The sequence below is a fragment of the Sesamum indicum genome, linkage group LG6, assembly GCF_026168435.1.
Source record: "Sesamum indicum cultivar Baizhima isolate 11 linkage group LG6, ASM2616843v1, whole genome shotgun sequence".
Lineage (NCBI taxonomy): Eukaryota > Viridiplantae > Streptophyta > Magnoliopsida > Lamiales > Pedaliaceae > Sesamum > Sesamum indicum.
Window position 1 is genome coordinate 17,471,403 of NC_142662.1, and position 72,089 is coordinate 17,543,491.

The 72,089-nt window shown below is 32.6% G+C and overlaps 4 protein-coding genes, 1 long non-coding RNA gene and 1 pseudogene across 13 annotated transcripts in view; 4 read left to right on the forward strand and 2 right to left on the reverse strand.

The window, feature by feature from the left end:
• Window positions 1–6,898: 6,898 nt before the first annotated feature.
• Window positions 6,899–7,914, reverse strand: LOC105164302 (uncharacterized). The gene has a single exon (XM_011082924.3). The coding sequence runs from the start codon at window positions 7,847–7,849 to the stop codon at window positions 7,037–7,039; it is 813 nt and encodes a 270-aa protein (XP_011081226.3). The 5' UTR covers window positions 7,850–7,914; the 3' UTR covers window positions 6,899–7,036.
• Window positions 7,915–15,546: 7,632 nt separating this feature from the next.
• Window positions 15,547–20,693, forward strand: LOC105164301 (cation/H(+) antiporter 15). The gene is made up of 3 exons (XM_011082923.3): window positions 15,547–16,215; window positions 16,450–17,445; window positions 19,188–20,693. Exons 1-3 carry the CDS (start codon window positions 15,994–15,996, stop codon window positions 20,487–20,489), a joined length of 2,520 nt encoding a protein of 839 aa, XP_011081225.1. The 5' UTR covers window positions 15,547–15,993; the 3' UTR covers window positions 20,490–20,693.
• Window positions 20,694–24,188: 3,495 nt separating this feature from the next.
• Window positions 24,189–24,831, forward strand: LOC105164300 (14 kDa proline-rich protein DC2.15 pseudogene; annotated as a pseudogene).
• A 6,645-nt stretch (window positions 24,832–31,476) lies between these two features.
• On the reverse strand, window positions 31,477–32,710 carry LOC105164430 (uncharacterized). Its single transcript, XM_011083083.1, has 2 exons — window positions 32,381–32,710; window positions 31,477–32,184 (listed from the first exon to the last, which is right to left on the reverse strand). The coding sequence occupies exons 1-2, from the start codon at window positions 32,708–32,710 to the stop codon at window positions 31,477–31,479; spliced, it is 1,038 nt and encodes a 345-aa protein (XP_011081385.1).
• A 9,601-nt stretch (window positions 32,711–42,311) lies between these two features.
• On the forward strand, window positions 42,312–43,021 carry LOC105164299 (14 kDa proline-rich protein DC2.15). Its single transcript, XM_011082921.3, has one exon. It carries the CDS (start codon window positions 42,377–42,379, stop codon window positions 42,788–42,790), a length of 414 nt encoding a protein of 137 aa, XP_011081223.1. The 5' UTR covers window positions 42,312–42,376; the 3' UTR covers window positions 42,791–43,021.
• Window positions 43,022–66,989: 23,968 nt separating this feature from the next.
• Window positions 66,990–72,089, forward strand: part of LOC105164298 (uncharacterized) — a 7,450-nt gene continuing 2,350 nt past the window's right edge. The window contains exons 1-10 of one of the 9 annotated variants that reach the window (XR_016065733.1): window positions 66,996–67,668; window positions 68,390–68,465; window positions 68,537–68,701; window positions 68,800–68,943; window positions 69,026–69,099; window positions 69,425–69,822; window positions 70,731–70,811; window positions 70,897–71,001; window positions 71,604–71,746; window positions 71,914–72,057. This is a non-coding gene — a long non-coding RNA (uncharacterized LOC105164298). Of the gene's footprint in view, window positions 68,702–68,799; window positions 68,944–69,025; window positions 69,100–69,424; window positions 69,823–70,730; window positions 70,812–70,896; window positions 71,002–71,320; window positions 71,477–71,603; window positions 71,747–71,913; window positions 72,058–72,089 lie in introns of all 9 variants that reach the window. The other 8 variants (XR_016065734.1, XR_016065730.1, XR_016065735.1 and 5 more) reach the window with 8 other exon arrangements.

Consider the following 72,089-nt stretch of genomic DNA (forward strand, 5'->3'; position numbering starts at 1 on the left):
ACCTATTTGGGACGATGTCATACGGCTGCCATATGAACTGTAATAAATACAAAGATGTAAATTAATATGAATTTAATTCACGGTATAAATATATGAATAATATGAAAAATAAGATATCTGATCCGCCTGCATCTCATCCAATATTTCTCGTGTGACTCGGACATTTCTCCGTACTATAGTGGTGAAAGTGTGCTGACAATTCCAAACTGCTGGGAGCCAGTGATTGTTGTCTATTTGGACTTGGCACATAAATAGCCGTTGGGCACCAAGTTCATGACAAAGTGGCGTAATCCGTGACCATGCCCAAATCTGCACGAACAATACAAATATGTGTTATTAATGAATATAATAGCAAAAAAACTGTGTAAGAGTTTTTAAGTCAATTTTACCTGTAGCAATTGCAGCGCCCCACCAATTGCCGCTTTGCCTTTCATGCTGGCATTGCATAATTCGCGATATAAAAATGCTAGCACAGCACTCCCCCAACTATAGTTTCTCGCGGTTTCTATATCTTCTAATTTTGAGAGATATAGTAATGAGACATTTATCTGAGAAATCTGGGTACATCAATCTCCTAAATAAAAGTAATGCAACGGTACGTGCGTACTGGATGACGACAGCCTGGGGAGTTTTATAAGTGATTTCGACCGCCGCCAAATGAGATGTAATTGCGGATGTCTATAGTCTCGAGCCCTTCAACACATTTGCATCCAAGCGAAAACCTATGTAAGTAAGACAATATTCTTGCCATTGTTGTGTTGTGCGGTCGAGATCAATTCCAGTCATCGGCTCGCCGTCTATTGGGAGTGCTCATATTATTTGAATATCTTGTAGGGTAATTGTTGCTTCCCCTACACGAAAATGAAAAGTGTGCATCTCCGATCGCCACCTCTCCACTAATGCAGTGATGAGGTGTTGATTTAATTGAAGGCGTCCGCACCTGTAAATTCCATAAAATTCTATTTGGTGTAGGATTTCTTGTACACGTTCGGACATATTATTTTGGTGAAAATGACTCCAAAAGCTACCATCTACACGCCGTGGAATTAGTACGGCATCTAGGTCACCTTCCGGAATATCGTCGGACCTATGTTGGACTTGTTGAGATAACACAGTCCCATCACGTGGTCCATACACAGAACGTCTATCCATTTGTACGAAAAATAAATTGAAAATAACATCACAGAAATGATTTTGAATGTAGTGAAAAATTGAAAGTCGAGAGTTTTGAATGAATTGAATGTTCACCACCCCTCCTCCGTCAAATTTATAATGGTTGACGGGCGTGGGTGATTTTTTTTTTAAATTTAAAAAAAATTAGATTTTGGCCGCGGCCAGCCTTAAAACTAAGGCTGGCAGCGCCAACCGTGGTCAAGGGCTGGCACGCTGCCAGCCCTTTGTGTATATATATATACATATATTATATATATGTATATGTATATATATATTATACATATGTATACATTTAATATATATATTAATTGAGACGGCTGGCACGTACCAGCCTTTAATAAAGGCTGGTAGGCGACCTACCTTATTAAATACATTTCGACATGTATAAATATGAGTAAAAGCTTGTTTCAATCGACGTGTTTCAAGTAGCAGAATCCCTTGTTCTTCCCATATCAAATACATTCCTCATTTTTACGTACAAATTTGCACAAAAATGTCTACTTCATCTTCTCGCATTGAGATTTTTTTGTATTTTGGTAGTGAATTATCGAGCGATGGATGGTCTGTTACATATGATCAGACGCCCATTGCAGCGATGAGGATCTCTCGTTCATTCACTTACGATCAATTTCTATCAAAAATCTACAAAAAAATTGGTGTTAATAGCTCCCAATTTTCGTTAAACGTATCTGCAAAACATTTATGCCAATACCTCGGGCGAATTAAGAAAACACTCATACCAATAAAGGATGACAGTACGTTGTCATTTTTCACTGATTCTACAGCTGGATTTCCATTCATGGAAATTTTCGTCGAAACTGTGCAAATCCACCACGGCGATGCTCCACAAATTGGCCAAGGTTGGGGAGCTTTCAATTCCCAAAATATGACTCAAGAGTGGGTGGATGACAACTCACAGATGAGTCAATAGTGGGGGGAATACATGGCGATGTTATCGAGCCAAGGATTTTCGTCATCTTCCAACTACGAAAATTTCACAGGTACGTATAACACTAATTTCGATGCAGGTGCTTCTAACCCCGATTTTGGTGCAGGCAGATCGAATTATGATACAGAGTGTTATACTCCCAACGTGGTGTCTGTTACGCAAGGGCTCGATAATATTAAACTCAATTACACAGAGCCCACCCACTCACATACTCCATCCACCTCCTATTTTATACCAAGTTCTGCACAAGACACTGCCGAGCCAGAAGACCCTATTGCAGACAGTTTGGCTAATGAATCAGATGCAGCTTCAAACCGGATGAAGTGGATTATCCAATTCCACCGAAGGATGGAATACAAGATGTTGACATAAATGTTGTGGCCGAAAATTTTGCACAAGGTACGTCAACATCCTCTCAACCGGTTACGCCACTCGAACTACTCAGCAAACATTTTACCGCTCTATACCATTTTTCGAGTAAACATTCCTGGAGGTACCAGTGGATTCCATTGATATACCGAACTTAAGATATGCAAAATTTTATGACAAAAACGAAGGCAGACTTGATGTGGGAATGCTTTTCAAAAATAAAGAAGCTTTAATCGAGGCGGTGAAAGATCACTCAATACGATATGCCCGACACGAGTATTGGGTAGCTGAGAGTTCAAAGGTCAAGTGGAAAGTATTGTGTAAGCATAGCACCAAAGGTATATATATATATTTATCGTATATGTATAAGCATACAAAATTATTTGACTGATTCGTATTTATTTTTTTCAGCTATGTGGTGTAGATGGGAGCTGCGAGGCATTTTCAAACAAAAAATGGGAAGGTGGACAATAACAAAATACGGAGGGGACCATACATGTATATTGAATCAAATGTCCCTCGAACATGGTAATTTAGATAGAGTATATGTTGCTTCTTTATTGTTAGGACATGTAAAATGCAACCCGTCGTACGGAATAAAGCATGTCATCCAGACTGTGAAAGACCATATCGGATACGATATACCATATCAAAAGGCATGGTACAGTTTGAAGATGGCACGTGAGATGGTTTATGGCACATGGGAGAGCTCCGTTCAAAAGCTACCCAAATACTTGGGAGCTCTCCAAAAAATATAATCCAAGAACGTTTGTTGAATGGCAACACAAAGCCCGCGACACATCAACCAGTGCATATGTGATATGGTACATATTCTGGGCGTTCAAGCCGTGTATTGAAGGGTTCCAACACTATCGCAACCTTATCAGTGTAGATGGGACCCATCTATATACAAAGTACAAGCACAAGATGTTGATTGCTGCTGCCATGGATGGAAATCAACAGGTATTCCCTCTTGCTTTTGCAACTGTCGATGAATAATCACATTTATCTTGAAAGTGGTTTCTTAGACAATTGAGCAGACACATTATACGGGGGCGGCAGGGTATCTGCCTTATTTCTGACCGCCATGCTGGTATCACAAGAGTTGTACGTGAATGTCCGGATTTCGTGCCACCTAACGGCGTGCACCGATATTGCTTGCGGCATGTATGTTCCAATTTCAACAGTAAACAAAAAAATGTTGTATTGAAGGATCTTCGTTGGAGAGCTGGCTCTGAATATCAGATCAGAAAATTCAATCACATTATGGAGGAGATAAAGAGCCAGTCACTAGAGGCGTTTCAGTGGTTAGATAGGATCGACAAGGAAAAATGGACAGCATCACATGACGGTGGATGGCGATGCGAAATTCTGACGACAAATATGTCGGAATGCATAAATGGAGTATTGAAAAGGGCTCGTCGCCTACCGTTGACAGCAATTGCTGAGATAACGTTTCAGCGAAGTGTCCATTATTTCCGTGAGAGGTTAGCAAGAAGTACTGTAATATTGGCCAACAACCAATTGTGGACGGATTTTGCACATAAGATGTTCACACGTTGGCATCAAAATTCTATTGAACATACCGTCACCAAATACCATCAGTTCCAACAGTCCGCCTCGGTTGTTACAAGACGTCACAGTGGACATGGAGTCAACACCCATGTTGTCAAAATTGCGAACCGAGAATGTTCTTGCGGCAAATGGACTCAATTTGGTGTTCCTTGCAGTCACACTGAAAAGATATGCGCTGCATACATGATTAATGCTGCATCAATGGTGAAGGATTATTACGATATAATGGCTTATAAGAATACATATTCTAAGTCATTTGAACCTGTGCATTCTGAAGATTATTGGGATGTACCGGAATTTGAGTTGGTCCACCATCCTACTATTCGCATCTCTTCGCGCCCTGGTCGAAATCAAACAACACGTATTCACAACGAGATGGATTGGGCGCAAACGCGTGCACGACAACAAGCACAACAAAGAAATTTTTCAACACAATCAGATGTGTCAGTACCGGGTAGCCAGGATTAAATGTATACTTTTTGTATTTTTTACAATTGTACAAAACTATACACTTTTACATTTATATATTTAATGTAATTTTTTATAATTGTACAAAAGAAATAACTATTACATTTGTACCCTTAATTGTAATTTTTTAAGTTAATGCAATATTAATTTTATTATTTTTTGGATTTTAGTATGTTGTTAAAATTAATTATATATAAATTAAATTATATAAATTTATTTAAACGAAAAAAAAAAACCAAAAATACCCAAGTCGGGATTTAAAATCCCGACTTCATCAGTTTTGCATTTTTCCCCTATATTTTATTGACAAATCGCGACTCGTCATACTTTTATTATATATTTTAAAAAAAATATAATAATATAATTTTTTTTAATAATAAAAAATTAATTAACTCAGCTTCCTCAAGGAATGTCTCCAATATTTAAATTAGGGGTCCTAGAGGTCTCTTTGCTACCTTTAATGTGCTAATATATGCCTTTTTTTATGAAGATGGGAACTTTTCTAAGCCTCTTGCCAAAAGCCATCCTCTGTCCAGGCACATAAGCTCTACTTCATGCACCCATAATAAGCCCTCATATGCAGAAGCAAATATTCCCTACCTCTGAGTAGGAACCTAAGCCCTCTTTTGTAGAGGCACATAAGCTCTGCTCCGAGCAGGCACCCTCTAGAAAAATAATTTATATAAGACAAAAATGGTCACACTCACTAAGTTACAGGACTAAAAATTATAATATTTTTAAAATGCAAGCAACTTGTCTGTAATATTGTAATTGATCAAGTTATCCAAATAGTAATTTATCTTCTCATATTTTTTTTAAAATAAAACGATTTACCTCTTTAGAGAGGAAGATTAATAGCTTCATTTTAAAAAATATTGGGAGTTGAATTACTATATTTTTTTATGGGAAGTAATTTGCTAATTTATAATATCAAAAAGGGTAAATTACATTAAACCCCATATTTGATGTGTTGAAGTATTTTGATGATTTATATTTTTTTGTTTGTTTGTTGTGTATACATATTTTTGTTATTGATACAGCTTATTCGTCTTTGATATTTAATATATTGAAAAATATAATTAATTGGGTCTAGATCTACAAGAAAATAAAAGCATGTGATAATTTAATGTAGTAAGAAAAATGAGAAATAATACTAAGACAAAAATTATGAGACGAATATACATCCAGCGTTGTAGAGATATGCAGTTTGTTTACTTAATCATATATTTCCATTTATGTTTACTTGCACAAATTTAAGAAAAAATCCAGCTTTTTCATTCAATCCATTAACCTTTAGGAAACAAATATGAATAACTCTTACAGTAGTCAAAGATGGGATTGATTATGACAATTCACAAGAGGGATGACAAAAGAGAACGGACAACATAATATGGAACAGGTAAAGGTTAAATGTATTTTTGATATGGTAATTTAGGTTTTTTAGCATTTTTATTTTTAAAATTTTTAAAACAGTATTTTGATTTTATATCTTTTTAATTTTTATATTTTCAAATTTCTTTTTCGCTGGAGTTTAACCTTTTCTCCAGAAAGATACATGTGCATTTCATGTGATCTTTCAAAATTTGGACTGTTATTTCTATTGACTCATTTTTTGCCAGTATTTTTCTCGAAGTTCACCTTGTTGGTGAAGGTTACCTTCGAATTTGTTATAATTTTGTCATTACTAACATGTTATAAGTTCCATAATTTTATTTTATCTGACCACTTAATAAACTTATTTTTAAAATAAGATCTAACATCTTATAAGCTCTAAAAAAAATTTATAAGATCGATATATGAGCTTATAACATCTTCTAGATAAGCTTAGCCAAACACCCTAAAAAATGTTTTAAAAGCTTATATAATATTAGATATCTTAATTTAAAAATAAGTTAATAAAGTGTTTGAATAAAATAAAATATAAGCTTATAAGATGTTGGTAATGATAAATTTTTAATTAATTTCAAGAAATTTATTGAGATCTTCATTTGATTAATTTTAATTTAAATCTATTCAACTACCACAATTATAATAATGATAAATAATAATAATAATATATTTAAAAAACATCAAATTACTAGAGCTCAACTCGAGTCCGTTTAACTAACGCTGGTTTGAGTTTGCTTTGAGTATTAATAAAACCGAGAAATTACATTTTACATTCTATAAATTAAATTTTTTGCGATTATGATACTATTATTTTTTTAATTCACAATATTACATCCCATACTTCCAACAAATTCGCCACTTTTGTTTTAAATCTTAATTCCATCAAATTTCTTATGAGAATAGTAGAAGTTGCACACAAAATGCACAATTCATATTCATTTTCACATTAATTATTGAAGTCGCGACAGCCATGCATGCACGAACCTGAATCTGTACTAAGACAAAGCAAAATTACAGGGACGATCGGAAAACAACAAGAACTCTACCTTAAAAAACGAAGAAATAGAATTTACTGCGCTGCTGTTTCGTCTTCGTCAAGCAAAGTAAGTAGATTTAAAGAGGCGGGCAGACGAAACCAGGTGGAGGTGTTAACCCACAGGTCGCCAGTACCTGAAGGGCCAGAGGAAGAAATACATTGAGATTAAGAAGTTTCAGCCTTATTGTTGTGCACAAGCAAATGGCTGCTTCCAGCTCCAGCAGCCCTTGAATCACCGGGCAGCATATATTTTCAATCGGGTTTCCTATCCCAACATGAACTAATCCTCCCAGCACGTCCAGGCAAAGCCCCAGTTTCAGCGCATCTATCGGGCAGGTCACTCTCGGAGGCGGGCTGATGATGCCCGGTCCGCCACCGCCGCCCCCTGGAGGGGTGTAAGGTGGGTACGAAGAAGACGGCGGTGGTCTTGTCACCGGAGGGTTGATAATTGGGGGGACTATCCCTGGCGGGTTGATTATAGGTGGGATGATGCCCGGAGGATTTGTAATCGGCGGTGTGATAATTACTGGCGGTGGCATTATTATTGGTGGCACGATCACTGGTGGATTGTTTATAGGTGGCAACACCTTGGGTGGCGGTCCGCCGCCATGGTGTGGTGGCCTACCTCCGTGATGTGGTGGCCTACCGCCGTGGTGTGGTGGAGAAGGTGGATAAGGTCGGGGGGTTCGGGGAGGCAGCGGTCTAGGGTAGGAAGGCGGGCGGTGCTTGGGAGGCGAGGGGGGGTGGGGACGGGGAGTCGAGGGCGGGGAGGGGCGTCGGTAGGGTGGATAAGGTGGTGGGCAGTTCCGTTGCCAAGCGTAAGCTGGTGGCAATGTTATTAACATCCAGAACATGCACACAAAGAACATTGCTATTGTCTTTGAACCCATGGCTTAGGGTTCAGAAAAGAAGGCGTATTTTTCCTACTATTTCTTGAGTTTGGTGACAAGGGTTCTATGTACAAGTTTTTATAGCAGAATTCTACGGATGGCCCGTGAATGATGTGCTTCAAATTAATGGAAAAAATTCTTCTTTTTAGAATATGATGATAAAAATGAATCAAGTACAAGTAATTATAATTGTTTTTTTAGTAAATCGATTATCAACTATATAATGAAATTCAATAATTAATATATATACATCAATTACCAATATAAAATATGCATAACTATTCAATAATAATAGACTAATAACTGCTAGGCCGGATTTTGGTTAGAAGATCTATACATAAATTTTAGAAATAATTACACTGACATTTCTTAAAATACGGTAAAATTATGCGTACCATTTTTTAATTCTACATAATTATATATAGACCCATTAAAATTATCACAAATCTTAATTACAATTAATTTTAACCCTATGATCAGGATTTTCCAGGCCAGAAATTATTATAATTATTATTAAAAACAGAGAACAGAAATAATTTCACTATGATCAGTAGGACTAGAAAATATCAATTAAATTTCATTTCTCATACTGATTAAATTATCAAAGAAATTATTATTATTATTAAAAAAATTAAAGGAATACTTGAATATATAAATTCCAAATTCAGGACTTTTGATAGCTAGATTCTTTTTCATAAAAATAATTTCACATCATCATCAATATATAGATGACTCATATATTAAAAACTATAACGAACTTACATAAAATAATACAAAACGTCCAAATATTTAACCGGATTTGAAACTATAGTCTTATATTAATTTGTCTCGTTACGAAAAATAACGTTGAAGCAATTGTATATATTCCTTACAAAATAATAAAATTCTTTGCTTAAATAAATTAGCAACTAATTCAATAAAAATTAATTTGTGAATTAATACGATTATAATTTTTATTATCAATTCTTTTTTGTAATTATTAAATCATTTTCTTGTGGTGTATAATCATATAACCTAAAACCTAGTCACTCAGTGAAGGCAATGAAACTCTGATAATCGAGAAAAGGACAGAACGTGAATTTGTGAAGAGACCAAAGGCAGTGAACTGGGAAATTGAACTGGGAATTTTGTAAGGATGTTGGGCCTTTGCAAACTTCAATATGACTCCGTGACTGCCAATTCTCAATCCGTGATGACTCTCTCTCTCTCTGTGTCTTCGATTCCCAGAACAATTTCAGCTTGCACGGATTTTCATGCTTTCTTTCTTTTTTTTGGGTGAAAATTTTCATGCTTTCTTTCAACATTATATATGTTTGTTTTTCATTATCTGTCCATCACTTATAATTATACTTTTCTTCCTCAAATTTAGTATAATTATATGTAAATTTTTGGTGATTTAGAAAATTACATCTATCACTTTTGAGATTCACTTTCGTTTAACAAATAAGTCCCATCGTTGATCAAAATTCATTAAATTTACTGATATTAATAAAAAGATTGAATGAAAATTTTTATTTATCAATTGACTTATTACTGACTTATTGCATGTTAAATAATTTTTTTTGAATTAAACTATCATTATAACAGTGAAGATATACCTTCTCATATGCATTAACGCATGAAAACCTATGGGAGTATTGATCATAAAAATTTTTATTTAACCTACAATAAATTAGTAGTAAATCAATCAAGGGTAAACATAATTTTATTTTTCGATTTTTTTTGTCAGTATCAATAAATTTTGTGAATTTTAACTAATGGAGGATCTTGTTTGTTAGACGGAAGTAAATTTTAGATATGATAGTTGAAATTTTCCAAACTACAAAGAATCTACATATAATTATATTAAACCTCAATAGAGGGGAGCGCAATTATTCCTTTTTCTATTTTTTCTAAACCTTTTCATCCATTATTCGAGAGGTGTATATTAAGTAAGAGAGAGAGAGAGAGAGAGAGTAGAAAGTAGAAATTAGAGATGAGAAAAAATTCAAGTGGGAATTTTTATGTTGTTATTATTTATCTACATGAATAAAAAACTGTTTTGTGATACCTAACAAATATAATTGTAATAATCATAGCTGATTAATAATATTATATAAATAAATTTGATATATAAATAACACCTATTATACAGTAGAATAACATCTTACGTATATAGCAGGGGTTTAAATTCATGACTTTTAATATTATGGGGCCTCAATTCGCCAATTTGTTAGACCTTATTAACTTATCATCAGTAAAACTTAATGATATAAGTTATGCATAAAGTGATCAATTAAAGTAATTAGCAATATATATATATATATAATATTTATAGTGACAATTACTATATTCATTATCCCTAATTGACAAATTTATGTAAAAATTTTGTTACCGATAATTATATTGTGACAAAAAGAAATATATATTGTCATATATTTACTAATATGCTTTAAAGTTTTTTTATTTAATATTCAGTCATTAATATTATAATATTTTCTTATAATTTGCACCCAGCAATTGAGATGTTGATTTCTTAAAGTTCCAACGTTATCCACGTTCATAAGATTTCCTAAAATTTTACGTGCTTTTGCGCGTCCTTATTATGCAATGAAGTTGATATATATATATATATATATATATATATATATATATATATTGATCCGACCACAACATAAAATTTCTATATTTGACATGGTTGACTTTTCATGAATAAATTTAAATAATGAATTCGAATTATTAGATGTACGAATATTTGTTTTATTTTATATTATTTATTGTAATTTATTTTATTTTTTTAAATTATAAAATTTATTGATCAAATTATTATTCAATTTATGAAGATATTAAAATAGTTATGTATATAAGATCCTTAAAAGAAAGAGAAAAAATAGTAGCATAAAGAAACAAAAGACTTGCACTTTTTTTTTCTTTCTTTTTGGGAGGAGAGGAGGTGGTGGATATAGAAGTCTCTTTTACAGAAAGGGTTGGTTAAAATTGTAATAAAATGTATTTATAAGTTAAAAAGGTAAATTATAACTATCTTTGCTGAGATTTAGTATAATTATGAATACCCTTCATTGTTTGAAAATTATAAATACCTTTTAATATTAGATGAAATTATGTAATTTTTGGGTGAAGGTATGTTATTGTCAACTACGTTCTTATTATTTTTTGTCCTTTAACTTTTTAAGATAGTAGTTTTGGTCCTGTCTTTTTAATTCTTGCGATTTCGGTCATTTTTTTGTGGAATTCTCTCTTCTCACCGAAAAAATACATATGAATTTCACGTGATGTTTTAAAATTGAGACTACTATCCCTATTAGCAGATTTTGCCTAGTTTTTGTCCTTTAACATTATAGGATAGCATTCTGGTCATTTATATTTTTAATTTTTATAATTTTAATCTTTTTCTTTCTAGACCTTCACGAAAATTTAAAAGATATAGAATAAAGTATTAATTTAAAAAGTTAAAAAGAACAAAAACATCAAAAGAACTAAATAATCACAGACCAAGAATGAACTTAAGCCTTAGAATCTCAAGTAAACTTTCTTTGTCTTCTTCTAACATAATGAGGTAAAGAGATAACATAGGGGGGGAAACATAACCACTTAGGATAGACCATGCTAGAACTCATACATATTTTTTCTTTCATTTTATTAATGTAATGTATTGATTATATTTTTTACTCTTATTTATAATATTTTAAAGTATGAAAAATTATTTTTTATATACATGCAGAAATTACGTAGCACAATAATTAGCATTTAAAAATAAAAAAACAACCTCTCTAATTAGAATCTCTCTCTCCACTTCATCTTGTACGTGGCTAATTTTGCAGGTGCTTCCAAATTCATGCAAAAGTCAGTGGAATCAGTGAACTGAAATGGAAAAATCTTATTTTGTAAGTTTTGAGAAAATATACTGAAATTACAGCGAATTATGAGTACTCGTTTGTCCTGTTGCAGTACTGTTCTGGAGCGGAGAGAGAACACCACATCTGCTTCTTCTTTGTCTGCTTTCTTGCAGAAGTTCAATCCCTTCGTTTCACGAAGTCATCACGTGAACTTATTGCTCTGATTTGGAAGATAACTTCTTCTGATCATAAAGGAAATTGGAAACACAAAAACGTGGAAGCGGTGAGCGTCCGAATATGAGAAATAGGACAAAAATACAATTTATTCACGTAATAGGATAAATCAACAAAAAATTCTTATAAACAATAAAATCGTAAATCATTCTCAGTCTTTTGAAAAATGAAGCAAATTTTGACTCTTAGATGGTAGTTTGCTAATTTATTATTATTTTTTAACAGAGGGATATTTGCTCATTTCACATATTACATGGATAAATTGTATTTAATCTCAAAAAAATAATTCAATAATTACGAAAATATTTAATGTTAAAATTAGTGTCGAACTAATTAGCAACTAAAATATTTATTGCTAATCGAATACTATTTTAATATATATTTTAAATGATTTGTTGCTAAATTTTATAGCAAATTAATTTTCATTGCTAATGTATTAACAAATCATATATTAAAATTTTACTTGTTAATTAACTCGATGGTAATTTTTTTCATTATTATTTAACCATTTTTTTTTATAGTGATGGTAAAAAGTGTCACCTGGTTCTTAACAGTAGGTTTGAAAAATTAATCAGAACAATTCCGTTCCAACATTTATAATCTAAAATATTATATTTAAAGGGGATTTTTTTTATTCCAATTCTTTAATAATTGTTGCTTTAGAGAAAACTTTAAAAAATGGATGTCTACTACTTGCTTGCTAATATAAGTTATACCATCATCATATATCTCATGTCGAAATTAAGCCTCTGAATAACTAAGTTGGAATAGTTACTGTCTAATCATTCTAAATGAATAGGAACACCATCTATTAGGATGAAACGTCTCTCGTTTCATGGCGTTCCAAAACCCGATCCAACTGCCCGATTAAAATTCTGCATTTATTTTGTAGTAATTGATAATGTATGCATATATACTCAGAGAATAATTTGTATTATTATGAAATCAACAAGAACCCATCTAAATATGTATACACTGACATAGGATGCTGAAGAGCTCTAAACATTTTATAAAATTACAAAATCAAGTGCACTTAAAACCAAAATAGTACTCATTCGTGGAAAAAATATAATTTTAGTCTTGTAATTTAGGAAGTAGCATTTTTCATTCTATACGAATGATTTTCGTAACTTAATCTTGTAATTTTATAATTTTGACAATTTTAGGCGTTTTTCAGCTATTTTGACTAAAAAATTGCAGGTGACTTTATACATAGCTCAATAAAATTGAAATTTTGGAAAGGAAAAAAAAAACTAAAATTTTAAAATTACAAGACTATATTGTGAAATCAATTAATGCAGAACTAATTAGAAATGCCCCAAAAATTAAAAGACTAAAATTGTATTTTTCTAAAAAAAAAACATTTGACATCAAACACTTAAGTACAATTAAAAGCATCAAATTTGTCTTGAAAATAATATTTTTATTCTAGTTTTTAATTTGTATTGTATTTTGTACCTACACAACACGTGCTTTTTATTAGCATATATAAATTTATAGGTAAAATTGCAAAATTTGTCCTGCATCTATAGTGGATTGGCAAAATTAGTCCTCTAAGTATTGGACTGATAATTTTGGTCGTGTAAGTTTTAATTTGTGACAATTTTAGTCCCTCTGACCAAAAATTGTCAAATTTTAGCCGAATAAATTAGGATTTAGGATCGACTGCCAACTAGACTCAATTTACATACGTGGCATCCTACTTGGATGCTAAATCGGCCTAGGAGGAGGAAAAACAGCCACATGTAGATCACATGTAAAGAAAAAATAGGGAAAGTAATCGAAAATGTGGTCTTGAATGATTGGATATGAAAACGGAGAGAACTGACTAGATAGTGAACGAAAATAGATGAATTTGGGTAGAATCGACTCGTCAGAGGATGAGGAGTCGATTTATGATGGTCTCAAATGATGGATAGGTCGGACAGTGGCGAATCGAGAAGAGAAATAAACAATTTTAGGTTGGGGGTTGGCCGCGGTGGGAGGCGAACACGGAGGGGGTTCGTCGTGGGCAAGGGAGGGGGTTGTGCTGGTGGAGGCAAGGGTGAGGTTGAGGGCTAGCCGCAACAGGAGGCGGAAGAGAGAGGGAACTAGGCGGTGGCGAGGGTGGGGCGGCGAGGGAGGGAATTAGCCCTACGGGGTTTACTTTTTTATGTTTTTTCCTTTTTGTTAAGGTTTTATGATTTTTTTATTATTAATTAATAATAAAAATTTAGAATAATTAAAATAATAAATTCAAATTTATTACTAAATTATAATTTCTTAAGTACATTAAATAAAAATTATTTTAATTTGACTTGGCCACATCAGCATTCGCATAGGATGCTGAAATGTAAGTGACATCCATTTGGACGTCGAAACTCTAAACCCTAATTTGATTTTTTATTTTTTGGCCATTTTTGACCGGGAAGACCAAAATAGCTATAAATTAAACATAAAGGACTAAAATAATTATAAGATTAATTATGACACCCCCAATATATATATAGGACTAATTTTGCAATTTTGCCTAAAAATATATATGCATGCATGACTAGATATCTATTTAAATAATGCATATAGACATAGACACTATCGAAAATATAATATTTAATCATGCTAATTACCATGGTTAATGATAAATAGCCATAGCAAATAGTTATTAACTACGATCAAACAACAGTTGTTGGTCGTGGTTTTTGCGAGAATGACTAAAATATTTTTTATGGTTAAAAGACATGGCAATTATTTTTACCATGGCTTTGGCCCCTACCACCTATAGGCAGTTTTAAACAAGTTTCTTTTGAAATAGATACCTTAACGCCAAGTATGGCTCGTAACAATCTATCTTCGGGGGCATATGATGATTCTTTCACCATCTTGAGCGTTAATTTACCTACTAAAATATCACTCCTCTCTACCCAAGATCCCACAATTCCATTTTTGTCTAAATTGCAAACTAAATGGGCTTCCTGTGGCAAATAATTTTTTTACGATAGAAAATCTAAATTTTTGTATTGATTTTATTTAATCTTAATTAATAATAGTTATTGGCCTTAATTTTTAATATATATTAATATTATGGCCAATAACTTTTTTTCTAGTGAGAGAAACATTTCACTGTAGGCCTTCTCTGTATTTATAAATAAGTATCTTAGTTTAGTTTAATCTCAAAATCACTTTTGTCTTAGTTATCTAATTAGGAAAAAATGCAAGCAACCCCCTTGTAATATCGCAAATGAGCAAATTACCCCCTTGTAAAAAATAAATAGCGATTTACCTCTCTATATCTTTTAAAATACAATAATTTACCCCCCTATGATTTTTATAATGAAGCAATCTACCTCCCTATATAAGGAGGTTAATTGCTTCATTTTAAAAAATATAAGGAAGTAAATTGTTATATTTTTTCATAGGGGGGTAATGTGCTCATTTTTTAGTATCACAGGGGGATAAATTGCTATTCACCCTATCTAATTATGTCCAAAGCTGATATAAAATTTAATCCAATTATATATTCATTAATTTGGGATGAATTGCTCAAAATCCAATAGATAACTAATCATCACTAATTTAGTTTAGTTACTGTCTGTGCTATTATATATCCAACATCATAAGTTCTTCATATCATTTTATTTCTATCATAAAGTTTGCATGATTCATCGGTAAAGCAATAGAGGAATTCCTTCCAAATATAGACAATCCCCGGAGAAGTAATGGCCATATGAAGACATGATGGCACCCTCTTGGAACGGTCCACCGCTCAAAACAATCGAAAATTTTCCAAGCAACAACCTCACCAAAAAAAAAATTACAGATTTTGCTCATTTTCTTTGTTCAATTTTTTTTTTCTCTCCTCTAATCCTTTTTTTGCTGCAATTCAAAGTCTTCCATTTCCAATTTGGATCTTCAAAGGATGGTGATAATAGAATAGTAGTGACATGCAACGACAATGACAGACGTTGTCGATGATTTGCGGGAAACGTGAAATTATTAGCAATCGGCAATCTTGGAAAATCTGCATTGGCGAAAAAAGGAAGAAGAAGAAGAAGAAGAAGAAGAAAAGGTAGGTGAATACTGCATAAACAAAGGAAGATGTCTCAGCAGGTGGTGCCAACGACCAACAAATCGGAGCAGACGATAGTATGTTATGCTCCGACGATGATCACGACGAATGGCATTTGGCAGGGAGATAACCCTCTGGACTATTCGTTGCCACTCTTCATTTTGCAATTAACTCTCGTCGTTGTTACCACTCGTATTCTTGTTTTCGCCCTCAAACCCCTTCGACAGCCTCGTGTCATTTCTGAGATCCTTGTAAGCCTGTTGTTAATCATCTCCATTTGTGTTGGTAAATTTTCTGTCATCTGCCTGTTTAGGTATAGTAATTCTGTAAAATTGGAGAAGTTGTCATTAGGGTACTTTGGACGTAGCCAAATTTAATCGAGGTGGTACAAAACTTTGTAATACAAATTTAATCAAGACCCTTTTTAATTGAGCTCTTCAACTTTCTAATGAAAAATTAACTCTTGGTCTAATACATGGTCACAGGGTGGTATAATCTTGGGTCCATCAGTACTAGGAAGAAGCAGCAAATTTGCAGAAACAGTTTTTCCTCTTAGGAGTGTGATGGTTCTTGAGACAATGGCAAATGTAGGTCTTCTTTACTTCCTATTTCTAGTTGGAGTAGAAATGGACATCGGCGTGATCAAACGCACAGGAAAGCAGGCGTTAGCCATTGCAATTTCAGGCATGATTTTGCCATTCGTTATAGGCGTTGGGTTCGCCTTCCTGCTGCATCAGAGCACCGAGTTCGTTAAGCTAAGCACTTTCATACTCTTCCTTGGAGTCGCCCTTTCCGTCACTGCATTTCCAGTGCTAGCTCGTATCCTGGCGGAGCTAAAACTTCTCAACACGGAGATAGGCAAAATCGCTATGTCATCAGCTCTCATAAACGACATGTGTGCTTGGGTTCTATTAGCCTTTGCCATTGCCTTGGCTGAGAATGAGGCCATGTCCTTGGCTTCAGTCTGGGTGATACTCTCAAGTGGCGCGTTCGTCGTTTTCTGCGTGTATGTAGTAAGACCTCTCATTTCCTGGATAATACGGCGAACTCCAGAAGGCGAATCCATTAGTGAATTCTCCATATGCCTCATACTCACTGGGGTTATGATCTCCGGGTTTATAACAGATGCAATTGGCACACACTCAGTTTTCGGGGCTTTCGTTTTCGGCCTAGTTATTCCTAATGGTCCTCTTGGCGTGACACTTATTGAAAGGCTTGAAGACTTTGTTTCGGGGCTTCTGTTGCCCCTCTTCTTTGCCATCAGTGGGCTGAAGACAGACATTGGTGCCATAGACGGAGCTACTACTTGGGTTCTCTTATTCGTAGTGATTATTCTTGCTTGTGCTGGTAAAATTGCAGGGACGCTCCTTGTTACTGTCTACTACAAAATGCCATTCTATGAAGGCCTTACTCTTGGTTTGCTCATGAACACCAAAGGCCTTGTTGAGATGATTGTCCTCAATGTTGGCAAAGACCAAAAGGTACATTTCTTTCCTCTATGGCTCACCCATTCCAATATTACTATTTTATATTATATATATAAATGGCTTAAATGCATTTTATATTTCAAATTTAATTCATTTGGCTTTTTCATCCTTTGATTTTATAGGATAGTGAACTGATCCTTCATTTTTTAAATTTTATGATTTCAATCACTTTTTTTTATTGGAGTTCAACTTTTTTGCTCGAAAAATACATGTACATTGAATTTGTATGACTAGAAATGACACGATGACCTCTTAATTTATATGAATAAGAATTGAAGTTTACCAACTATATAAATTTGGACGGAAAATTGAGAATTAGTTGGATGAGGCTTACCTGATTACTAATTGAGAATTTTGTTATTTTCGACGGGAAATTCATATGTTTTTTTTTTCATGTAAAGACTGGAATATTGAATTAATAGTATCATTATACCTCTTAATTTATAGGATTAAAATTTATAGGAAAATAATATTTTTAGTCCCATAAAATAGACCCATTTTACTTATAGTACTATTGGTTACGGGATTAGCACTATTAGTCCTGTAGCTTAAAAAATTAACACTTATAATCCTAATCCGTTTTTTCGTTTATAATTTAACGATGTGGGTCATGTGTCTTATACGTGATCATTAAGTATTTTTAATTGGAGAAAAAATTGATCTTTTTTTTGTTAAACCATGCACGCACCCGTTCGCGCACACTGCCAATTGGCCATTCTTCCAACAATAGAATATGAATGCGCTATTTGACCTACTTGATTCATTTGTGAAAACATGATTATTTGTACCGCTTATACTTGCTTCTAATTTGCATAATATGAGAAGAATGAGATTTAATTTTTGTGGGAGGAGAGAGAAAATCTCCCCTCTTTGCCCTAATTTTCTTTAAAACTTAATTTTTTTTTCCTTCGAATATAGTTGTATTTCCTCTCAAAAGTGATCTTAAGTTGGAAAATATGTCAATATTTCCTCCAGCCAATAATACTTAAAAAGCCATACTAGGCATGTGGCCTATGCCATTAAATTATAGACAAAAAAGTGGATGAGGATCAAAAGTGCTAGTTTTTATAAATTATGAAACTAAAAATGCTAATTACATAATAAATAAGATCAAAAGTAAAATGAGTCTCACTTATGAGACCAAAAATATTATTTCTCCCTATAAATTAATTAGAGGTATAATGACACTATTAATTCGATAAGTTTGATGAATAACTTTCAGTTTTCACATGAAAAAATATATATGAATTTTCGATCGAAAATAGCAAAATTCTCAATTTTAGTAGCTTCACGATGATCATATTTTGACTAAATAAAAAAAATTTCAATATTGAAAATAAAATGGTATATTTGCATCTCCATGTTTAGGTATCTAGAGAATGGCACCCCCATAATCTTAGGTAAAAAAACGTAACTTTGCCTAAGATGTTATATAAATAACACAAACATTATACAAATCATGATATGCACGCGTAGATGGAATATAAAACTCAAATTAATAGGACGACCACCCAAATTTTCAACAGTTTGGATTTTCATTACACAATGATATTACATATTATTAACTGTATAAATTTCACATTGTCTATATATTTAAACAATATTTTATAAATATTAAATATAATATAAATTGACAATAAAAATCCCATTTAGGTTTTGATAATGCCATTAGAAGTTGGTCGTACTCGGTAAATTTGTACTCTTTCTTGACTATATATATAATCTTGAAAATGCAGGTTTTGGACGACAAGTCTTTTGCCATTATGGTGATTGTAGCGATTGTCATGACTTCAATTATTGGGCCGCTGGTGACGAGCGTACACAAGCCCGGCAGGAAATCCGTGTCTTACAAAAGGAGAACAATCCAGCGAACAAAACCAGAGGGCGAATTTCGCGTCATGGTGTGTGTGCACACTCCAAGAAACGTACCAACAATCATCAACCTCCTCGAAGCCTCTTATCCCACCAAGAAGTCCCCAATTTGCACATATGTTCTCCATCTTGTCGAACTCACTGGCCGCGCCTCCGCCATGCTTATCGTCCACAACACACGAAAAACAGGGCGGCCCGCCCTCAACCGGACACAGGCTCAGTCGGACCACATCATCAACGCCTTTGAAAATTTCGAGCAACATGCAGGCTTCGTCTCCGTTAACCCCCTCACCGCGATTTCCCCTTACTCCACCATGCATGAAGACATTTGCAATGTGGCGTTGGACAAACGGGTAGCTTTTATTATCGTCCCTTTTCACAAACAACAAACGGTGGACGGAGGAATGGAAGCTACCAATCCAGCGTTCCGGACGATCAATCAAAATGTATTAGCTAATGCACCATGCTCCGTGGGAATCCTTGTCGACAGGGGCCTTAATGGATCAAGATTGGCTGGAAACCAAGTAACACATCATGTCACTGTGCTATTCTTTGGTGGTGTGGATGATAGAGAAGCGTTGGCGTATGCATGGAGAATGAGTGAACACCCGGGGATTAATCTCACCGTAATGCGTTTTCTTCCTGGTGAACATGCATTTGAGACAACGGGATCGGCCAGGCGTAACCCAAGTGGTCGACGAGAAATATTGTCAGTAGAAACGAACGATGACAAGGAGCAACAACTAGACGAGGAGTACGTAAACGAGTTCAAGTCAAGAACGATGAATGATTCCTCCGTTATCTATACCGAAAGAGTGGTGAATCATGGTGAAGAAACAGTGGCAGCTATAAGATCGATAGATCCAATTCATGATTTGTTCATAGTAGGCCGGGGGCAAGGCATTATGTCGCCTCTGACAGCAGGGCTTACGGACTGGAGCGAGTGCCCGGAGCTCGGTGCTATCGGGGATTTATTGGCTTCATCAGATTTTGGAGCCTCATATTCCGTGCTGGTGGTTCAGCAATATGTGGGGATTGAGGCACTTGGAGATGCAACGGTCGCCACGCCGGACAGCCCGACTCATCAGCAACCAGAGCAGTTCGATCTTGGGAACAGGCGGCCGCCGCCTGTAGGTCATGCTCATGTCTTCCAACCACAGCCCTGAAGGCGATCAGAACAGACCATCTTATGTACCAAGTTTGACGGATTGTTAACTAATTCTACTTTCTCTTTTTGTTAATATATAGTGAGAGAGGGGATGTAGGATTAGATTCTTCTTACTAATTTTTTCCCTTTTTTTTCAACAGTTCTGTAAAGATTAATGTTGTAGGAAGTCTCACATCATCTCAAATCAATGGAATTTTGCTTTTCCAACAAAATAGCTACAAATATGATTCACTTGAGAAGGATAACTATTTCTACCTATATTGCACGACTCCAAAATATTATTTGGTGGAGTGTCAAATACGAATACGATTTGTACACACTTTGAATAGATGTTAAACATGGCATCATGTGTCCGAAAATGTAAAATAAAAAATAAAAAAAAGGTAGGATATTTGACATCAACGAGCACTCCAACACGTTTTGGATACGTTTAGAATTTGTTTTTATTATAATTTAAAAAAGTTTTGGGTTGCTTTTTAGAAAATAAGAGTATTGAGCTTAATAAAAAAGAAAAGAAATAATTCACTCATCTCAATCTAAATTTTGAGATGAAATTACTAAAAACTCAAGAAATGGTAATGATGGTTTAACTAATTTGGACTATTAGGAACTTCTCATTGCATACTTTTTAAAACAAACTAATTATGTATAGTTTTTTACACTACAATAAAATTGAAAATTAGCGACAAAAAAAAAATTAGTATTAATTTTAATTTTGTCACTAATTATATATATTTAGTGAAAAAAAATTTATCTTGTCACAATAATAAATTTTAAAATTTTAATAGTGATAAATTTCTTATAAAATTGTAATTAGCAGGAATTAGTGACAAAATATTGTGCATTAAATTGTTACTAGAAATAATTTTTGTGTTGTAATAATAGATGTGTCATTAATTATTTATAGTGTCTTCTTTACAAATAATTCTTGTCACTAATAATTATGTAGTAACAAGATTAAAATTATTATTGTCACTCAATATATATTTTTTATGACAACTTTAAAAGTTTTACTTGATATATTGGCACGAAAAATATATTCTTTTTGTAGCGATTTTCCAGTATAAAATTGAATATAACTAATCATGCTTTCAATATTAGAATGAGTTCAAGCCCTATTGGCTCTGATACCATTGTTGAGAATTAAAGGCAATTAATCAAGCACTTCATGTTGCCACATAATGGGATGTGTAAATGACCTGACTGATTAAATACAATGACTCTCAAGTATGGTTTGTTGGACGCCTTGACAGGTTTGTGTTTTTAGTGTTTTGTTTTGGTATTTTAGATATACAGAGAAAAAAATAGAGATAAATAAGTATGTGTTTGAAATAGATGATATATTTGAATTTATGTTTTGATATAATATAATATAATTTAAAATAAATGTTGTATGTTTGATGTTGGGATTGAGAGATAAAGGTTACTGTTTATTGTCAAATTATGTCTTTTTTATATATATTTATTAATATAAGTGTGTATGTATATAGTATTTTGTTTGTCAGTGAAATATAGTATATAGATTTATGTTAAAGTAATTTTTTTGTTGAGGATTTTTTTTACATTTTCAATTATAATTACAAATTTAATGAATAATTAGGGAATTAGACTAATGATGGGCTATGGCCTTATAACAAATAAAAAAATAGATTCACACACAGGATTGTGTTTTTACACTCAGTCAAAGTGTAAAAATACAAAGCCGAATATGTACATTATTTTGGCCCATTTCGGGAATATGCCAAAACACAAATCCAAATATAGTGCTTGATTCTCAGAGCGGAATGATCATATGATTTCTGGATCTTTTTGACTCGCCTATAAAATTTTTTAAATGAACTCATAAATCTACAAGCACGTCTTCTCCAATCACTTTATGAACCGCTTTGCACAATCCAAACGCACTGCCACAAGAGCTCTCTACTCAATTCCACACACCTTAATTGGAATATAAGAATAAAGTGGGAACGGAATGGACATTTTCAAGTTCATTTTTATATTTTTGATTGGCATGCTCTACTTTTGAAAATATTTATTCCGGTAAAAAATTTTATTCCATTAGATAAGGAATTAGCTATATTTTTGCTCCCCAACATGGTATTTGCTATTCCCACGAATACTTGCCTTATAATACACTCCATAATCATTAATACTATATATTTATTGTGAAACATATATATAAAAAAAAAATATCCTACATGGAAGTATAAGCCAAAAGTGACTTGTTCACCTCATTATCCACATAGCTAGGAAAGAGATGGGATCATGAGATGGTATTCATTTTAAATATTATAATATGATTGGTTGACAATAAATAATTTCAATTAAAATAGTTACATTTTTCTAAGTTTATGTGCAAGCGACCAAATTGTAATATTAAATGAAAAGTGATTAAAATGGTTTTCTATTAAAAAAACAAAAAAGGAATTGTAAGGATAACATAAGAAAGTCACTCGTTGGAGGTACTAACTTAAAATTAACGAAAAGACATGGACTATTTTAAAATTAAAATTAAAAGTTGGGGACTGAAATAAATTTTATCCCAATTCCGCATCAATTTTGCTACGAATTTTGTAATATTTTTAGATACCTGAGGACTATCCATCCAAATATGTCGCTAAATCCATCGCAAAGTATGACAAATTTTGTTTGTCCCAAATATCCTTAGGTAGTAAATTGTATTCTTATAGTTAGTATGTGTCTAGGAAGCTGGCAGCCCAACGATTTATTATGCACAGTATTATCAATGAAATATTTCATTGCAAAAAAAATAAAAATTTGTGTAATGTATTGAGATAATTTAAAAGACAAGCATATACTTTTAAAATTACGATGGTACACACTAAAGTGAGAGAATAAAAATATGTCACAGAACTATGAAACTGATATCATGCATAAGTAGGGAAAAATGTATTTCACTACAATAAAATACCTCAACAGCTATAAAAAAATTTGATGCTGAAGTTATCGTCGAAATAAAAAAATATTATTTTAGTCTTATAATATATAGAGCGTTACATGAATTGATTTTTTAATTTAGTCTTATAATTTTAAAATTTTGGCAATTTTCATTCTTTTTCGCCAAATTTGTCAAAACATTACATGTGACTTGCACATAATCTAATTAAATTGTAGTTTTAGGCATGTAACTCAAAGAGCGGATAATATTTTTTAGTCCTGTAACTTAGAAGAGTTGACATTTTTTGCCTTCACGTAGGATGGAGTGTACCAAAAGTAGCCAAAAAAAATATTCTTTTTTATAGTATGCGATTCATTTCATTCAAATTTAATAATCGAGTCAATACATATTCAACATTACTTCAATCATAAATATTAAAATGAGAAAAAGAAAGAATAAATTATTAAAAAATAGACATATATCACTACACCCACGATCGTAAAACTCAAATCTCATTACCATACATTTATAGAAAATAACACGATTTTCTTTTTCTTTTTTGAGAAAAAAAAAAACACGATATTCAAAGACCCAATTTGCAAAGAATGACAGAAATATCAATACCAATGATAGTCACGGGAGTACTGCATGCCTTGTGCCCATTGGTCGAAAAGTCTTGTGATCCCATTCTGATTAATAATCAAACCACACTCTTAATCCAGACTTGCTTCACATGTTTGCTGACTTATTATTCAACATTTCCCAACACTTCACCCTATAAAAACACCCATATTCTTAGTCCATAATCACCAAATACAATTACACAACTTAGGTTACAATATTAGTTGAAACTAATTTCTGATCAATGGATTCCCAGAAATCCTCATCAGCTACACTTTTCCTTCTCACTAACCTGTTTTTTTTCGTTCTTGTAAGTGGTTGTAAGAACCCACCAAATTCACCGGTGTCAAAACCTAGTCCGAGCACAAACCCTAATCCATCTCCAGCCAAGGGACATTGCCCTAGAGATGCCCTGAAACTCGGCGTTTGTGCCAAGTTGCTCGGTGGGAATATTGGGACCATAGTCGGAAACCCTCCGAATACTCCTTGTTGCTCTATATTGGGCGGGCTGTTGGATCTTGAGGCGGCTGTCTGCCTTTGCACGGCATTGAAAGCAAACGTTCTTGGCATTAACATCAACATTCCTATTGCACTGAGTTTGCTCATCAATACTTGTGGGAAGACACTGCCCAAAGATTTCATCTGTGCCTAACTAGGGTTTCTTGCATTTAGGGTTTCCGGAATTTTAAGCCATTTTAACATGTTTGGTGTTTTCTGCTTTTCTTTTCCTTTTCTATGCTAATTTTGTCTTGTAATTGTAGTCTTAGAACACTACTCGTGGTTTTCTGAAGTCATTGATTAGCGCATTGGTTTCTTTGAATTTTTTTACTTCCTACCAAATATGGCGCATGAGGATCAAACATTATACTTGGTAGTTGTTATTATCATTTGATCGTGAGAGACATAATTCTCTATAAAAAGGCATTCATGCTTATTTGGTAAGAAATTGGTAGTTGTTATTATCATTTGATCGTGAGAGACATAATTCTCTATAAAAAGGCATTAATGCTTATTTGGTAAGAAAAAGATGTTAACGACTGTAAATCTTATTTTTGTCCGTTTAAATATATTTCTGGTAATATAATTTTGACATTTTGATATTTTTATTCTTTATTTTTTTAAAATTATAAAAGAGTCTGTTTGACATTTCGCAAGTCCAATCCTTCCAGTATCAAGTTTTGCAAAGTCCTCGAACTCGCATGGTTCATTTATATTTGAGGTTTCTTCTGATTGGTTATTTTGCTAATACGAATGAAAAATCAAAGAAAAAAATGACATGTTTCATGATTTATTCTGATAATTTTCGCAAAATTTGATATCGAAAGGACCAAAATGGCAAAATATTAAAAAATTACATGACTTTTTTGCAACACCTAAAAAATAAAAGGTAAAAATACTAAAATTGCAAGCGGCCCTTGATTTATTCGGTCAACTTTTGCAAACTCCAACACTTGAGGGATCAAAGAAATGTCAAAATATTACTAGATTGTTTTATAATTCTAAAAAGATAAAAATAAAATTATCAAAATTAAAGGATGAAAAATATAATTAGACCTATTTTTGTCCCCAGCTAGATGTTTTGTTGATGGGAAGTAATCATTACGCTTTTTGTCCCCTATACCCTGAATCTCGTAACGAATATGACAACCAAGCAACACTTCACATTATTGTCAATCCAGTATTCCATGAAAGAACCAAACATTTGAAAATATATTGTCTCTTAAATAGCGATAAATATAAGCAAGGCTTCATTACACCATCATATATTTCCTCGAAAAATCAATTGGCTGATGTGTTCACTAAGAATCTTACTGGACCAATTCAATCACTTATTTTCAAGTTGGGACTTGTCAACTTCTTGACACCTCGCACTTGAGGAGGGGATGTAAAGAAAGAAGAAGTTTCAGTTGTTGTTTCTCCATTCTTGCTGAAGCCTAATCTCTGTTCTGCTGCTAAGGAAGAAGAAGGTCGACTTTTACTTATAAAGTCGTCATTTGTCATTCATTTAAGCCCTTCATAGTCGCGCCTTAGGGTTATTATGTTTTTCTTTATTGAGTTGTAAATATGCGATAAGCATACGACTAGCTTATAAGCGTGTGTCCACGTTTTTCCGTTTTCTATAGCAATTTTAGTTAGTTTAGTTGTTAACAATGGTTGGGTTCGTTTTTAGCAGTTGAGCAAGCTGTAGGCACCAGAATATATAAAGCTGCTAAGAACACAGATCTCTGTAACTACGAAAACTTCATCTTCCTGCTTGAAATAGAAATTACACAGAAGAACAGGTCTTCAATGGAGTTCTTCGCTGCAATCTTCACTACTTTTATACGTTTTACATATCTTCTTTGATTTCTTATCCACGAAAGATCCTTTCATTTTTCTCTCCTATGAATCAGATCAAAAACCTATTCAAAAGTCACATATGAAATCCATGTGTTCTACACGCATATGAAATACGAATATATTATCAAATACTATGTTACAAGAACTTTAAGAGGAATATATAAAAAAGTAATTGCTGTAAGGATTAATATTTCCGATTTTCTTATTCAACATCCATTAGCAACTTTATATAATTCTGCCATCATAAACTCAACAGCCCATTCATTGGTAAACTTACATTTTGAATTTAATAGGATAGGGAGTTCAACACTTTTAGTTTTCTACTTTATGAAAATTTTAAAATAATTCTAAAATTATAAATACTCGACAAATTTAGTTCTATGTTTAACGAAAAATGTTTAAATGGTCCCAAAAGTTTTTGAAGTAAAAGCTCAATACATTTACTCCTCTACTTTACAGATTTATGGGACTAAATGTGTCGAGTTTTTTCAATGTTGGAACCATTTTGAAGATTACATAAAGCATAGGACAAAACATGTCAAATTTTCTCAATTATGAAATTATTTTAAAAATTACATAAAATATAAAACTAAATATATTGAACCCTCTATTCTATGAGACTAAAATTATAATTTGGCCCCATTCATTCTAATTCTATTTTCAGGAGGTACAACCCAACATTTTTAGCAGATTTCATGCTGAAATTTTTTGCCACTATTTTTGGGTTAAAGTGGAAATGTGCAAAACACTCCCCAGTGGGAAAAAGATTGCCAAAAACCTCCTAGTGGGGAAAAAAAAAAAAAAAAAAAAAAACCTATACAAGGTGCAATGTAAGCGTTAACTCTCTCAATATTTTTTTAAAAATAAAAGATAAATTAATTAGATAATTAAAAAAATAGTATTTTTGGTCCCATAAGTTAAGTCCGTTTCACTTTTAATCCATTCATTTTTGGATTAGCACTTTTAGTATCGTAACTTATAAAAATTAGTACTTTTGATCATCATCCACTTTTTTGTCTATAATTTAACTATGTAACTCACTACAAAAAAAATAAAAAAGCAAAATTTGGTACGGTCAGACAAACTGTTCCAGAGCTTGTTCCTTCTTGAAACGGTCTTTGGAGCAATTCAGGAACAAATACTGAAACATGATGTCAGGTAGAATATTTTTTTGGGGTTATAAATTAGAACGGTATAACCGTCCCAAGTTGAGTTCCAATGTAACAGTTACTAAACCTGTTCCATAACTCGTGCCTAAATAGTAATGAAAAATCGTTGGAACGGTTGCACTCAATTTCAACTGGGGGTTGTAACTGAGTTGGTGAATATTAAAGTCAATGGTCATATTTTTCAGCATATATATGATCGAATATCACAGTGGACTGACCATATATTGTTGCAACCACACCCTACCCCCAAGATTACTATAGTAGGAAGAAATTGATAAGAGACTTGGGCTTACCTGTTGAGAAGATTGATGTGTGTAAGAATGGTTGAATGTTGTACTGGAATGACGATATTGATTTGGATTATTGCAAGTTTTGTGGAGAAGCTATGCACAAGCTAACCAGAGAGCGAAATCCTAATCGCAAGAATATATCGTATGTCACTCCTAGATATCTGCCGATTACCCCTCACCTACAAAGGTTGTATGCTTCGGAAGCGACTGCCGAATAAATAACGTGGCATGCCAACCATTAGACGGAAAGGGATCCATGTAACATCCGTTTGATACGGAGGCATGGAGGCATTTTGACCGGACGTATTCCAATTTCGTAGTAGAGTCTCGTAATATTATACTGGATTTGTGCACAGATAGGTCCATACCGCACAAGCAGTACGGTCATACATACTAGTGTTGGCCCGTTATACTTACACTGTACAATCTCCCCTTGAGAATGTGTATGAGTTATGAGTATATGCTCCTGTCGATAGTGATCATCGGTCCCTCCATTCTGAAACTTCTTATCGATATTTATCTAGAGTTACTGATCGAGGAGTTGCAAAATTTATAGCATGTGGGTGTACTGAGTTACGAAGGTACATCCTCGTTATCATCTTGTTGATGTAAACTTCAAGAAACTATACCAAAAGAACGAACCATTCATCCTGGCACAGCAAGAAGTACAAGTCTACTACATGAAATACCCTAGCATGAAGAGAGACAAAGTGGACTGGATGGTTGTCTGCAAAACAAAAGAGCCAAAAGAGTCATCGATGACTCGCATTGGACCAAAGTTGTGTTTCAAGAGGATGAGGCAATACCTACTCCACAAGTTGCGACGGATAATCATAATTATGACCTGCATGTCCCAAATGGTATTTAATTAGTCATTGATGTTTTTGTTGCTAAACAACAAGGAGTAGGTATATACCGATCTGTGGCTTGTGAATCTGATGACGACTCTGACGAAGATAGCTTTGACGAGGTATACGAGAGTGAAGAAGATAATAATTATGATTGACATTATTTAGCATTTTTGTATCAAGTGTTTGTGTACATATTTGTAATTACTGTAGGAGTATTGATTTCAAACCTATAAAAGTATAATTTTCAAATTTACAGAAGTATAACTTTCAAACTTATAGAAGTATAATTTTCAAACTTAATTTTATTTAAAACAAAACTCAACATTTTTCTAATTAGGAACAATCAAAACTGCTTAAACCATGTCTACAATCCTTCCTAAATAAGACTGATATTTAATACCAAAAAAAATATTTTTCTATTTAGGAACTGTCAAAATTTTCAATACCCTTCCAAAATCGTTCCTACGTATAACATTTTCGTATCTAGGAACTGTCAAAATGCTAGACGGTTCCTACACCCGTTCTTAAATGTGGTTGATTATTAAAAAAAGAGAGGGAAAATCAAAACTTAAGAACGGGCATTTTAATTTTGACCATTCCTAAGGCTGTTCCGACAAATTTAATTACGCGCCAAAAGCAAAACTGGGGGAAAATTAATTTAGAAAAAAAAATTTATTTCTCACTGTTCCTAAAGGTGATATTACTCAAACTCGTTCATATATGTGTTGATATCTCTATTCCTAAAATATTTAATTAGACCCGTTCCTAAATGTGTTCCTGAGACTATGCCTACGAATATCCACAGCTTGCTTGTTTTGTTCTCGATTACGATATGTTTACATCCGAGACCCTGATTAATCCTAAATTTAAATGTATAACAATACTTACCATATGTGAACATTTCTAGCAGTCCGATCTAAAATCAATCTTCAGATGGACAATTGCATCATTTTTAATATTGTTTTTTTTTTTTGGGTGAAATGTAAGTTTCATTCATCCAAGAATATTTACAGTGTACTCCGGATATACCCGGAGAGATACAAAAGCCCACGCTAAAGATTAAGAAACAATCAAACCGTGTGGGAAAAGTGTCCAAAGGACCCTATACAATGTAACCTTGATTAAAATAATAAGCCCCTCGGGACAGGGCGTTGAGCCCTCGAAGATGACTTCGTTGCGGTGCCTCCAAAGTGTGTAGACCGTGCATGCCAAAGCGAGGTGTCGCACTTTGTTCTGCACAGAGGAACCCGTTTTCTCCTTCTTAAGCCACTTACCGCACTTTGAAGGTTTGACATAGTCCGGTTAATGCCAAGCCAGTGTCGGATGCATGACCAAACGAAGTTGCTGAACGGGCACTCAAAAAAAAGGTGCTTGGTCGATTCCTTGGTATTGATGCATAGTGAGCACAAATCCTCGTCTTGGAGGAACCCAAATCCGTCCCTTGTAGCTAGTCTACCGCACAAGCCAAGCCACAAGATAAATGAGTACTTCGGCGGGATAAAAGCCTTCCATATAGTCGCTTTCCAAGGCTGCCTCGCAAGTTTCGGCTCGAAGTACTCATAAGCTTTCGACGTTTGGAGACCCTTTGGGGTAGACCATCTCGTTATTTGTTCGATCGCTGCCTCTGAAGACCCAAAATCAGTGACCACCCTATTGCGGATTTCGGCAAGCCGTTGAAGGAGTGGAGAATCCCCCTTCTTCGGTTGCCAGTCCCAAATTGATGCACCTCTAAGGTAGACACCGTTGACCCACTGCACCCACGTGTCTGCCTTGCGGTGGTTGTTCCATAATACACGGGCAAGTAGAGCCACATTCCAAGACCATATGTGCCGAATACCGAGTCCACCTTCTTCCTTGGGATGGCAGATTTCCTCCCAGGCGACTGGTGCCCTCCCAGAGTTCCATAGAAAATTCCTGCAAAGTTGGTGGATTTTTTCGATGACCGCCGCTGAAAGTGGAAAAACTTGGAGCCAATAGCACTCCACCCCCTGAATAACTAAACGGATAAGTTCCAATCGGCCTGTATAAGATAAGGATTTGCCCGTCCACTTCGAAATGTAGTTGGGAATTTGATCTACAAACAGTGAGTAGTTGGTGACCAAAAGTCGTTGTGCCGCTAGTGGAATGCCAAGGTATCTGACCGGCATCTCAGCTCTCGCAAACTCCGTCCGAGCGAGAATCCCGTCAAGCTCCTCATTTTGAATGCCCGCTGTGAATATGCTTGACTTAGAGGTATTGGCGGTGAGGCCGGATGCACCCCTAAACTCTTGGAGGCATTCCATCAAGACGTGGATGGATGGAAGGTCGCCACGCAAGAAAAACATGAGGTCGTCGGCAAAGAGGAGGTGTGTGATTTTCAACTTCTGGCACTTGGGGTGAAAGTTGAAGTCCGAAGTAGATATTTTCCTCTTGACCAGTCGGGAGAAATATTCCATGCTAAGAAGGAAAAGAGCCGGCGACATCGGGTCTCCTTGCCTTAGGCCTTTTTTCCCCAGAAAAAACCCATGAATGGAGCCGTTCAAAGACACTGAAAAAGAAGAATTGCAAACGCATTCCACAATCCAAGATATAAATAGTGGGGGAAAACCATACCCGTGAAGAACTCGAGCGAGAAATGTCCATGAGACCGAGTCAAACGCCTTGCGTAGGTCGACGTTGATAGTACATTGAGGTGAAATCCGTTTCCTCAAGTACTGCCACACCATTTCTTGGGCCAAGAAAATAGTGTCTGTGATATTGCGGACTCCAACAAACGCAGCTTCGCATCGGTCAATCAAATGCTCCAAAGCGAGCGCGAACCAGTCCGAGATGATTTTCATGATGGGCCTTGTTGATGACATTGCAGCATGAAATCGGCCGGTAATCCGGAGGTGGAATGATCTGATTTCGGTACAAGGGCAATGATAGTGTGGTTGTGCTGCCGTAGCATCTGCCCACTCTTAAAGAAATCCAAGATGGCCCTGCAAACTTGATCACCCACAATGTTCCATGCTTTCTTGAAAAAGCACGAGGAATACCCATGTGGGCCGGGAGCCTTGTTGTCGCTAATATGGAAGATGGCATCCTTGACATCCAACGATGTGACTGCCCGGCAAAGGTCCGCGGTATGCTCGGGGGAGAGTATGGGGCCCCATTCAAACACACCATCATCGACAGGAAGGGTGTGAGCCTCGGTGCCCAAGAGTGATATGTAATAATCAACGAACTCTTGGGCAATATCCTCGACAGCAGTGATAACAGTCCCATCCACCCTAGTGACTGTCCCGATGGAATTCCTAGCGACATTCCTCTTCACCATGTCGTGGAAGAACTTGGTGTTGCGGTTCCCCTCTTTAAGATAGTGGATCTTGGCTTTCTGGTAGAAGAAGTGTCGTTCGACCTCGGCAAGAAAAACGGCCTTCTTCCTAAGATCTCCCAAAGAGTCCCGTAGCGCCGCATCTCCTGGATTAGATTCAAGTTGGTTTTGGGCATCTTGCAGGGCAAGCTCAGCCTCTTTGGCCTTGGTGGACATGTGACTATAGTGCTGCGTGTTGAATGCCTTTTAAGCGCGCCTTTAAGTGCTTTCAGTCTCCTACAAAGGCTGAATTACGGCGTTCCATCCACGCTCAAATTCCATCTAACTTCAATAGTAGCTAAGAAGTCCGAATGATCTGCCCACATATTGAAAAAGCGAAACAGTTTTGGCTTAGTGGGTGCAGGATAAAAAATAGAAACAATACCCGAAAGTGGTCGGAAAGGCATCCCGGTTGATTGAAATGGGCACTGCAATGCAAATCGGCCTCAAGCAATTCATTGTTGTAAAGGACCTGGTCGAGCTTACACCATACGGGGTTGCTTTCATTGTTGGAATACCATGTGTAGTAGCAACCCGTAGTGGGAGCGTCGAGTAATCCAAGCGCTGTACAGCAGTCCACAAAATCCTTAAGCTCATACCAAGTTGGGGCCACTCCAAGCTGCTTCTCCTCGGGAGATTTTACACAGTTGAAATCGCCCATAATAAGCCATGGCATGCTCAGTGATTGACCTAAATCAGAAAGTTTCTCCCACATGCTCCTTCTATTAACAACAGAATAAGGACTATATGTAAATGAAATATAGAAGGAGAGTTAAGAGGACTTATTCATGGCACGACAGTGAATCACTTGGGGCGATATATCCACCGGATGTAGGTCAATGACTGTCGGGTCCCAAACCACAAGGATGCATCCGCCGGCGATGGTGTCAAAGTTGTTGGCTTGGCACCACCCCGAAGATGAGCGGTTGAGAATCTTCGAGATAGATGATGCTGCAAGCTTTGTCTCCAAAATTCCCAAGAGGCAAAGTCGATTATTCTTAATGAGGTGGGCGACCCTATTATGTTTGAGAGGCCGGTTAAAGCCCCTCATGTTGCAAAAATCGATCTTCATGGTGATAGAGGGGGAGATTCCCCTCCTACTTGCTTTTTCGGATTACTATACATCCCTACAATCCCATCGGTTTTTATCCCCGGTATTTCATGTTGAGTGGTCGTCGGTGAGACAGTTTATGAGCTTCCTGAATAAGCTAGTGAAAGAACCTCTTTATCCTTAAAGTTGAGTGGTTGTGGTGCCTTCATGTTCAGCCGCCCCTGTTCCACCTTGCCGGCCGGTGGAGAAGTCGGTCGCTGTGCCTCCACTACCGGCTTAGCTGCAGTAGCTGTGGCTTTGCCTTTGTTCCTCCTATTCATGACCGTCCATTCATCAGGCTTTGTCTTTACTGCCTCTGCTGGCTTAACAGGTGCAGCAACAGGGGTGGCAGCGGCCGGGACGGCTGCGGGGGGAACGGCCAGTAGACCTTGACAGGTCTCTTGCAAGTGCCCAAATCTGTTGTAGGCTGTACAAAACTTGGGGGTGAATTCGTAAACCACCGACTGTTTTCGAGTTATGTCATTTGGCATAACAAACTCCACTTGCTCGATTAGCTTCTTTGATGCATCCACTTCAACCAGGATTATGGCGTACGAGACCCGTTCCATTTTCATCGTGAGGGAATCCATGGCAATGGGAGTGTAGCACCCCTTACTCGCTATATCTAATTATTACTATTTCATTCTTTCTTTAATCAGAACTCTTTCTATAAGTAATTCTCTTTCAACCCATAAAATAAATTATAATTCATTAATATAATATATATATATACCACATAAGATAATAGGTACCTCCGAAAGTTTATATTCACCCTCATTAGATGTTCTCATGTACATAACCTCAAGAAAAATCATACCACAACTTAAAACACAAATCCCGATAAAAGACCAGAATATTTAACAACCCAACAATCAAAAACGCTGGCTTTAGAAGTCACGGCTGACCCACCTAATAAAGACGACGGCACTGCTTAAAGTCCAATGTGGCTAATCAGTGTGACCTATCTCCTGAAAAAGTACGTGGCAAGGAATGAGCTGCCTACTCAATAAGTATAGCTGATCAGTCTATATATATATACACAGACAAAGATTCACATACATGCAGTCACACCGACAACAGTCATTCGTCATACAACAACATCAGATATAAGCAGTAATACATACTCAGAACTGTAAATCAATCCACAACATAATATTCATTCGTTATCATTTATTAGTTAAGGGCCCTACTTACTCTAGTTGGAGTACATCAGTCAATGGTTTCGCCGACCATCATCATATCATATACAGCACAGGATACCCGTTGTGTGATATCCCTACACACTTTTACTTCAGTTGTGTAGCAATATAGCACAGACATCACAACAAACATGGTACCCCCACACCACCCCAGTGTGTAGCTAACAGCACAGGATATTCCCCGCTGTCTCGGAATACCCCGGTACCCTACGCGCCATGGTACCTAACTTAAATCATATATTTTTCATATCTCATTATCAATCACATTAAATCAATCACATTTTCATAAACCATTGACTGTGTTCCCTACTAGGTAAGCATCATCTTTTATTTCAACTCACAATCGTCATTCTATTCTTTATAATAATCACTTTCTCAATAACAACTCCCAATTTGATTTCATCAACAATCAATTATATGATTATCACATAATCATATCCCTCATATCTCTACATTACCATCACATATCACATAGTAACAATTCCACCAATATTATGGTAATCTAACAAATAATCCACAACTAATTATATAAACAATCAATATACGAAAGCCACGCATAATAATATAAAGCCAAGCCACGTTCGCATCCAAGAAACCAATATATATAATATATAGAATGCTACACATATAGATATATATATATATATATCCAATTAGCTATACTTACCTTATATCCCAAAATGCTTCGTTTTCACGAGTGACTGCTCAACCCTCTACTTTGTCGTAACGTCCTATAACAGAATATTATATGTATAATCAATATATATATATACAATATCATAAACTCTAATTAAACTATTATATAACATTCGTACATTTTCTACCAATCTTTTAGTATTCCACTTATATTAAAGTCCAAACCCCTGTTCCATTTTATTTTATATAACTATACTTTCTAAGCTTATCAATCACATAATTGATTTATCCATTAATTCATAAGAATTCATTTAATCAAACCCCATATATATTTATAACTGTCGTTTTTAATAACATTCGTAAATTACATTACCACCGAAACTTCATTTTCTCTCTTTCATAACATAATATTCTTTAAATATAACTTTTTGAAATATTTTTATGAATTTTCTATCAATTTATCGTTGCTATACAATTTAATTAAGCAATAATACATAGAATTACATATTTGGTTAATCATTCCAATGGAATTGTGTAAATCAGCTATAATAATAATTAAATCTAACAAATCTAATATTTTAATTACCCAATTATATCATTTTTATAGCAAATGTGATACTTAATACGACACTAATTTAAATAGCCAAAATCATAAAGTACTCCGATTAAATAGTACATCGCTCAATATAAACTATATTTAGTAAAAGAACTAATTATATATATAATTGTATAAATTGATATAAATTAAAATCAAAATTCCATACCTGAGATATTGCGGAACTGTGTATGTGTAATTGGGTTTTGTAAGTGTGTGAATGTGTGTGTATTAATGTGCATGTGTGTGTATGTTATGAAATGAGGAGGAGTAAAAAGGAGAGGCCCCACCGCCTCACTTCAAACTCTCTTCTCTCCCCACTCATTGTGTATGTATTTATATGTATATATATTATTTATATATAAAATATTATTATTATTGTATATATTTAATTAACCTTTTCTCAAAATATCAATGACGTCCTTTTTAATTTCCTTAATTAATATAATTTGCCCCAAATATTATAACAAACTCCAATTTAATCCGTTCAAATTTTATTATATCCCAAATTCAGTCTATAATTTATTTACTAATTAAATTTAAATTTTTAATAATTACCAATTAGTTTTTCAATTACGTAAAAAATTCTACGGACGTCACAGGGAGTGTCAATCTTGGAGCCAATCTTCCCTAGAGTGTTCGGATGCCAACACTCAAGGAGCGGCGATGGAAGTGTGGCCCAAACTGGCGTGAGGCTGATATCATCTTCTTTAAATTTGAAGCAGTCCGGCATGTGCTTCAAGAGTAGGGGCCATCCATACACGAAATAAGGACCATCGGCCAGTACTCGCTGCCTATCGTCCTCTCGGGCAAAATGAAAGATTAACCAACCGCTCTCGTGCTGCTGGAAGCTTGCTCCCCAAGAGTGAGAAAGCGTTCGAATTACTTTCAGTTCGGGAAATTTTCCGGCTACGTAGCCAACGAGGCAGAATCCCAATTTGGCCCGGACATCAAGTAGGTCATCGGACCCCAACCTGAGGGGGCCATCATCCACCGCAAATTTTGTGAGCTTGTCTTGCTAAATAATCCCGTAAAAGAGACTTTTTCCGAGCCGATATTTTCAGTGGTGGCCTCTTTCGCCGATTGTTTTGCCTCCGCCCGCGGACCGATTGCGTTCTCTACATTATTCTTTGCAATAAAGGAGGGAGAAGCCTCCAAGTCAGAAATGAAACCACTGAAAACCGAAGGACTAGCCTTGGTGGTGGTGGTGGTGGCGTGAGGTTGCTGGCCGGCCGATTTGATGGGCGGATGATGGACAGTTGCAGCAGCAGTTTTGATAGTTTCGGCTGATGCCGATGACCGGCCAGAGGGCTGGCCGGAAGCAGCATTTGCAGTAGTTTTCATTGGCTTCTTATTCTTTGTCATGGCTGGTTTTTAAGACAGAAGGGGGGTGTGCAGCAGTGGCAGAAGTTGCTACAGAAAATTGCAGCACCAAAACAGGAAAGTGTTGCAGAAATTGCAAAAAACAGCAAGCAGGCAGGGAAAGTGTAGGCTTTGCAGTGCATCAGGCAGTTTTAGTTGCTGCCAGAAATGGAAAAGTCCCACCTACCTCCGGGCAGCTAAATGGTGGAAAAATGCACAGCAGCAGCAGCAAAATGATGGCAAAACGAACAGCAACAACAACAACACAGTGGCAAGCTACAGCCTGTGCAAATGGCTGCAAATTGCAGCAAATTTAAAACCCGTTTGCAGCTGAATTTGGCCTGAGAAAATGGTGGAGAAATGCCGAGCTGCAGCAGCGAAACAATGGCAAAAACGCACAGCAGCTGCAACCCTTGCAAATGGCTGCAAATTGCAACAGAATTTCGCCCAAAACAGCAGCAGAAAGCAAAAGAAACTGTTTTACAACTTCGGTGGGGCTTTTCAGTCGGCAAGACGACTTCAAAATCCAAAACCGTTCGTTAGAAACGATGAGCAGCCGAAGGGAATACGTTTAATCGGTCCAGAATTTGCAGAAATTTGAAGAAGAGACAATGAAGAGCAAAACAAAGATGAGGCACTCTAGAGAGAAAACTTTCTAGAGAGAGAAACCTCTTGACCTCACTACTGAGAGCTACTGAGAGCTCTTTCTTGATATTTTTAATATTGTTGATTGTGCATCAGATATGATATCTCAACATCCATATAACAAAAATGTCCAAAACATCATCAAATGTAGTATTTTATCGATTTAATAATATCCAATTGTGTGATTAAAATTTTAACAATATGATTATGCGATTTAGTACAACAATATAAGATGTTATTTACATTTATGTAAGACTAACAATTTTTGTCCATACAAATATACTTGATCTTTTAAACATTTATCGATTTTATTCGTAACATTATATGTTTTCAATTGCCTTAGTTATTTGTGGCCTACTTTTTTCTGATCATGAACATGTCTGGGACGGTTTTTCCTATAATTTTTATTTTTGTTTTTTGAATTTTTTGAAAAATTAACTTTGAGACAGAATTAGGGACGGTCTAGCTAATAATATACAAAAACGACATTGATTTGTTCTATTTGGAATGGGCATTTGTCACGGTTACTAAATAGGAATGATTTTTAATTAATGCTCATCAAATGAAACGACGTCGTTTTACTCACTAGGAACGGGCTTGGGTACGGACTGTTCCAAATCCTCTTCCAAAAATCAATATATATACAACACTTAATAGATTTTTTTCTCTTCTTCTTCTTCCTTCTTTCTCCCTCCCCCCATTCATGATGTCGACTATGCGTTGTAATATATTGGATGTATTTGTAATTTATGCAATTTAATAAAAGTTTACATAATAATCACATTAATAAAGAATTTTGGAACATTTATGCAATATTAAGAATAATATATTAATAAATATAAATAATCATAAAAATTAAAATAAATTACAACAATATTCCCAATATATATAAACATTGTTACATAATAATGTACATAATCACAAAATTAATTTAAACCAATTTCTCCAATATTAATATTTTTTTATAATAATCAAAAAGATTAAAATAAATTACAACAATATTTCCATAACATTTTTTTATAATAATGTAAATAATCACAAAATTAATTTAGATCAATTTTTTCAATATTAATATTTTTTTCATAATAATCAAAAAAATTAAAATAAATTACAATAATATTCCCATAATATTTTTACATAATAATGTAAATAATCACAAAATGAATTTAGATCAATTTTTCCAATATTAACATTTTTACATAATAATAAAAAAATAGTATTTTTTTATTAATATATTAATATCAATAATCCAAAAAATTAGACTAATACTTTTATATAATTTGTGAAGATAATGTCTAGTGGTATGCTGCCTCTACCGCGTGGTCGTGGCCCACCACTGCCACCAATACCGTCAGATGTTTTTCGGGTTGGGGAAGCATCCTCTCGTCCACCCATACCACCGGATACGCCCACACCGTTTTTCGCCCCACAGACTCCAGATGATACTGGTATATTTGGAGCTGCATGTATGGATGCGGATGACGCGTTACAGCAGCCTGCCACACCGGCGGCTGCTCCACCACCATCAGGCCCCACACCATCAGCGCGACAATACATTAGCCTCGATGACGCGAGGTAAGTTTGTTTACCTAAATTTTTTTATTATTAATTATTTTATTTTAAAAATATTAATTAATTATTTAATATCAAATTAATTTAAAGTTTGACTGGCGGTTCCACAAACGCATCAATGCAGACGTGCGGGGATATTTCCCCACCCCTTGCCGTGTTTGAGGCAAGGGCCGCCACAGCACCAGCATTTCTGGTTCGAGAGCATGAAGGTAATTAATTTTAAATTAATTTAATTTTATCATATATATAATCTAATTGTTTAATTTATTGTACTAATGTTTTGTTTAATCTTATTACTGCAGATGACCTACTGGTGGGATTGTGACGATGAGTCCATGTTCCAGATCTTCCACATATGTGTCGAAAAGTACACTCGAAAGATCTTTTCCATCCCCCGATCTAGCCTGGTCAGGCCACTATGGCTGGCCGACGAGGTCTGGCTCCAACTTCAAGCGTACTGGGCCAGCAAGGACTTCCAACAGGTGTCCTCCAAGAATAAGGCGAACCGAGCGGCGAACCCCACGGTGTCTTCGACTATGTACTTGGAGGGGGTCTTCCTCAGTCAGCATGCACAAGAGGAAGTTGGTAAATAAATGATAATTTATATCTGTTAAATCATTATTGCAACGGATAATTATTTGTTGAAAATTTTGCCATAAACAACAAAGTCGATACAACTATAGCATTATTACATAAAGCAACGAAAAACTTTTCCATTGTAAATTTCCACGGCAAAACTGTTTTATCACGAATTTAACGCCAAAATTCATAGCAAAGATCCATTACTATGACACATTTTGTTTTCTAGTGTATGTCCTAACTCAGGCACTAGTTCATCATAATCAGAATACAATAGTGCAAATAAAGAATGCTTCAAGAATTGGAGTTGCAACAAATGAATCGTAGTAAAAAGTTCAAACATACATTTAAAAGCATACCAAACACTCTTACTTTGAAAGGAACATGTGTTGATCAATAATCCACATTTTTGAAGGAACTTTCAGGAGGTATATACCGTTTGATATGCAGTAGAACTTTTCATTGTTAATCATATTCGAATTCTGACACTCGTACCATTATAGTTTCATTCCTTAGGTTACTAATGGATATATACCTACAGGTCAACACTACTAATCAAGAAGATAGCAATTTGTTGAATAAATACAATCATCACAAACAAACAGATATAAGGATAAATTATAATGAGCTCCTACAAAATTTTGTATAAATATAAATATATTTTTATTATTTAAAAAATTATAAACAATTCTGATTTTAACTGTGCACACAAAAATTATATAATTTCATCAGATACCAGAGAGTATTAATAATTTATCAAACGAGAAGATATTCATAATAATGTCAAATCTTAGGAAAGTACATTGTAATTACCCTAAATATACATCCATCACCAAGGATAAATTCGGAGGGGGAAAATGAAAAAGAGAAAAAGCAAAAGAAGACATGAACCTTTTTTTTTTTATTTTTTTTACATACTGGAGTATCGCCTCCAACTCATTTTCACCTCTTTTGATAGTATTCTTAGGAATTTATTTTTTAAGAGAATAGTACTTCTTATTTATATTTTATTGATTATCTCTTGTAAGAGAGTAGTACTTCTTATTTATATTTTTATGATTTTTAATGTAAGAGAATAGTACTTCCTATTTATAATGTTTTAGACAATACTAAAGAACTAGTACTTCACGTTATAAATTTAACTCGTTTATTTATTTAATAAAAGAGGGAGAGGAACCCAAAAAGCTCCTCGCCCCAATTGGGATAATCAAAAAAACAAAAGAAAACCATTTTTTTCTTTTTCTTTAAAGACACCAAGACCACAGTGGCAAAGATGGTTTTGCATCAAAAACCCACAGTTTACCTCAAATAAATTATCTATATATATATATATATATATATATATAATATGTTAAAAAATATTAAATATAAATATTGAGAAGTGCTGCATCAAGGTTTATGTCAAACTTCAAGGCATATATGATTGGTAAAATATGGAGAATGTAATAGGACAGCCAATTGGGGGAAAGAATTGCACGAATTTCTATGCCAATGAAGTCACGGGCCTGCAGTTTGTGGTCATTGGCTGATCTTGTGATCAAAATATCAATTTCCAACTAATCATATTTCAGTACTAAAAGTTAGCATTCCACTTGTGAGTTGAGCACAAATCATACTTAATTACTATTAACAGATAATTATACATATTAAAATGAACACCGTTTTTCAGCATTTGGTCTTTAGCTTTGTCGAAAAGGCTTTCTTTATTACCAATAATAATTATACAATAGATTTCTAATCTCTTGAGGGTCAAAAAGGATTAGGGAGGAGAGAATGGACAATAAATTAGGAATTTGCAAGATTCTTGTGTTTGGATATACAAGGATTTGGGTTTTCGTGTGTAGCAAATATTTTAGAGTCAATACGATAAGAAACAGATACAAATGCAGAATAATAGTCATGTTTGCAGCAAGAATGGAAACTGCTTTCATTCAATCTTTACATACAAAAATTACAAAGGAGTTTGGCTTAAATATAGAGAAGAAGAGGAAGACGACTGAAAAACAGAAAAACTAATCCTGAACCAACTAACAACCTGTACACATCACCTCCAACTAGGCGCCACGTCACGCTTAGTCAACAACTAATAAAAATGCAAAAGTAAAGAAACAAAAACGTAAAGAGGTAAAACACGTTTCTTCGTCGTTTTTGAGCAGGCACTCTGCAACTGTAGTTCTGGCTTGCTGATGATGAAGGTGAGTTCTTCAAACTCGACCTGGATGCCTCTCACGTATGATTGCAACACAATACACTTTTCATTTCAATAGTAATGGAATTTTCATTAATAGTTCCAAAAGTTATAAATATTTTAATATTTAGTCATATTGTCAGATCTCATTAGTATTTTAATAAAAATAGCACGTGAAATCAGATCATTGACTAGAATTTCGTGACTGATAGAATGAAAAATATATTGATCATAAGATATGATAGGAGACGTAAAATGCGATTTACCCTCTAACTTAAATCAAACAAATAAGCTCAATATTTTTATTAGTGTGAATTCAAATTATTTAATGTGAAAACCCTCCAATCCAAACACCATCATGTCAAGATCCAAATTTGCCAACCCTTGTTTCACATGTCAACTGATGAACTGTTACCCAACATTTTCTTGCATTCCTCCCCTATAAATACCCTCTCCAAGAATCATTACAAGCCACCAACACAAACTGTCCAAATATTGTCCGAAATTCTTGATCAATGGATTCCAAGAAATCCTCCTCAGCTATTCTCTTCCTCTGCATTAACCTCATGTTCTTTGCCCTAGTGAGTGGTTGTTACTTGGGTTGCAATAACCCAGTCCCCAAGCCTAATCCGAACCCAAACCCAAACCCAAATCCGAACCCGGTAAAGGGCACCTGCCCGAGGGATGCCCTAAAACTAGGCATATGCGCAAAGCTTCTAAATGGCAGCGTTGGGACAGAAATTGGAAGCCCACCAGACCATCCATGCTGCTCAGCACTTGGTGGGCTACTGGATCTTGAGGCTGCAGTTTGCCTCTGCACTGCATTGAAAGCCAACATTCTTGGAATCAACCTAAACATTCCTATCTCATTGAGCTTGCTTATTAACACTTGTGGGAAGACCCTCCCTAAGGATTTTATCTGTGCCTAAGTTGTATGGATCCAATTCACTGATCTTCTAGGCTTTAGGGCATTTCGTTCTACGTTTTTCGATTTATGCTAAGTTCTTGCTCTCTCTCTCTCTCTCTCTCTCTCTTTTTTTTTTTTTTTGTTGCTTGGTTGGTGCAGTTGTTCTTGCATTGAGGATTCTTTCTCATTGTAATTGTATTGTGTTCGATTCACATGTATTCTCTCAGTCTGAAATCAAAGTCTGTTTGGTCTACATTTAGTGTTTTTTTCTTTATTTTGGTATTATTTGTCTACAGTTCATCATACCGAGCTAATAACACCTGCAAAATGCTGAAGTTTTGCTTTTATTAACACCTTTAGGAAATATATCACTGGAATTTAAGTCCAGAAATTAAAATGCATAATGGTAATCTTTACGTATATTCAATGCACAAGCTACAAATACGATAAACAACAAATTTAACATTGTCGGTAATTACATATATTTAGTGATAAATATTTTTATTTCTTCTCAATAATTAATTTATACAAAACTGTTATTAGTAAGAGACAATTATGATATATATATATAGATATATAATATTTTAAAATTTATTAAAATATAAATACAGCAAAATCTCTATATATTAATAATTTTGGGACCATGAAATTTTATTAATTTAGAGAGATATTAATTTATCGATAAATTAATATTTATTAATTAAAAGAGAGATTTTTTAAATTCAGCAAATTTAATACATATGTATTGAAAATAAATAAATTCATATATGTTTCATTGATTATATTCATGCATCAACCAATTCTTTATAACTAATTTAAACATGTTCATGTATAATATCAATTCATTGTATACAATGAACTATTATATTCATGGGTGCATGTATTAATTTATTGAAATTACTTAAAATATACATGTTTACATTAATTCATTGCACTTAAATAACTATTATAGCCAATTAAATATATTCATGCATGATGAATGAAACATATACTATATAAATCTCAATATGGAAATAAAATAATTCATAACACCCAACCACGTCTTCTCATCTAAAAGGCATGGCAAAATCATCCATGAATGATCAAATGCGTAAAGCATTACAGAGTTCATATTTAATATTTATAATTGTAATATTTATGAATTATTAATTTCGAGTTTTAATAGGACTTAATTTATAAAGGGATTTTCCAAAAAATTATTATCTTATTATCTTATCGAATTTGATGATTTTTTACAAAGGCCCAATCGGTATCGAAAGATTTTATTATTTTAAAGAGTTTATTAATTTATAAAATATTAATTTATAGAGGTTTTACTGTATTGAGGAGTGCTGCAGTAAGGTTTATGTCAAACTTCAAGGTATATATGATTGGTAAAATATGGAGAATGTAATAGGACAGTCAATTGGGGAAAAGAATTGCACGAATTTCTATGCCAATGAAGTCACGGGCCTGCAGTTTGTGGTCATTGGCTGATCTTGTGATCAAAATATCAATTTCCAACTAATCATATTTCAGTAATAAAAGTTAGCATTTCACTTGTGAGTTGAGCACAAATCATACTTAATTGCTATTAATAGATAATTATACATATTAAAATAAACACCGTTTTTAAGCATTGGTCTTTAGCTTTGTCGAAAAGGCTTTCTTTATTACCAATAATAATTATACAATAGATTTCTAATCTCTTGAGGGTCAAAAAGATTAGGGAGGAGAGAATGGAGAATGAATTAGGTTTTGCAAGATTCTTTTGTGTTTGGATATACAAGAATTTGGGTGTGCAGCAAATATTTTAGAGCCAATACACTTTTCGTTTCAATAGTAATGGAATTTTCATTAATAGTTCCAAAGGTTATAAATATTTTAATATTTAGTCATATCGTTAGATTTTATTAGTATTTTAATAAAATGGAGTTATTTGTTTTTAGCGTATAAAATGGGGTTATTTATGGTCCCAAAAAATTAAAGTGATTCCTTGTGCTTTATGAGGAGATTATCCCCAACGTTGTGGTCTCATTGTGTTATTCTTGTCTAGAAACTAATAATGGCTGATTTCTTTTTTTCTATCTACATATTATTCTATCGGACCACGTGCGTATTTTTAATTGTTGTTCTTGTCTGGAAATATGTGTACATTTATTCATTTTGCACTTTTTTTTTTGTATGAATTTTTTTGTGAATGAAATTTTAACTTTTATCTGTTTCTGTTTTGTGTTTGTTTTTGTTCCTTTATATTTTTTTACAAACAATAATGATAGTTTGTTAGCAACTATTACATTGCATTTTTTGGGGAACGTAGTGCACAAATTTGATTATGAGGATGTGTATGAAATGTCTATTCAAAATTGAATGAAATGACTAGTGAGGTTGGTTATTCTAGTAATAGAACATATTTCACAAAAAAGCTTGGAGATGTGTATTACAGAGTAAGTAGTGATGAGGTTTTTTGATATGTTTGTTGGTATAGCTCCTCAAAGATAAATCAATATATATATATTGAAGTTGATGGCAATGTTATGGGCAGTGAGGTTGGTTAATGTAGTACACAACTTCATGAGGGTGGGTTAACTGAAAAGGGTAAAAATATGAAAGAATCTGAATCTAAATGATTTGAATATAGCGATTATGATTTGAAAAATGATGAGATTAATACTCAAAAAATAGGGAGGTACATTGATAAAGAGATTTTGAAAAAACAAATAGAAAGAGAAGTAGAAGAAATTAATATGAAAGAACAGAATGAAAAAAATAAAGATGATGGAGTGGGTAGCAATGAAGAGGGTGAGAAAGGCCTTTTTGGGAGTGAGGAGGACTTTTAAAGTCAGAAGGGGTCTTATGATGATGAAACAGAAGAGAGAAACATTATTTTCGATCCTGTGGAACAATATGATCCTCCATTTGAATTAGGTATGATCTTCAGCACTAAAATTGAATTTAGAAATGCCATTCACAGTCATGCAAGAAAAACAAGGAGACATTTGAAAATCACCAAGAATGATAAAGTCAGAATGTATGCTAGATGTGCTAAAGATAATTGTCAGTGGAGGATAAATGCGCACAAAGTGAATGATGAATGCACCTTTCAGATAAGAGAATTTAATTTCAATCACACTTGTGGAAGGGACTATCATGTTAAAAATCTAAAGTCAAAGTGGCATGCAGACAAGTACATTCAGAAATTTAGAAGTGATCCAAAAAGAAATATCAAGGGTTTTAGGATTGAAGTCATTCAAGATTCAAGAGTCAATGTATCACGAGATCAAGCATGTAGAGTCAAAAGATCTGCACTGAAATCAATAGAGGGTGCTCCTGAGGTATAATATGCAATGATGCAAGATTATGCCAATTAATTGCTAAAAACTAATACAGGATCTACAGTGATGTTAGGCATGGATACTGATTAGAAATTTAAAAAATTTTATGTGTGTTTTGGTGCCTTGAAAGATGGGTTTAATGGGGGGTGCAAACAGGTGTGGTTGGTGTTGATGGATGTGATCTGAAAGGTTGGTGTTGATGGATGTCATTTGAAAGGTCCTTTTGGGGGGTTCTATTAACAGCAGTAGGCATTGACCCGAACAATAATATTTATCCTGTTGCATATATATTAAATAATAATAATTTTTATCTTGTCACTACATAATTATTAATCACAAGAATAATTCATAAAATTGTCACTATAGACAATTTATAACACACGTAACAACAATTATTTATTGATATAAAATCATCACTATATATATGTCACTAGATAATTTAAATGACAATTTTATATATATATTTTCTCATTGATGATTCTTACTAAGAATAACTTTTGTAAAATAACAGACACTATTTAAACTATGAAATTCATTATTGTGATAAGATAAATTTTGTTGACTAAGTATATATAATTAGTGGCGATATTAAAATTACTTATCACTTATTTTTTTTATCATTAAATTTCCTTTAGTTGTAGTGCTATGAGTGAATATTTTAAAAATGTAAAATATTAAATATTAAAAGTAACTATATTTTATAATATTATTTTATATTTAATGGGTTTATTTTAATTATTATGGGAAAGATAAGGAAAAAAATACAAAGAAGAAAAATATTAAATAAAAAAAATGAGAAACTAAAAATAATAGAATGGGAAGAGTTGTATGCTTAAGAGGATGATAGTTAATTAATTGACTGAAGGTCACACCATTTTACTCCTTTTCAATCATTAAAAAATGAACCTAGATGATGATGGAAAAAGATTAGAAAAAAATAGACATGGATTTCTATTGTGTAAAATCTTGAATTTCTATGATTTGAAAATTTCTATTGGAAATAGACCGATGGTTAACCATAAGTAGGATTTCACTTTATTTTTTTTATAGTATACTATTTATTATATTATTTAATACATTCAAATTTAATGATTGATTTCATACATCAATATTTAAATTAAAGAATATATTCAAATGAAATTTAAAAAAAAAATAGAAAACTACTATAGAAATAAACAAGGAAATAGCCTTTTTTGGTCCATAAGTTAGGCATCTTTCACTTTTAGTCCCGTTCATTACGGAATTAGCACTTTTAGTCCCATAACTTATAAAAATTAGCACTTTGGGTCCTTATCCACTTTTGTCTACAATTTAACGGTGTAGCTCAAGTGCCTAACATGTCATCATTAAGTATTTTGGCTATAGAAAAAATTAATTTATTTTTCATTGGGACCATTTAATATAACTACATTTGAGGATAAAAAATAAATCTTGAAGAAAATTAGGGCAAAATGCATAGGGAATTCTCTCTTCTGCCACAAAAATTGAATCATATCATTCCCATATTTCTATAAGTTGAAGCTAAGTAGAAGCAATATAAAGAATCATGTCTTCCACAAGTGAATCAAGTAGGCCAAATGAATCACTCATATGCTACTATTAAAAAAAAGGGTCAATTTCTCCTCCAACCAAAAATACGTAATGGCAATGTGCTAGGCACGTAACCAACATCGTTAAATTGTAGATAAAAGAAGTGCATGAGGACCAAAAGTGTTAATTTTGTAAGTTATTGGACTAAAAGTACTAATTCCGTAATGAATGGGATCAAAAAGTGACATAAACCTAACTTATAGAACTAAAAATACTATTTTTTCCGAAATAAACATACACCAACATTCATAGGAATCAAACTCACAACCGTATACGTGAATACATTTTTAGCGGAATAATATAAACATTGAAATTTGAAGATATTCCCCAAAACAAACCATCTTTTTCCCCATCTCAAGCTATTCAGGCTGGAAATACTGAACGGAATTAATCAGTTCAATTTTAGTAATTATTTAATTCCCTTTTGGTACTTTAGTTTAGTATTTTGAAAAATCTATTTTTTATTAAAATAAAAAATAGTTAATTACATGCTAAATTTTGTAATTATATTATTCATTGTATAACTTTATTTTTTTAGTAAAACAAGAAAAATAATATAAAGAAATAAAAAATATTTAAAATATGTACATAAAATTACTTAATATTTTAGTATTATGTATCGTTAGGAAATCGAGACTAAAAAATAAAATCGAGTGGGATACCAAATTTCTATAGAAGTAAAAGTTGAATACCATAACGCTTATTTTTGGTCCCATTCAGTTAGAGTTGTTCATTAAACATTGAACACTCATATTGCTTCTGCTCAAACAGTGCAATATTTTGAAAAAAAAATAATTATAGAATCTAATAATTAATAATTATATTTGGATAACAACGTGTTTAATTTGCTAATTACAGTAGTCAGGATTTGATGTTCATTCAAAATTCTGTCAAAAAAAAAAAAGAAAAGAAATTGTTTTAAACGCAATTATATTCGATTCAATCTATTTTTAGTATGATCCATCTTTGACCCGTACATTTGAAGCTATATTGGGCCCAACCCATTTTATACCCAACCGATAGACTTAATCCAAACAAAATCCAACCGTCCATTTCACTATAACACTAGAAAAAAATTACTATTCGTTATAATATTAGTGGTTATGGCTAAAAATCATGATAAATAATTATTAATAATTATAATTAAATAAAATCGACACAAGAAATTAGATTTTCCACTATAAAAAAATTATTTGTCACGGCTAAGAGCCATGGTCGATATGACATATGTTTTAGCTACCCTCGCAAAAACTACGGCCAACAACCGTTGCGTGGTCGTGGCGAATAACTATTTATTACGGCCATTTTTTATTAATCATGGTAACCCGTAGTTAAATATTATAATTCTCTAGTGTAAGAAAATGGTTTAATAGCTACCAAAATCTCAGAGTCGAGCTGATTAGCAAGTAAAAATCTCGTTACTAATCTATTTACTAACAAATTCAACAATGGATTGCTTGAAATATATATTTAATAATGTAGATTAACAAGAGAATTTTGCCTTGCTAATTTAATTCGATGTTGATTTTTAACATCAAATTTTTTTGTAACTATTGAGTCATTTTCTTGTAGTGTTTGCTGCCTCTGGTAATTATATATATACATAAATATTTTATTTAAAAACAGTAATTACATTATTACATCGATAATTAAATAAATTAATCACCTAAACAATGCATCGATTCAATCCACATATTAATATAATAACAAATTAATCACACATAAAATTTAGACAAACACTCACACATTCAATGAACTTGGATTTATAATCATGAATTAAGTCATGAGTTCTCAACCTTTAACCATTGAACTAAGAGATTATTAATACCTCTTGTAATTATATAAACAACACAATATTCTTCACAAAAATGACTATTTATAGATAAATAGTTTAACATTTAATATGATAATTCTTAGTACTAAAAAATACTGATAAATATAAAAATAAATTTGACTTACCTTAATTACTAACTAATTTATTTCTTAAAAATATGTAAATCTCTTGAAATAAAAATAAATTATTTTACACTTACCTAAATTTAAATAATAAAAACGATAATTTACTAAACATCGAATAATGGTGATTTTTGTGCCATGAAAACATCATCCATAGATATATCAAATAATGTCGGGTACTAATTTTTTTTTCTAGTTTCTTTTTCATAGTATTTTTAGTGGAACAAATTAAAATTTAATTAGTAATAAAACGTACGTGCCCTTCACATGATCAGCTTAGAACCAATTAATTAGTACATAACCCAAAAAAATATTCACCAGCTCCATCAAGTATTATAATTAAATCACAAGTAGCCAGGAATATAGAATAATAACCTATATATATACATATATACATGTGCTCATTTATAAATTAAAGGGTAAATTATAGTTACCTCCTCTGAGATTTAACATAATTACAAATACTCTCTCGTTATTTAAAAAATTACAAATACCATAATCAAATGAAAAATAATTATATAGCTCCTAAAAGTTGGTGTGGACATTATTACTTACCATTGCTGAATTTTTTTTAAAAAAATGTAAAAACAATTGAAGGTGGGTAAAATAAATAATCCCTAAGGCATATTAGTCCATAAAAATATTTTAGTTTAAAAGAATATAAAAATATAATTTATAATTCAAAATGACATTTTGATCACTTCACTATAAAACTTGGATAGAAACAACAGATGTTAATTGAATGGGCTTATTATTAGACGGGCACTAAAATTAAAAAATATTTATAATTTTTTAAATAATAAAGTAATATTTATAGTTATACAAAACCACACACAGTTGCAATATTGACAGACATATACAATATATAAATGTAAAAATATAAAAAATAAAAATTAATAACAGCGTTCGGGTCTATATACTCAATTATGTGATATAATTGATACCATTCCAATAAAATTCACACTTGGTACGGATATATGATGTTCTTAACTAGCTAGGTGTTTTTTTTGTTGTGTTTTTTATTTTCAATATTTCATAAATGAGTCAAGTAAATCGTAAAAGATATCATAATAAAAGATCATAAGAATATATATAAGAGTAGCAAAAGTTATACGACCTGCTGCATGGGGGCGGCTATTTATAAATTTCTCCCGATTGTAAGATCTCACGTGAACCACAGGCACCAAAATAATTGTATGGTTACGGCAAGTTCATACATATTAGAGTTTAGAATACATCATGGTAGGATCATAAAGATCTTGATTTAACAAAATAGATCCAAAACTCGTTGAAAAATCATAAATATTCTTGAAGATCTGGGAAGAGGAAATTCGGATAAAAGAAGTGTTCATGTGTGGAAACTGTATATGCACAGTTGATAAGATATATAAAATCCTTGAATAAACAATAATGCCTGACAAATTCCAACGCCTTCGGGGAAAATTATGAGTGGAAACTGTATCTTCAGGAGAGACAGGATATGCACTGCAGCTCAAATTGAAAACATGCATGCATATCCACTTTTTATCCCATGTTTTATGTTTATTTATTTTTCGATAAAATTATATTTTTTATCATGTAATTATAGGTCGTTGGTATTTTTTATTCTGAAATTTACCCTATTTAATTATATATTAGTACTTTTTTTGGCAAATTAATATTAGTCCTAAACATTTCATATCGTGTCCTTTTTTGGCAAAAATTTACTCCCGTGTTGATAATTTTGGTCTAACAATCTATATATAGTTACCGGATAAAAAAATGAGATTTACTCCAGCGTAAAGGTGATCAAAATTGACAACAAAAGACTAAATCTGCGGTGCGAAAAAGTACCAAATATGAAATGTTCAAAACTAAATTCGTCAAAAAAAAGAACTAAATATAAGAACAAAGTAAGTTACAGGACCAAAATTAAAGTGCTAGCGACCTAGTTATAGGACAAAAAATAATATAATTTTGCCTTATTTATTTTTTGTTCGTATGTAAATACAAAGTGAGATTGACCATTTTTTTTTTAAACTTAAATGAAGAAATACACAACTATTGTCATTATTAAAAACTATGCAATGATTAAAATAACAAAGACATAAGTTTTTTGGTTTACTTAATATAATTCGTGATAATTTTAACTTTGTAACAAATATTATCTTTGAATAATCTTTGATAATTTTAACTTCGTAACTTCGTAATAGCAATAAAAACCACCCTTGAATAATCATAAATAATACTATTTATAACCGTACGGTACCGTCTAGGAGTGCAATACGTCTCTCCACTGAGATGCTGCCATGTCACCCCAATCCAAGGGCTTTCCCTAGAAATGACTTATACCCTGGCCAAAACTGATCAAAATAGTCAAAATAGTCAACTATGAATATATAAATATCTTAAAAGACAGGGGTATTTAGGTAATTTAATAATCTCCCTCGTCAATAATGAAAAGAAATTCGTGTCACTTCATGCATATGATTGGTGATAATGTTAATTTTATTATGTAACTTTATGTTGCTATTATTTATTTATTTATTTATATTTTGGTAGCGGTAGAATTCAAACTAAAGATATTTATATATATCAAGTAGAGTGTCGAAGTGTCATCTCACTCACAATCATGATTTCTAAAGTCCGATCAAACTTATCGGTTCAATTGATTTAATTAGGAACCAAACAAGAGTTTCAACTTTTACTAAAAGTAAAAAAATAAATAGAAAAAATCGGTGCAAACCAAAAAGACACCGGAAAAAATGGGTAAATTAAAATTACTTTCTCGTGTTATTCAAAATGTTCACGTAAATTTCTATAAAAAAATAAAATATCATTTTAAATTCTGTATTTTTAAAAAGGAGTAAAGTACCCTCTCATTAGGGAGACAGCGTGCTCCTTTTTAAAAAACATAGGAGAGTAAAATGATATTTTATTTTATATAGGGACTTATGTGAATATTTTGAATAATATACGGAGGTATTTTACAATTTACTCGGAAAAAATAGGTAAACCAGTTGAGTCGGAAAAAAAAAGATTCATTTTATAAACTTATTGTTTGGGGTTAATTTATAGTCTTATTTTGAATTAAAGTAGTTAATATTTATTGATTTAATTCTAATGATGTATTTTCAGAATCCAAAATATTTAATTTAATCAAGTAGTTTCAGAAAATTTTCTTTTAAAATTTGAAATGTGAAAATTATTCTTTTACAATATATAACTAGAGAACTGAAATTTGAAAATAACGAATTAGATTGAAAAGTAAATAAGAAATTAGTTAGTACAACATGATATTATTTTTTTTTTCTATTTATCGTTTTGAAGTTAAGTAATAATTATCATATTGATTTAAAATATTTATTTATTGAGAACTTGTGTATACTTTATTCTATTTTTTTAATTTACTTAAGTTATACATATATTTATATAGGGGGTCAACTGATTTTTTAAATTCGATCCAATGGTCGAATTAATGACCCAATAATTTAAATAATTTGTTAGACTCGCCCTCTAATCCAATTTTCAAAACAAGTTTACAATCATTAAGAAAAATGATTTTCTTTTTACAGCCAAATTAAATATTTACTGTAGTTTTCAACTATAGCAAATATTGTGGCCTCACTTTAAAAAATTTCAATTAATAATCTTTTTTATTTTTAATTATAATAATTAATCATAGTGAAAAATCATATTTGCGTCAGCATTAATTAAAATGGTAAGAGAGATGAAACTTCAAATCAAAACTTAGTTGTTCTTGATATTATCCACCACCTTTTCTACTTTTTAATTACTATTTAAATATATGTATAGAGTAAATTTATTTTGGTATTTAAATTTTGTCATTAATTAGTATTCGAATTTCACTATTAATATTACTTTGGTACCCAATTTATAGTCTTTTATTTATTTTTTATTATTATTTTTATATAATGATTATTTTTACTCCTAGATATTAAAATAATAAATATCACAAAAATAAATTGCATAAGTTTTTATCGATATATTTTGTTTTTATGAACCAATTGATTTTCATTTTTATATTTTTGGTTATCAAAATTATTATATTTTTATTTCGATAGTTTATTATCTCTCAATATATATAGAAAAGTCCATGGTTAAATAATTTTATATTAATAGTCAAGTCTTAAAGAATCAAACTTTTCATCATGAAATATATTCTTTTTTCATTTAATTGAGATATTTTAAATTTGATTGTGAAATATAGATGAAACATAGATATATCTTCAAAAGCTTCAATCTTAGGTTATAAATTTTCAAAATTTAGAATGCAAATTCAACTTCTCCATGCTTCAATGAATTTTGGATTTTGCTTTTAATATAATTTATTACTAAGTAATTAGTTATCTTATAAATATTAATAAATAAAGTGATTACAAAAAAATAAATTAATAAAATATTATTATAAGTATAATACTCAAACGCGTAAAAATAAATGTCAGAAAATATATTGATTAAATTTTATTTATTTTTGTATATTTATAATCTTAGGATAAAATGGCTATTATATAAAAAGATAAATAAAAAATATCAATTGAATACCAAATTGATATTAATTAATATCAAAACTCGAATACTGATTAAGTCAGTATAATTACTCGTGTACCAAATAGGTGATATTAATAAAAAAAAATTTGGGTACTAACTGCGTTATTTGAAATTAATCAGGTACTAAAATAATTTTAGTGACAATATTTGGGTATCAATAAGAATTTTACTCTATATATATATATCATTATTATGTAATGTTTAGCTTATTTTATTAAGTATTCTTCAACTCAAATTAAAATTTAAATGATTACATAATCTTTTATTATATACTTTAGGAATAATTAATCGAGCCCTTTGTGATGATTATTCTAGTTTTCATGGTTTTGACTAATATAATTTCCACCATAAAAACTAAATACGAGCCATAATAAATATTTTTTCTATGATAAATATTTTAATTACACTCGTAAAAATCACAAACAACAATCTTTACATGACTGTGTTCAATGACTATTTACTACGAATTTTTATCTTTAACGATGATAATTTGTCCTGATTAAATATTAATATTCTAATAAAAAGAATTTAAAATTCATCAAAATTTCACAAAATATAGTTCAAAGTTAATATTCTAAAACAAATTATTCAAACTAATGCAAATAATTTTTTATTAAAAATTTAGAATTCATACCCCAAAATTTATCGATTCAAACAGAATGTAAGAGTTTTTCTAATTAACCACATATAAATATACAATTTTAATTCCTCGTCTAATTTCGTGCGTCCGGACAACACTACAGCAAAATTATGAGTGTCATTATACATGAATCGTATTGAAAAACATCATGATGGACTAAATGAAGAGAAAACGAAACATAAATAAGAAATTTAAAAAAGAGGGACAAAAAGGAAAAATAATTGTCCCTACGGCAATCAAGCATTATTTAATATGTGCCTTACACGTACCAATTTCTTCCAATGAAAAACCAATTTAATGAATTAATCAAGATTTAATAATATCAAATCACCTTAATCAATTGTCACAATTATGGGCCTGAAATTAAGCTCCATTGTATAAAATTAATGCTAGATAATGACAATGGTTAAAGTTGAGATTTGATAAATAAGTTCGAGTCACACTAAATATATGAATATTCGTGTTCTTACTTTATCTTAGTTAATTTATTATAACTTATTTTATTGTTCTTAGTTATATGGATGTATTGATGGAATATTTGTTGAACTGTTGCATTTATAAATTTATTGATGTATTAATAAAATCGGAAAAATGAAAGTAATCCCCTTATGATATTAAAAACAAGGGAATTACTTCCCTATGAAAAAAATAGTAATTTACGAGACAAGAAGGTAAATCGCTTCATTTTTAAAAAGACACGGGGTGGAGGCAAAACCCTATAGACTTTCATCCCACGACACGGTTCTCATTTATGAGAATTGGATATTTTTTTTCGATTCGTTCGTTAACATCAAGATGGGTCCAGTTCTAAAATTATAAATTCAAACGTTATAATTACATTTTCTAAAATCAATTATCTTATAAAATTTTATAATTAATTATGCAATCGTCGGATCAAATTGGACTGCATAAATGTAATGTTATTTCTAGTTTTTAGCATAGTCCAATGTAGCCTACCAAGACAGCAAATTTTGGCTCCAGGTGGATAAGTTCTCCATCTCTATCTCTATCTGTCCAATCACAAGTCATTGTTTTTTGTAGAATATTTAGAGAAAATCAAATTGGCAAGTGCTCCAAATGAAAGGGATTATTTTAAACTTGTACATCGGTAATTATTTACTTCTGGCTTTTGGAGACACTGAAGGCATACCAACACACAATTAATCTAACTATGTACACATTCTCTGTCTCACTCATTTTATTTATTTAATAAATTAAATAATACTATAATAAATAAATTATAACGATTGACATAAAGTGAGATAAATAATTAATATTCGGTGAGATTTGGATACATAATTTTAAACTTGTTCTTTTTTTCTTAGAAGTGAAAGCGACGCATCGTCATTTATTAAATAAATCGACTACAATTATAGATATTTAATATTTATATCTAACAAAAACCAACAAATATACTAATCGTCAATATCAAATAATTTTGTCAACTACTATTAAAACTAGAACGGCATATGCTGTTAAAGTATAATAACGTCTCCCCACATTGTTGAGATTTAGACCCATGATTTTAAAATTATGGGACCTCAATTTCGTCAATTAAACTGGGCTTTATTGATATCTTGTTCGATTATTTTTAGTTAAAAGTATTTATGACAATTAACGGTGTCCTCAATTCGCTTAATCAAATCTACTGCTAATGTCAGCTGTGGATCCGTACAGCTGGGGCAAGTTTTTTGGTTGAAGAAATACTCTCATCTCTTCGCAGCACATCAAAAAAATTGAGAAAATTAGCGGGGAAAAGAAAAGGAATTAAGAGACAATTTAAATATAGTGGACTAATTTTATTTTACAATAATATTGAATTCTGTACTTTTACTACTGATTATTGTTTCGTATAAATTGCCATTAGCAAGAATTATGTTAAAATTATATTTTTAGTAATCTATTTTACGCAATTATCAAAGTGGTTCAAAATTGAAAAAACTCAACATATTTAATTCTCTGCTTTACGATATTTTTAAAATGGTCCTATAATTGAGAAAAAATAGACAAGTTTAGTCCTCTACATTATGAGTTTTATGGGATTAAATCTATCGAACATGTCCAATTTTGGGTTCAGTTTTACAAATTCCGTAAAGCATAACACCAAATGCGCCAAGTTTTTTCAATTATTGGACCATTTTAATGTCTCGTAAAGTAGAATACTAAAAGCGTTGAATCCTCTATCTTATAAGATTAAAGGAGTAATTTTATCTAGGAATTACTAACAAAGAATTGTCATTAAAAACAATTAATGATACATATATAGTGACGCATAATGAGACACAACCGTGTTTTTCCAAACAAGCACATTCAACCAAGCCATGTTGCATAACACAACTATGTTATTCAGTATTGTAAAACTTCAACATAGGAACAAACAAGAACATGCCCATATCGTGTTTTGCATCTAAGACCGTGTCTTCGTTTTAAAATTACGTTTTTTTATTGGAACCCTTCTCTATCGGGGTTTTATAAACTTTTTAGGTATTTAAGGAGTGAACGCAAATGTTTCTAAGGAGAAAAAAATAATTTTATTATACCACATACATCATTTACTACAACAGTAATATACAGACAACATGTACTTAGTACAACATCTGTATTATTAAACATCTCATTACATTTTCCAAACCACAACTTTAATTCTATTTCAGTATGTTGTTGGCCACCAAATGAACAGTTTTTAGAAAGTCAAGGTCTAGCATTTTGGGCAGGAAGTTACAGTACGTACTTTTTTCACCTAAAAAAAAGTTATTTTGATAATTTTATAAATTTAAAGGACTAAAACAAAAAAAAAAAACCTAAATTCACCAGTTTCTTTTCAAAAAATCAAAATCAACTACATTTTGGCCGAGAAAATTGTCCGAGAGACCAATATGAGACTAAAAATAAAGTCTATATATAGATACTAATATCAAGAAATAAACTTGAGAAATTAGAATAATTTTCGATATAAACTTAATAGACCAATTTTAATATTTAGCCTAATTTATAACATGATAATTAACAATTTGAAATAGAATATTCAAACTGCATAATTATGGATTGGATCCCTTTCATTAAGGTCGGCCAAAAAAATTAAATTAGCTAATCATTATAATTGGAATTAATCCATATATATATCAAACTTTTAATATAAGCTATATTCGATATTTATTAAAAAATGTTGATCATACAAGTCAACACCAAAAACTATGAAAAAAAAATGGAGCTAACTTTCCTCAAGTAGCTGCTACATGTGTGGTCTAAATCTCCTCAACCTCCTTATCAATATTTCCTTTATATCTATGCTCTCTAGTTCAATCATTCATCAAACTTAATGCAGCATATTGCAACACGATGGATGATCCGTTGCCCTACGAGGTATTTTTGTTTTGATTACTGCTTCACAAATTCGTCCTTCAAAAAATGTCTGTTGAGATTTAAGAGATCTTAGAATTTAAAAATTGCACAAAATCCCCGTCTATAACCGATATATATAGAATGCACAACACCATCAAAATTGTTGCTTGATTATGACTTATTCCACCGATGAGGCCTTGCTCAATTAGGCACCATAGCTTTAACCCCACTAACATATGGGATGTTATTTTAGTTATACGGTAACTGTAGTTTTACTATAATATATAGTAAGCGTTGATTAGATATAATTATTAAAATTTTATTATATATATGTTGGGTGAAACATAGCGAGATCAAGTTGCGGAGTCACGAGATGCTACGTGCAAGCAAAACAAGGAGTGGAACCGACCTGTTCTCGTGGGTTCCTTTCAGATGTTTTTGTCGCAGAATCGTATTTGTTCCGAGGCTTGTGATGAACAACGCAGAGATCAACAGTCTCCCGGATTATAAATGTTGTATTATTGAACACTTTTATTGGATAATCTGTCGGTACCTATGTACATATATATATATATATATATATATTTCTATGTCTCTGATGCAACGCTTATCGTGTTTGTATCTATAATCTACAATTTATTTATACTAATATAAGGAAGAAAAGGTCTTCCTACCCACAGATGGTGGTTAATAAAGCTGTCGTAACAATTTTTTTAAAGTAAAGAATGTTCGTCAATAAGATGGCTAATTTATTCAATTTTTTAAATTTTACATTAATTGATAACTTAAATTTGTTTTACTTTAATTGTTGATTTATATATTTTATTTTTATTTATAATATATTTTAAAGTCGAATTTTATTTTCATACCAACTTTCGAATATCTAAATTTACCTTTAATTCATTCATTCTCTTCAATTAAATTGATCATAGTGAAATAAACTGATGCAAAAACTTAGATTATCAATCATGAAAAATATTTTTGGCCATAGCTAAGAAGCATAATAAATATTTTTGTCACACTTGTAATAAAAATACCATGATCAATAATTATTGCATAACCATGAACAATTTGAAATATAATTTGGGTAACAAAATATTTAGATGCTAAATATAATCAATTCTAACTCGAAACTTCCAACAATACATAACAATATTATCTAGTGGTACGTAATTACATATTGAGTATTATTTCATAAGTATTTCTATTTTCTAATTTATCTGAGTTTTTTTTTCGATAGGCTAACTTATCTCATTAATTGATTGATTGATTGAACTTTATGACAGGGTTAGCTACCTAAATATTGTGAATAATTATATGAAATATAATGATGGCAAAGAGTAGAACTGCATCGTTAATTACTTTTGCACTTCTTAATTTATGATTTATTTACATAATTTATTTTTTTTCATAATTACATCACCATGACAGATAAAAAATAAGGATATTTTATGTAATAATATTGATATTTTTAGGAAATATATGTATAATTTTTCATAAAATAGGTCCAGTTGACGTTTTCAATGAATGCATATGTAATTTTTTAAAAGGCTATAAATAAAAAAGTATAGATATAATAATTTTAATATGAATTTAATAATTAATTATTCATTTGGTATATCCATTTCGGTAGAAACAAAAATCCCTTGAATATACATGTAAAGTACTCTTTTGATATATGACAATAATAATCAAGGTATTTAACTAGCTAGGAAATACTAATAATATTTTCATTTAGTGGTTAAAGTTTGGGTTTCACGCATGAATAATTTCTAAGTATTCATTGGTTTGAGTCCCATTTGACATGTCGATAGACTTGTCAATATATGGGAATTACCCTACTCGCATTCATACTCAATAAATTCCCGTAATAGTTACTTATAGACTTTATGCACAAACTATTCATTGGGTCTTAGTCAAGTTATACCGGAAACAATTGGATCTGTCTGGATTCTACCCATTGAATTTTTTTATTTTTATTTTTTCATGATAAGTTTGAAAAATGTAAATTTTGTTAAATTTTAAATTTCCACCAATATGAATAATAAAGTTCCTTAAAAAGAATGAAACAGTTCTACACATTTTTTGTAATGATATCACGAGGACATATTGTTAATTAAATGACATACCATTATTAATCAATTATGCAATAGGGAAAGATTCGAGATAAAAATGAAAATTTAAGAACCAGTAAGAAAAAATTAAGTTAATGAAAAAAATATTATAGCTTTGGCATAAAATATTTCTTCATTTGAATTTGCATTCAACTTTCATTTGATGATTTTTTATTCAAATTCAAACAAAGTTCTATTCCATATATTCGTCGAGGTTAACTAGTTTAAATTTCTTATGTATTTTTTGTTCTCTAAATTATCATCTCACGCTCAAATTAATTTATCATAAATTTAATTTAAAACTGGTCACTCTAAGAATAAAGATAAAAAAAAAAATTTGAATTTTTGTCAAAGTATCATTATGCAAATCTATGTATGTATATATACATATATATTAATAAAATAAGTATAAAATTTTAAATATCATGCATGAAAATCTAACCGATTGATTTATCGAAAGTTTATAAATTAAATCATTTTAAGTTAGCTGATAAATAATATGTATTTTGGGGTATTAAATTTTACTCATATCCACATGTATTTTAGGGTTTAGGCTCTACTCCTACTCCAAATATTTATTTTAATGGATATGGGTCCAGATTTGCTTCTAATATAATAATATTAGGTTTTGGTCTACGTAATAGCTATTGTAATGAGCCCGAGTTTGAGTATTGCCCATCCATTAACAGCCGTACGCATAAATATTTATCTCATTTTATGTGAGTTGAGTTTGGGTCCCACTAGTCATTTAGGTATATGTACTAATTATCCCACTTTATACGAGTTTCTTGTGGTTTATTATATCATTATTATTTGTTATACTAATAAATTGATCGATTCAATATATTGATCAATTTATTAAGTTCTTAACGTCATCACTATTTAAAAAAGAAAAAAAAAAAAAAAAAAGCAAGGGAGTTGGGAAGTTAAGCAGTTGAGCATTACAAAATTGGCACATGCATTGAGGTTGTGTATGATGTAAAGTTTGAAGAATCCAAATTAATAGTTAAGTAGGAACCTAAATCTTGAGAAGAGTTTGTGCAGACTCATAATTTTTTTACCTAAAAAAATAAATTCATCCATATACACATCTCATAATTCTCAAGAAGCAATGATTACACACTCTACTATCAGTTAACCATTAATTACAATGAATAACAAAGTAACGAACTCATTTGGGTAAAATTCATTTTGGTCCCCAATATTTGATTTCAGCTTCAAAATAGTCCCTGTTTTTTCAACTAATTTCAAATTAGTCCTCCAACAGGTAATTTTTCCATATTACCCCTATTAAACTTTTTTTTATTTTTATAAAAAAATATTTTAGTGCTTCACTTTTCATTTTTATCGCAATTTGGTCACTCATACATTAGAAGTTATTATTTGAGGGCCGACAATAAATTATTTTAATTAAAATGTTCATATTTTTCAAAGATTAAAAATAGAAGGGCCAAATCATGATTTTATGTTTTAAAAAAAAAAAAAGGAAGAGTTTCATAAGGATAATATAGGAAGACCATTCATTGGAGGGGCTAATGTAGAGTGAATTGAAAAGACAAGAACTATTTTGAAATCGAAATAAAAAATCAGGGATTAAAGATGAATTTTATCCAAACTCATTTAGGTAGGCAATTATTAGACCGTTATGCCATCAATATTTGGATTAAGAGCAAAATACAAGTTATTCATGTGATATTGTAAATGAGCAAATTATTCTCTTATAAAAAAAAATAGTAATTTATCTCCCTATATCTTTTTATAATACAATAATTTACCTCCCTATATTTTTTAAAATAAAGCAAGTTACTTAAATAGTTTTATTTTAAAAAGTACAAAGAGCTAAATTATTATTTTTTTCATAAAGAGATAATTTGTTCATATACAATAGCACGGACCATAAATTGCTATTCACCCTTTGAATTAATTACAATGAATAAAAAAATCAACATCGCCTTTCCTCCATAGAAGACACGTTTAGGATTTAAACCCAGGTTTCCCATCCGCCATCCTCATTGTGATAAAAAGAAAAAATAAAATAAAAAGGCTATCCGCTGTTTGATTCCATGAGAGGAAGGGCGAGTGTTATAAATACTTTCTTTTATTTGACGTTATGAAAGCGTAGTTTGTCTTTACATGTGCTAAAAAATGATCCAGCACTGCAAGAAAAAATAGCTTGATAGCAACGAAAAAAATTAACATTGAAATAATTAATAAGTAAATTTTCTGTTGCTAAATCACATTATTTAATATAAGAATTTACTTGCTACGAATTTGGCAATGAATTTGTTTACAATATATATTCAATAGTGTAGATCAGCAACGAAAATTTTACTTACTAATTAACTCGATACTAACTTTAACATTAATTTTTTTCGAAAAAAGTATTATTTTAGTCCGCTAAGTATGCCTAATTTTAATTTTAGTCCGATAACTATGTCCATTTTTGTTTAGATCCAATAACTTACGAAATTGCTTATTTTTAGTCCTTTGGCATATTTTCGGACAATTTTACCCCTATGCAACTTTTGAAAGGCAGTTTTAGTCCATATGCACTCATAGGGGTAAAATTGTCCGAAAATCTGCCAAAGGACTAAAAGTAAGCAATTTCGTAAGTTACTGGACCAAAACAAGAATAGACATAGTTATCGGACTAAAATTAAAATTAGACATACTTAGCGGATTAAAATAACACTTTTCCCATTTTTTCCGTAGCTATTAGCTATTCCCTTGTAGTAAAATTACTACTACAAACAGTGTCGTCCTCTTACAACCGATTTTGATCTTTCCCAAGTATGGATGGTGGTAACAATTCCGTAGAAAAATCTGTCACTAATTGTGACAGCCGACTTCATCCGGCACAATAGAGGGTTTTTTTTTGGTTGTGCGCCCTAACCTTTACTACATGCAAACCAAATATAGGCCAATCAGTCAACTGTATTCCCAACAACGAACACAATCCACAAAATTAATGGAAATAAGAAAAAATAATAAAGCAAAATTTTTCACATTTTAATTGCAACTCCTTGAAAATTTGAAGGTAAAAAAAACCTTATTCTGAGAGCCCTCACTGCCATTCAAATACCATAACTTGAATAATTGAAAATACATTTGTGAAGGTTATTTAGCACAAGAAAGTGATAATGAATTGTTCAAAAAATAGGTAAATTAACAATAATTATTTTACTTAGTAATTGTATTAACAAATACATCTATTAATTTTATCTGTAACAATTACAGCAAAAAACAGATGCAATTTTATCAAAATTAATTAAAATGTAATTTTAGTAGATATAATTGTTATATCTATTAATAGATATAAATTGTTAACAAGTTGTTATAATTAACAATTGTTAACGACTGTAATTAAAAATATTAATAAAAAATTATAATAGAATAATTACATTATTAAAAGTCCCAATAGTTTCTTTTATTTTATTTAAACCATCCGGGGGTGGGGGGAGTTTTTTGGAGTCCCCAACCCTTCTGTATTAAGATCAAAAGGCGAGCAAATTTACAACGGGGAGTGCTAACTCCCTATCAATTCTAAAAAAGCAGTAAAAGCAGGAGTATTACTCCCTTACAGATAACCATCAAAAGCATAAACGAGGAGTACTACTCCCTTACAATAAATCACAAAAGCATAAATAAGGAGTACTACTCCCTTACAATAAATCACAAAAGTATAAATAAGGAGTACTGCTCCCTTACAAAAATAGATGACAAACAAAGTTGGAGGCGATAATCCAGTGTATCAAAAGGTTTCTGCCACTAAACTCGAATCATCAGTTCCAACTAGCATCTGCAGATAAAGTGTAGCATCCCCTTCGCTACGAGGGCTATATCTACCTAAACGTCATACTTATAGTAATCCCTGTGTTTATAAACATAAATGCACCTGATAATTTAACACATATGTATACGTAACCCCAACGTCATAACAAGCGTAATCAACCTACACAACATATATGCACATCAAATACTACAAGTAGTCCATCATAAGTAATCTCCATGCTTACATTCTCTCTATACAACAAAATGTATTTTGTACTCTAACTGTCAAAGAGGAGAAAACCGCATACTGGCCCGACCTGCCTGAGTATAGCATAGACCTACTCTTCAACAGTCAAACACCTCAAAGTCTACTCCTGAAAGAAAATGTCAGCAGGGGAGTGAGCCTGCCACTCAGTAAGCAAATAACCAGTCCTATCTATATATGTATACCAAATATAACCTCAAACAAGATACATAGGCAATATGCATAGAATATATAGTCAATTTGCTTCCACGTAACCATCTTTATTACACCACATAGTTATCACGCAATAAGACAATCAATTAAACTTCCTCTTTTTCCTAGTTTGCTTACCAGAAGGTGATATTGTGTTTTTTCCGCCAACTCAATCTCACCATTATTAAATTTAAGTGAATCCCCTTGACAGCCGGCTCATCAATCTCATCTCGCACATAGCGTTTTCATTTCGCACATAGCACTTTCTTTTCGCACATAGCACTTTCATTTCGCACATAGCACTTTCTTTTCGCACATAGCACTTTCATTTCGCACATAGCACTTTTCATATCGCCTTATAGGCTTTCAACACATCAAGGGGTATTCACACCATAATTATATTCAATTTCCACCACTCCCTCATTTCCACATATCACCATTCTTGTAAGCAACTAGTAACGTAAAACAATATATCAACATATTCTCATTCCAAACATCCACAATATATCAAACAACAAACATATATTTCAATGTATTTTCTCATTCCACGCACACAATACCATCAATCAAATCAAATTATACATCACTCATATACTTTCAGATAAATCAACATCAACATGAACCACAAATTTAGATAATAGTAAAACCATAGATAAAGAAGACATATATAGATAATACTAATTATTTACTTACCTCGACTTTACAACCCTTATCTATCCAATAGGTAGTGGTTCAGTCTTTTCACTCTACCCCCGTATCATATAATGAGTTATACCACATACAGTTAATATATCGAGAATATTGTAATTTCTTTTAAATATAATATTAAATGTTATTCGTATAATTTCTAATAATTCTTCAATATTTCATTTCTATCAAAGTACAAATCTTCGTTTTTTTCCTCTTTGTTAACATACCATTATTAAATATAATTTTCGAAATATTTCTATGAATTTTCTATCAATTTTTCGCTATTATACACTTTAATTATACAATACGTAGAATTGCGTATTTGGTTGACAATTCCGATGGAATTGTATAAATTAGCTATAGTAATATTCAAATCTAATAAATTTAATAATCTAATTAACCAACGATATCATTTTTATATCCGATTTGATATTTAATTCGACACTACTTTAAATAGCCAAACTCGTAAAATATTCCGGTTAAATAATACATCGCTTAATATAAACTATATTTAATGAAAGGACTAATTAAATAATATTAATAATTTAATTAATCAATAATTTTAAATTAATGAATTCATACCTGTTTCGAAACCCGCAGCTCAAATATGCATATATCCTCTGAAATAAAGTGGCTGTGTGTGGGTTTTTTCCATATTTGAATATATATATGTTTGTTATATACATATATGTGTTGTATTATTTAAAATGGTGGCAAGCAGCCCACCTAGCATTCACACGAATCTAAGGCTATCGGTATCAAGTAAACTACTCAGGGGGGATCTACAAAAGTTTTGAATTGAAAGTGTGGGAGGCCATAAGAGTCAAGGTTAATAATAGCTTTCACTTTACCTGTGAGATGTTCTTTGGTAATGATGCTATGTTGTAAGGATGTACATGTTTGATTGGCTAGAAAGTCCGCCGCTTGGTTGCCTTCTCTAAAGATGTGAGATTTTATTCGATTTGCCTCAGAAGGTTCCAGATGCTTTGAAGGATTATATGATGGTTCTATGCCCCTAGTCGTGGTGTGGAGATGAGCTTGATGATAACAATTGCATCAGTTTCAATCCAAATTTTGTAAAATTCCTTTTCAATGCATATTTTCAGTCCTCTGTGTATGGCTCGAAGTTCAGCCTGGGTGTTAGAAGTAATGCCAAGAGGTTTTTGAAAGGCAAAGATGACTTCACCAAGATCATATCTAAGGATGCCACCTGCGCCGGAAATACCTGGGTTACCTTTTGACGCTCCGTCTGTATTCAGTTTGTACCATCCTTCTTGATGCTTTCTCCAATGGACAATAGTAGCTTTCTGCTCTTGGTCTTCGGTTGGAGGGGGATATTAATAATGCTTACGACAAAAAATTCCCCTTGCACGTACACGGCTTTCAGCATCTCACTTTTATAGAGGTTATGCAGGTACGCCAGTGTTTTGTGAATAATGGTGTTGCCTTGAATGCGACTCCCATGTGCTTAGCATCATTTCGGGGCTTCCATATGTTCCAGAGAATCAAGACTAAAATAATATCTCTGATGTTGTAGTTTAGCGTAGATTCTATTCTTACAGGATTCGATGAGAATGGTGATGTCGTTCATTTGGGGGATATTAATTTGGAATTTGGGGAATAAAATGGTAGAATATTTATTGTTTAATTAATCATTGGCCTGATGTCATATGTGGGTTTCTTGAATAACTTCTGATGAGTTGAAATAGAATTTTTGGACTTTTTTCTCGGCCTTTTTCATCTATTTTAATTATTTAGATAATTAATTTTTTCCTTTTATTTAATTTAGAAAAACAAAAAACACGCCATTACCCCCCTCACCGATCAGACAACCATTATCCCCCTCACCGATCAGACAAGTTTGAAGAAACAGAAAACCCTCAAATCATCACAAAAAACCCTAAAAAATCACCACCAGACCCCCTCAAAATCAATGTCTTCTTTCCTGCATTTCTCTCTGTTCCACCATCAAATCCCCAGTTCCAGTCTCACCTTCATTTCCCCTTTCCTCGTCACTTCTCACCAATATAATGGGGAAAGAAAATCAAGAAAACATGGTTATGTGGGTTTAAACAAAATCAAGAAAAACAGCAGGGATAAAGATTGGCTACTGAAAGCAAACTGGGGTAGTCAAAGCCGGAGGGTGTCATTCCGCCTTCTCTTGTCACTGATGGATAGTTCGCCTCTGCACCCACTGCTTCTTCGGATGCCTCTCCCACTAGAAAGGAGGAATGAACTGAGACTCGACTCGAAGTAGACCCATTCGGTCAGTCTCGGCTTGGTTCCGTTAATGGTTGAAATGGATGATTTTTGAAGCACCCTTTCTTCTTTTTATACACAGCGTTGGAGCTTTCCCATTAGAGATCGTACCCACGATCGAAGGAAAGTGAGATTTGTACAAATATAACCAAGATAAAACTCCTGCAAAAATTGATACCAGCCTGTAGGTCCTGTACCGACAGAGTAGTGCGACAGGTAAAGCATGGTTTCTATAGCTATGTTGAATTCACTAACTCTATTTGCAGTCCGTTGTTATGTGGGCAATCAAGATTAATAGCTAATGAGATCGAGCTATTTCTTTTGTTTTTGAGTAGTTCCATGTTCTGTAACTCCTTTTGGATATGTCTTCCGCAAATTTTGAATATTTCTTTTGTCTTAAGGGCGGACTTGATGGTATTTAGATCTAAACACATTGAAGCTTGATTGCCAATGATTGTTAAAAATCTTTACTCGAGTACAAAACCCATATCTTGTTTTCTTGGTTTTCGGAAATTGTCTATACTGAGAACATTCCTTTTTTCTTTTTTCCTTTTCATGGTTTAAATATTGTATTTCACCTTGTTTAATCATTTATAGCCCTCCAGTTTGACGACACACATTTTCTGATCCCAGCCATTGAAGTTGATTCATATTGCATTCAATATGTTAAAGTGGAAGAGATATTGCCATTATTTTCACAAATAATGCGTCAACCATTATGCGGAGTGATCAGATCTATAAGTGGAGAAATGTTTGTTAATTTGTTGACACTAGGTATCTATGGTTGATAAAATTACAACCATAGAGGATAAGACCTAAAACCAAATTAAGAAGGCCTATCTTGGTTGACCTTTGAAAACTTCTCATAAGGAAATAGAGCATCAAATGTGGTTGTAATAACTTCTATGAAGGGAGTGATAAAAATTACTTGGATCAGATGTAGGGATGACATAGAAGAAATAGCATGCACGTATGTGATGTGCATGTCAGACTAAAGCAATCCAACAACTCAGGTATTGAAATAAATTTTGTAATGCTTCTCTTTTCAGTATAGCGTCACTAGCTGAATTGGCCTGTGGTGTAGTGTGAATTCTCGTCAGGCATTCAAAGGCAATGAATTTAGTTCATCAGACTGCATTAAGGTGTGGCGCAGAAGTGACATGTCTTTACATTCAGAGCTGGATTTTCTGGGGCACTTCTGAAGTTTCTTACTTTTGCCTTGGAAATATACTAAAAGACTATGGCCCCGGTAAAAATTCATGTTATTTGTTGTTTCACTTTGGGTAAGAAGTTTGTATTCCCCTCCATATATATGTGAAAATATTGATGCCTCCACCTTTCTTTTAGGTACTCGTCAATGCTAGCCGACATCCTTGTGAATTCACTCACTCTTTGAAAATCATCTAACTTGTGCACTATCCAAGAGCAACCCACTATTCATCAGAAAGGAGGTGACAACCGTGTTGAAGAAAGCATCCGAATCACACACTAGTAAGTGGTTAATTTTGTATATTTTGTTTATTGTGCTATTCTCGTATATTTGGCTTGTTCTTAATTAAATTGAGGATGCTAGGGCCCCAGTAAAAAGTCTTTGCGTCCGACGAAGACTATAATTTGTAGCCTGGAGATGGAGATGGAGATGAATCAGTAAGTTTTATGCTTCTAGCTCCAATTGGCTTTGTTAAGATGCACATGCTCCGAGTACTAGATTTTGTAGTATTATGCGAGGTAGGTCCATGAAAAACTATGGCAGTCCGCAAGCACTTATCTTTCCAGAATTAAAGTGCCAATTGATTTCTCTAGCTGCTTTTTTGGCTAATTATACTTTTGAGTGGGAAGTAGGTCTTCTCATTTCCATTCCCCTTCTTGTCATAGAAACTGTTACTAGCAAGATACCTAGGGTTTGAGACTAAGACAAATTTGGGCCAGTTTGCATTGTCTTACATGGACTTCTTTCTTATCTTTTCAACAGATTTCTAAAGATGTGCTGGGGACAAGCTTCACAGGAGCAGAAAACAAATGAGAAAAGCAATATTCGAAAAAGAGGAGAAAAGAAAAAAAAAAGCTATACACAAAAAGAAAGGAAAAAGAAACAGAAAAAAAAAGCGATATTCGAAAAAAGAAAAAGAAATAGAAAAAAAAAGCGATATCCAAAAAAAGAAAAAGAAAAGAAGCAGAAAAAAGCAATATCTGGAAGAAAAAAGAAAAAACACACAAAAAAAGGAATATCCACAAGAAAAAGAAAAAAAGTGCTATCCACTCTCCAACCTCGAGTTGCTGCTGTGGATGTAAAGGCAATTGAGTGATTTGAAAAGAAATTTTGCTCCTCGCCACACAGAAGAGACAACAGCTGATATTACTACGTATGAGGTACGTGGTGTTGTAGTTTGCTGTTTAAGTGAGATGGCTATTAGTTAATTTATTTTGGTTATAGAAAAAATAATTTCCGTCTAGAAAGTGGCTATTGCTAGCTGTATTTTTTGAAGTCATTTATCACCTCACACAAGCTCATAATAACCCATAATCCTAAAATCAAAATAGCTTTTCAAACAAAAGTGGAATCCATTTCTCTATATGTGCAAGTTTTTATAAGTTTTTCCTGTGCATTCTATTTAGACTTATAATCATATACTATAAATATATGACTATATTTTTGGCTTTCGCGGTATATTTTATGTGTTGCAACTAGCTTATTCAAGATATGTTGGAATATGATTGTATGTTTTAGGATGTGAATATGCAGTTGGCTTAATGACATTCGCAACTCGTCTTGCTTTTTTGTTTCTTTTGTAGCTTTAACTATGAGATAGGCATCTTGGATGAATCATGGCCTCCCATGGGTCCAAGGTCTAAACTTGACCGTGAATCGACAAAAGATCAGGATGTTTGTGTCATGTGTTCTTGTGAATTATTGTTAACTTTTTGTAATTTAAGAGTCCAAACATCTCACAATAGTAGCCTTCAATTGAAGAGAGATGCGAATTGCAGAAGTTCAAGTGATTGTAAACCCTGTATTACCCATGTATAGGATTTTATGCTTTTTCGTAGTGAAACCTACAAAGAATCTAAGTCGAACACAGCTATAAACATGATTGTTTTAAATTCGTATGTGGTGCCAATTTACACACATCGTAGAAGTATTAGTTGGGATTCTGTGTTGGATGCAAGGAGATATAGCAACTGAATGTCCTAATACCACAATTGGAGTTAGAATGTGTTTATGATTTTCCATAATGCTGTTTCGTTAACTTTGCTGCCATGTGTTCTTTGAATTATAGGCAATCGAAGCTCTGAAAGAACCTCGGTGTCCTAAAACATGTCGGGACCGTGTTTTGGAAGAGATGGATTGGTTGTCAAAGGTAAGAAAGCATATTTTCTTTCAACACCATGCTTCATTTATTCCATGGTTTTGAACTTTCTGTTAAATGGTTTTATGTACTTTAGGATTTTGAGTCAGAGAGGAAATGGAAACTCGCTCAGGCCAAGAAAGTTGAAATAAGAGCTAGCAAGATCACGCTACATACTACAAGAGGGGAGAAGAGTGTAAAGGTGCGGCGTTTGTTTTTCTTATTTATTCTAAGTACGCATAGTCACTCACTACTATAAAGAGAAACCATCAGATTAGTTTTTCCATTTTGGGCCAATGGTGTTACTATCTTTTATTGGAGCATTCTGCTAGTTTGTTAATGCTCAGTTACAAATTTGATCAGGAAGAGGAGCAGAAATTAAGAAAATTGGGACTCAGTATTTCCCAATGATGTGAAGAAATTCTGGACAAAATCTAGCAAGTCATTTTGAAATGGCTTTATAATGTTACTATTAACAGCACCCTTTGTGACCAAGTTACCCATGATTATGGTTGATGCAGGTTTTATACAAGCATTAGTTAGAACTTGATGAGAAGAAGAAGAAAGCACTTGATAAGCAGAGCTTGAGTTCCTTCTTGGGCAAACCGAAAGATAACATATTCTAATCATAACAGTTTGACTATTTGCTGGGTGAAGCTATAATGAAACTAGAGGAGGTTCTACTAATTGCAAAAGCAGAAATGAGTTGATTCATGTTATTTGTTGTTTCTCTTTGGGATAGAAGTTTGTATTGACCTCCATATATATGTAAAAATATTGATACCTCCACTTCTCCTCTTTTAGGTGCTCGTCAATGCTGGCCGAGACCCTGTGAATTCCCCCACTCTTTGAAGATCATCTAACTTGTGCACTATCAAAGAGCAACCCGCTATTCCTGAGAAAGGAGGTGACGAACGTGTTAAAATAAGCATCCGAATCACACAATGGTAAGTGGTTAATTTTGCATATTTTGTTTATTCTGCTATTCTTGTACATTGGGCTGGTTCTTAACTAAACTAACAGTGCTAGGGCCCCGGTAAAAATTCATGTTATTTGTTGTTTCACTTTGGGTATATATGTGAAAATATTGATGCCTCCACCTCTCTTCTTTTAGGTACTCGTCAATGCTGGCCGACATCCTTGTGAATTCACTCACTCTTTGAAAATCATCTAACTTGTGCACTATTCGAGAGCAACCCACTATTCATCAGAAAGGAGGTGACAACCGTGTTAAAGAAAGCATTCAAATCACACACTAGTAAGTGGTTAATTTTGCATATTTTGTTTATT

Bases quoted from the DNA above. Each gene is read 5' to 3' on its own strand.
- LOC105164299 (XM_011082921.3), top strand. From the start codon at position 42,377: ATGGATTCCAAGAAATCCTCCTCAGCTATTCTCTTCCTCTGCATTAAC.
- LOC105164430 (XM_011083083.1), bottom strand. From the start codon at position 32,710: ATGTGGGAGAAACTTTCTGATTTAGGTCAATCACTGAGCATGCCATGG. The intron at 32,185-32,380 runs GTATTGTTTCTA...TTCAACACGCAG, and splicing joins GCCTTTCCGACCACTTTCGG to CACTATAGTCACATGTCCAC.
- LOC105164302 (XM_011082924.3), bottom strand. From the start codon at position 7,849: ATGGGTTCAAAGACAATAGCAATGTTCTTTGTGTGCATGTTCTGGATG.
- LOC105164301 (XM_011082923.3), top strand. From the start codon at position 15,994: ATGTCTCAGCAGGTGGTGCCAACGACCAACAAATCGGAGCAGACGATA. The intron at 16,216-16,449 runs GTAAGCCTGTTG...ACATGGTCACAG, and splicing joins GTGTCATTTCTGAGATCCTT to GGTGGTATAATCTTGGGTCC. The intron at 17,446-19,187 runs GTACATTTCTTT...TTGAAAATGCAG, and splicing joins ATGTTGGCAAAGACCAAAAG to GTTTTGGACGACAAGTCTTT.